Source organism: Hypomesus nipponensis, chromosome 13 (genome assembly GCF_054491055.1).
Source record: "Hypomesus nipponensis isolate SF chromosome 13, ASM5449105v1, whole genome shotgun sequence".
Lineage (NCBI taxonomy): Eukaryota > Metazoa > Chordata > Actinopteri > Osmeriformes > Osmeridae > Hypomesus > Hypomesus nipponensis.
This window is the reverse complement of record NC_140373.1, coordinates 11,007,367-11,075,000: the sequence shown is the minus strand read 5'-3', so window position 1 is coordinate 11,075,000 and position 67,634 is coordinate 11,007,367. Positions and strand designations below refer to the sequence as shown.

Below are 67,634 nucleotides of genomic sequence, written 5' to 3'. Positions count from 1 at the left end.
CTTGAGGCGGACTGGGGGGGGCAGATATTCCCTCCGAACCTTTGCTTTTATCGGCCACTGTACCAAGACCAAGAACATTCCCTTCCGCTGGGATTGTGTGATTGCAGTCTAAGTCCTCGTCAAAGTCACACCCTTTCCGGATGGACCCTGCCGGAATAATGCAGCAGTGGGCTTCAACGTGTCAACAGGAGACAGAGAGAGAACACCAGAAAATGGCATAGCCTTCCTGTTCCAAACTCTTACCCACAGACACAGTCTCTCATTCAACTCTGCACAACACTAACATTCTCAACGCTATACCGGCGTCCTCTAACAAGCATGACGATTCCACAGCCCTACAGATAAGGACGAACGTTTGAACCAGGTTTGTTCAGAGAATCACTCAGTCCAATTTGCAGCCATGGAACCACGCATGAACGAGCCCAATCTATGAAAACATCAGCCTGTGCTGTACGAAGCGTAGAATTAGCATGAAGACTCCGCGTCACATAACCATGAGTAATCATGTACAATATATTTTCTCCCAGCAGTTTCTCGTCTAGGTGGTTGTTATTGTTTTCCAGAGCTGAAGCAGAGAGATCCAGGGGAATTGGAGAGGCACTATATTGACCACCATATGATGATGATGTGTTTGAATGCTACATTCAGACAGTGGACTTGATGCTGATAGCGTGGAAAAGGGTGGCTGACCAAGCAAAGACTGGCAGGACATGCCATCGCGGTGCCTGGATCCTGTCACGCTCGGAGCCCGCACGCTCGGCTGAGCTAATGTGTTCATTTCGGGCCCACTGCTGTCACCTGTGTGTGCGATTGTTTGTGTGTGTGTTGGTTTATGTGGTGTGTGTGTGTGGTATGTGTTCGTATGTGTTCAGGGGTGTACAACAGACAAGGTCTGTACCCTCGTATTTGCAGGAGATGATTCTGGGTGGCAGTCCCAGTAGACAGATGTCAGCGTCTCATTAAGTAGAATGGTCAGACTCCCCCAGAGCAGGAGAAAGGCTATGAATAAATTTATAACACTAATGCACTGACCTTAAAACTGTAAGTGACTCAAACACTGCACTGATTCAGCCAATTGATGTAATAGCCATTAAAAAGGGAGACGAATCATGCAGACTCACCCTCCCAGTTCCCTGAAACCAGCACAGCCGGGTCCTCTCTGCCTCAGAACTGAAAACCCCCTTACCTGTTCTAAAATCAGCGTAAACCACAGACTCGCGGGGCTTATTGCTTTTCTAAAACTGTTACTACAAATATTTGATATGGTTTCATCAATAAAAACAATTAGAAACAAAATAGTTTAATAATAAACCGTCATTCTTCCGCTACTACAAAGTATAGTTCCTACATAAATCGTTGCCACGCAACAGCCAGATGGACATCTTTGCCGTCTTTTTCAATTTGAAATATTCGATGCACAGTAATATGGAATGTTAAAGAATGTTATGAGGACAACCTGTGAGGTTATGCTGGATTTTACAATGGCATGGAACGCGATATAGCCAATCACAATCAAGGATGGGAACAACCAGTTTTAGAAGACTGGATGACTGACTGGCAAGACGGCTGGTTAGAAGACTGGATGACTGGGTGCACAGGCCAAGAGCTTCCCCTCACGGCAACACCTCTTCAAGGACCAACTCCCCTCCTCCTTCCTTCAGAGAAAACCATTTTTGTGATAAAAGATAATGGCCCCAAAATGCATACACGTGGCACACACAAAGACACAGACACACACTCTTGGGAGTGGAGCAGTGAGGAGATAAATGAAGTGAGACAGGAGCACATTTGGACTGCCAATGCCCCCAGCCTGCTTTTCAAATCTACCAATTCCCCATCTGATAATCAAATGTTTGGTGATGGAATGATAACCATCATATAAAAAGCCCTGTTAGACCTTAAATGTTTTTTTTTTCTTCTTCTGGCTGCAAGTGTATTGCACACACACACAACACCACCACATATACTGATGCCAACAGCTGGCTTTGCACCCCCACTGACTGAATTTGAGATATGTCCTCATCTGTAAGTGAATGTTTTATCCATTAGAGAGGCCCCATCTCTCACACGCACAAACAGAGACTACAGTAGGGGCCTCGTCGTTAATAATGGCGCACAGCACCAGATGATACTCTCTCGCTGCGCTTGCCAGGTCATTCAGGGGATGGACTTCTCACATCCGACAGAAAATGGACGCCATCCGTCTGTGTGGGATGGGGACTTCCTGCGGGGACCGAACGGTTGCCCCGGCGACAGAGCGGCGTCCAGGCTCCCTCTACCATCTGCATTATTGATGGCCGCCCGTCACCAGGAGTCTGACCACATTTAAGGGTCTCAGCAGGGGGGCGGGGCAGTAATCAAAACACACACACACACTGGCTCACACTCCCTCCCTCTCTCGTCAAACCTGCCGCCCCTCACACGAACAGACGCACTCAAGTGTTCCCTGCGCACGCACACATCCAGCATGTACAGGGTGGGCACGCGGACCCTCGTCAGCGCTCTCACGCAGGTCAACAACAAACGCGCCTCGGCAGACGATGCGAACATGCACAGCGCACCTGTCATCCTCGCGCGGCAGACAAGCATGAACCCGCGCCAAGGGAAGACAGCCCTCAGCCTGCGTCTACAGACAGGTGGAACAACAGCAGCCGCAGCCGGGTCTGAAACCCTAATCTTCAGGAGAGTCCTCCACCGGCCTGGCTTGTTTCTCCATGCCTCCCCCCCCCACACCCTCCCCCTCTGCCCCCCCCACACTCCCCTCTCTCCGCTCCACCTCTGTTCTCTTTGTTGAGCGGTGCCCACCTGCCTTCCACTCTGTGTTTATGTTCCCCCCCGTCTCCGGAGAGCGGATCCTCCAGGCTTGGCCGGCACGCTACAGGCAGCTGCGTAAGCCAGCTTGCCACTTCCCGGGCCCTGCCTGGAACGGAGGCAGGAAGCAGGTCTTCAGCTCCTCCCGGCGTCACCGCCGGGGGCACGGGTGGTCGTGTTACTGCACGGCAGCACGGAGCAACCTCTCTGGCTGTCGTGCTTCCTGAAAGGGGAGACCACTGTCAGTCAGACTCACAAAGACAATCCCAGTGCGCTCAGTGCCAAGGTGTGCGGTGTGAAGCTGACAGCTCGAAAGGGGATCGTATGGACCGAACCTTTCGTGGATTTTCGCTGAACTGCAACATTGGAGGGTAATGATCATGGTTAGTTTGGCATTTTGAATGGGTTGAGGTGGCTTGGGGGGTGAGATATTCACTTAGAGGACAAGACCAGACTTGTGCACAGGTGAGGCAAAGATACAGTATACATTGAGGGCCAAACTGGATACAGGAATGTAAAGAAAGCCCCAGAATGCGAGCTTAATCAGTCTTTATCTTGTGTAAACTAGCGGCGTGATCCCAGAGACTTCCTCTTCATTCAGCTTCCAGCCTGGCTGGTGGGCAGACTGGCAGCTCTCCTAGCCCCAGCCTGTCGGAGGTCTGTCAAGAGGAACGGAGGAACTGGAGGGGGGCTGGATTTTGTGGTTTCAAGACCTGGATGGATAAATGGCTGAATGGATGTGTATAAATATGGATAAATGGTTGGATGGATGTGTATAAAAATTGATAAATGGTTGGATGGATGGATGGATGGATGGATAAATGGTTGGACTGATGGGAAATGGTTGGATGGATGAATGGTTGAATGGATGGATGGAAGGGTGCACACAAGCGAAATGGCCAGTAGCGTGTACACTGTGACTCATCCAGAGAGGCTAAACAACACATCTTTTATAGGATGCACGACAACATTACAGAAAAAGACATCTATTTTGTGTACAGAAAATGGACACCAGAATCAAAAGTCCTTCTGAGGAACCAGACCCTCTGTGATGGTCTTGGCTTTCAGATAGGCGAGCAGCCATCGCCATCTTCAAACACCACCACCATTTTGCTTCTACAAGCCCAGACCCCCTCCATGTTGAGCACAAAGGGATAGCGGGCCAGTCGACTGAATTATTGATGCCCCCCCTCCAGCCTGCTGCCTGTGTTTCCACTCGTTGTGACAAGGCTGTTTGGATATTGTGCAATTGCTTTGCCGCTTGAAGCTAATAAGATCAAGCACACCACATAGCAACCAGCTCTGTGGAGACTATTGTGGGGGGAGGGGCCAAGGGGAAGAAGGGATTGAGGAGGAGGGGAGGAGGGAAACAGAGAGAGAGGATGGGGGCTTGGCGTGTCTGGCTCTGCCAGGTGTTTCTTCCCTAGCCAGACTACGGCAGACTCTACCCACAGCACCCACGTGGCACAGACAACCCCAGCAGCAGGACGTCAGCTTCTCCACAAACGACAGCAATAACCCACTGTCTCTCTGCAGTGTCTCTGACTTCATCACACCAGTCAAATCACCTCGTCCCCACGACAACACTGACGGGCTGGAGGGGTGGGGGGTGGGGGGGGGTGATGTGGCCGTCGGTAGAACTGTCACACCACCTGTAAGCCTCTCATCGGGTTAGTCAGGAGTTAAAGTGGAACACGGAGCTGATTCCAGAGTGCTGGATGCGGGCCAATCAGAGCCTGTGTTCGGCAGCAAACTGCCAAAGGTGCGTTCCCACCGCATCCTGTTTGTCTTTCCTCTGCGGTGCATCTTTCAACCCCCACCCCTACATTAACCACCCCCCCCCCCCCCCCCCCACCACACACAACAACCACCGTTGAGAGACCGGCTCTGCTAACATGTTCCTGCTTGGGTCCCTGGGAGGGAGACGTGTCATGCAGGTTTCTTTCCGAGACGTTCAGCCCCTTTGTTTGTTTTCCGCCCCGAATGCATTTTCCAAAGAAGGTTGCATCGGGAGGCTCTGGAAAAGAGGAGGCTTTGGAAAGTCCTGTGCCACCATCTTGGCGTTCATTTCCAGGAGGAAAAACAGCCTGCAGTTATGTGGCTTTCCTGGGTCGTGTTTGCCACCTGCCACCTTCTCTCTGCACTGGCGCTGCCACCCCCCTCCTCCTCCTCCTCCTTCTGGGGCACAATCATATTCCTTTCTGAGTGAGGACAGGTTCACTCATGTCGCCCAGTATCTGAGTTTGTGGTGAGAGGTTTTAGTTAGCCTGTCGGTTAGCCTGTTAGCATGCCTGTTAGCCTCTGTATAATGGTCTCCCAAGGGATCTGCGCTGTTTCCAAATTTGTTTGGAAATTGTCCCCTGTTGGTCTCTAGAAGGAAAAAGAGAATGACACAACGGACCCAAATCAGTAGTGAATGTGATCATGGAACCTTTTTTTAGTTTGCATTTCACTGTGCGATATAAGAAAACACGATACATTCTGAACCTGGATGAGTAAAAGAGATGTCATTTTAATCTGCTCTCATATCAAAATATTCATATAGGCTATTTTAAGATTGCTTTTGACTTTTTTACTCCTGTTTTTGAAAAGTAGGCTACGTAGTTGCCATCTGACAGCTTCCTGTGGCGTGTTTACTTTAGATAAGCAGAGAAAATATTGGGAAATATTGCATGACATTATGAAAAACTGAACATCCAGCTATTCAGTCTGCACATGTAGTATGTACTAACTCTTATGTTTGGTATAAAATGAGTATGAAGTATTCATTAGGTATATGTACAGTATGTTCCCATTAGGTATGTGCATAGTAAGTACCACTCATTAGGTGTTTGTACAGGGCATACTACTGTAAGGTTTTAAACGAATAAGATACACTGTGGGTATAGTAAGTACTAGCATTGGGTTTGTGAACAGCATGAACTACTTGTTGGAATGTGTACGGTTCAGTGTGTATACACTGATGGAGATGTTATGGGCCCAGCAGGGCTCCCATGCCAGATGAACCTGCAGCAGAGGCCAGGGTTCCCGTCAGAGCACTGAACTGAACACCAGACACAGTGTGAATGGGTTTCTGTTTAGGCCTGGAGGTGCTTCACTGCCAAACGGCAAAATAACCACAGAGGTGCATCTCATTAGGTCACTCGCTGTGCGCTTGTCCCCAGGTTCGAGGATGTGGGGTGTGGGTGGTGGGGTGTAGGGTGGTGAGGTGTGGGTGGTGAGGTGTGGGTGGTGAGGTGTGGGTGGTGAGGTGTGGGTGGTGGGGTGTGGGTGGTGGGGTGTGGGTGGTGGGGTGGTGGTGGTGGGGTGTGGGTGGTGAGGTGTGGGTGGTGGGGTGTAGGGTGTGGGGTGTGGGTGGTGAGGTGTGGGTGGTGGGGTGTGGGTGGTGGGGTGTGGGTGGTGAGGTGTGGGTGGTGAGGTGTGGGTGGTGAGGTGTGGGTGGTGGGGTGTGGGTGGTGGGGTGTGGGTGGTGGGGTGTGGGTGGTGAGGTGTGGGTGGTGAGGTGTGGGTGGTGAGGTGTGGGTGGTGGGGTGTGGGTGGTGGGGTGGTGGTGGTGGGGTGTGGGTGGTGAGGTGTGGGTGGTGGGGTGTAGGGTGTGGGGTGTGGGTGGTGAGGTGTGGGTGGTGGGGTGTGGGTGGTGGGGTGTAGGGTGGTGGGGTGTGGGTGGTGAGGTGTGGGTGGTGAGGTGTGGGTGGTGAGGTGTGGGTGGTGAGGTGTGGGTGGTGGGGTGTGGGTGGTGGGGTGTAGGGTGTGGGGTGTGGGTGGTGAGGTGTGGGTGGTGGGGTGTAGGGTGTGGGGTGTGGGTGGTGAGGTGTGGGTGGTGGGGTGTAGGGTGTGGGGTGTGGGTGGTGAGGTGTGGGTGGTGGGGTGTAGGGTGTGGTGAGGCTGGGGGCATCATCAGATCCACCCACAGTCTAAACCTCCCACGCAGTCTGGGTCAGCTGGGTACATAACGACTACCCATCTCAACAACCACACACACACACACTCACACACTCACTCCAGGATGTCACAGCATGAGTTTGGTCTGATTCAAACCCGTATGAACAGGCTTCCCAGAAACCTTGCAATTTGTAAACCACAACACAATAAGTGTACCAGGAACAACTAGATAAACACGTTATGTAAGTTGTGGAGAACAATAAAGTGTCTTCAGTGTCACGCTATACATGCTCATTTGACTGAAGTCTTCTTTGCACTCAAGCCATTGAAAAGTGGAGCCTGGGGGTTTTGGTAAAATATATACTTTTTATTTATTTCTTCATACAAAGAAATAGTATGAATGTTCAGTATTTAATTATCTAGAAACATCTGTTCCATTTTGCTCTTTCAACGTGTAAAATTAATTACTTTGAAGTACATACCACAAAATACTTGATTTACATGTATTTTCATTTTTTTTATACATACAGATCTGCTAGACTAAATATCATATGATATGTGGGGTAAGACAGCCATCACAACATTTTCACATCTCTAAAGGGTTGAATAGAACTCAACCATACCCACTGAAGCAGCATGGATGGACACCATGGTTCCACAGTGTCAGAGACGCTTCAACTGTTACATCAACTGGACCAGAATTCCAATGCATTGCTCTAGCACTGGCAGCAGGGTGAACAAGGGACATTTCCGAATGAGACACCCTGTGCTAACAGGGCAGTGTAGAAGTTCTGCATAGAGGGACCAGGAGGAAATGCTATCATCATTGCACTAAGTGGGAGACGTCTTTGTCCACACAGTTATGGAAATGAACAAACTTGTCCCTGACATGAAACGCGAGATAACGCGTGAATCGAGGACCAACAGAACTATGCCAACGTTCAAAGATTTCCTGTTATCAGGGAAGAAGCCAAGCCAGGAACAACAGCTCAATTAGGTTCAAGTTCTGTCAAAATGCAGAAAAAAACTGGATTTTGCCATTGGATTGGACGGTTAAGAGGCACATCATCGTTTCAATTTCAAAATAAAGTACCATTGAGTTCACCATTATCTTCTCCCACAGGTTCATTATTGGTGAAGCCTTCACATAGAACATAGGTGTTGAGGGAAAGAGAGTCAGAAAAGTGTACATTCGTTCTGGGATCTTGATGAACCTGGTGGTCTGCTGTGGTAGTCAATGAGACCTGAGGCTGCGTTCCAAAACCCACACTTACATACTAGGTAGACTACAAATAGTATGCTCTTTCTACATAGCATGCTACTGTGCATACTGGGATCGGCTTCGGTGACTTCCCAGGATTTCTTGCATCTGCACACGACTTCCGCAAAGCACAGCACCGCATGGTTTTGTCTCTCATGCTTTTGTAATTTGCAAACCACAAGCTGCGATGGTCTGGGTATGTATTGTACGTCTCTGAATCCTAGCCACAGACTGGTTCTCCTGCTTGCATATCAAGAATTCAAGTAGAAAGACAAAGAAAAACTAAGAAGCAACAAAGCGAAGAAATCACAAATTAAAAAGGAAAATTAAAAAGAAGATAGTCACTCAAGCTGTGTGAAGCCTATCTCCAGAACAACTCAAGAATGAGAAACATGGGGGGGGGGGTTTGTGTTTTTTTGGCAACAAGTACAGAGATGAGATGAGCTGTGGAAAATGAGCCACGTTGGGGTGATATGGTGAACGAGGCCTACTGTGGAGATCAAATGCGCCCTCATGGACGCGTCCGTCTGATGATGACATCAGAGATGTCCCAGCCTGCGTCCCTGCCCGGGGCCGTTCCTGCTCACAGGACTTTAAAGAAAAGGGCCTCCCCCCTTTGATCTGCTGTCTGGGATCTGAGAGATGTTCTGCATCGTTTCCTTTGATGAGGCGGCATCTCGCTGAGGCGGAGCGCTCGTGGTTTCTCTATCATCTCCATCTCCATGCTCCACATCGGAGAGATGGAAGCCAACTGCCTTCTGCCTCTCGCCAGCCGCCGCTCATCCGGAGAGAGACGAGTTCAGCGGGTGGTCTGCCGACACAGTCGTGGGCCCGTTAACTCCTCCGCAACAAATCAGAAGGCTCTCAAGGAAAATTCAATTGGGACTTAATCTGACCTCTGAACTCGTCGGTAAAGGGGCCGGTGTCTGGCTCTGAGCCAGCAGCGCATCTAATGCGAGCGGGAGGCCGGGAGGGCAGGGAGCCGATCGATCGGGCTCGGTTACATTACGAGATTAGCATAATGTCAACAAGGGGCCGCGTGCGGTCGCAAACAGGATTTGGCCTCTGATGGATGGGCCATTCATTAGCTCGGCCTGCGGGAGCACAGCCAGAGAAAGGCCAGGCATATACTTTAAGCATGAGTGACACAATGAGCACCAATTAGGTGTATTGATCTACCTGATATCGACTGAATGGGACATTGGATCAGCTGGTCTGGCCAATGCGAGGGCAGGGACAAAATAGGTCTGGCGAATAAAACATCACGAGACAGATGCAATGTCGAACTGCTGCAGGAATCCCAGGATGCCAAGATTGAGAAGAAGGTGGAGGAAGTGGATGGCTGATGAATGTGAAGGGGAGGAGCATGTTGAAATCAGGACGCAGGTGGTTGGGGGGTTTCTCTCCACTGCTCTGTGGACAATGTACCCGTAAAAGGATGCAGTTACACCTTTTCCGACTGTGTTCATCTTGCATTTGGAAGCACCAACAGCCGGTCTGGCTTCACAAGACCAACAAAGGGAAGAGCAAAACAAAACTGAAACAACTGTGGAATGTTATTCAAACTAAAGGCGGGGCCAGATGTACAAAAAATATGGTTAGGCAGCTTAGTGAATTAATTGCTTAGAAATAAAAATAAATTATTATAAAATAGATTTCTGTACATTTTACATATATATATTTATATTGTAGCAACATCTCCACGTCTTTTTTTGCCGTTGAAAATTACACCGAAACAGCTTCACAACAAATAACATGTCCTCCGAATTTTCGTCAATCCCAACCAAAGTTGTGTCCGGTCATCTGGTAGAACTTCATGTTGAAGGGCCTGTAGAAGTCCCGTAGCCTCTGCACCACCTCAGGGTCAATGTTGGGGTGGGTCCGCCCTTTGGTTTTGCCCAGGCAGTGGGGCTTGCTGCTGCCTTCGGCCTTCTTGAGGCAGGGGAAGCCCTTGGTCTGGTTGAAGTAGAAGTGTTTGTCTGTGATGATCCTCTTGAGCCCCAGGAAGTCCTGCACCCGGCCCAGCTCTCCGGCCGGGTCGCTGATCAGTCGCTCCCCGCTCACAAACAGGATCTGGCCCATGGGGAAGTACTGCAGCCAGTTGTCCAGGTGCTTGGCGTAGATGCCGATCTGGATGGCCGACCAGGAGGTGTCGATGAGGCCCGTGGTCCTGTTCTTGAAGGTCAGGCTCTCGAAGGTGGGGATGTCGGGCTTCTTGGACAGCGTCTGGGTGTAGTCGGAGATGGCCCTGGTGACGGGGTCACGCACCACCACGATCAGCTTGGTGTCCCGGGACATGGCCGAGATCCGGGCCGGAGCCTCTCTGGTCACAAAGTAGCTGGGGGTCTTCTCCATGGTGATCTGGCCCTCCAGGGTCTTGGGCATCAGCTCCCTGAAGAGAGGAGAGAAAGAGAGAGATAGAGAGAGAGAGAGAGAGAGAGAGAGAGAGAGAGAGAGAGGGAGAGAGAGAGAGAGGGGGAGAGAGAGGGAGGACACAGTTAGGAGAGCGCAAGGTGGAGGAACCCTCGCATAATGTAATCAAGCAGATGGGGAGCATAGTGTTCTGTAATCAATGAATCACTTACTAGGGCTGCTTGGCCCTATTACGGAGCTCAAACCCGATTAGCGCAGGCAGACCTCCAACATCAACAGTACTCATTCGCTAGATACACACCCCAGGCAAAATACCTTCCCTTCACACACCGAAATTCAGATATTTTCCTCATTGCACATTCACCGACCACAAAAGAACTCTGAAGTGTTTATAGTTAAGACCCACCAAGGTTAGGTTGACCGTAATGTAACATTAATCCAATTTAGTAAAGTACGTTTTTCTAGAGGCCACTCCCTCGCCACGACCACATGATGGTGTTACAATAACAATAAGTCATTTTTTCTAGTTATTGTTATTGTAACAGCATCATGTGGCCGTGACGAGGGAGTGGTCTCCTGTCCTGTTTCTCTTCCTGTAACACTCGACTGGCTCCAGGTTGCCAGGCTTACTCTAAATCCCCCCCTCTTTACACTGTTAACCACTTAGGAGCCAAGCACGGCCCTGTTCGCCTTTCATTGACTCTGCCCTACGCATGTGCACAATGCAGAGCTTCAGGACATGCGCCCGAGTTGAAAGGCGACTCGACTTGTTTCATAAAAAAGCAATCTGTTAGTAGTAAGGAGGGGGAGGCTGGGGCGGGGTAGGAAAGGAGAAGTGGGTGGGTGGGGGGGGCAGCTGAGGGTTGTTTGGGAGGGAGGGATACATTACATGCAATGCCTATGATCAAAAGCCATTTGAGAACCACTCGTTTTGAATTGAAAGTGAATGTGCTTTTGCCGCCAAACTGGCTTCAGGTTTCGGGGGAACGCTGCCCAATCGTAGAGAGTGGCGATAAGGGGGGCTTTGACGTAAACCCCAGCACACGGATTGTATCCTCTGTTCATGCCCTCGTGGCCCCTGGCAGGAAACCCTGTGGCTGCCCTCCGTGATGTATACATGGGATCACATGTGTTTCTGATTCTCGCTGGGAGGGGAGGGTTTGTACAGTAAAACAGGAGATTACAGGTGGTGGGCGTGCCCAAGCACGTTTGTCAGTGTACCAATCCAGGCAATGAGAGAGAGAGAGGCAGGGAGGGAGGGAGGCAGGGAGGCAGGGAGGGAGGGAGGGAGGGAGGGAGGGAGGGAGGGAGGGAGGGAGGGAGGGAGGGAGGGAGGGAGGGAGGGAGGGAGGGAGGGAGGGAGGGAGGGAGGGAGGGAGGGAGGGAGGGAGGGAGGGAGGGAGGGAGGGAGGGAGGGAGGGAGGGGTGAGAGTGGGGTCGGAGGGAAGCCAGGTGTAGGTAACACCAGGCAGGAGTATCACTACTCCTGTTAGTCCTTTGTCCCTTGCCGTGTAGCAGGTTGTGCTGAGGCAGGGTTACAGGCCCTTTGTGACGAGCGCTCTCCGTCCCACCTTGTAATCTCACTGGGGCTGTCCACCCACACAGTCCCGTACTGGAGAGAGAGGCCTTTACGCCACGGCCGAGGAGGGACATAACAATGGCCCACCCTACGCCTCCAATGTTCCTCAGTGATGCTCTTTAAAGTCAGCACTCATCCAGTTCATGTAAGAGTGGCTCATGGCTAATTCATGTAACACAGCCTGTCTGTGAAGGCGCAAGGAGACACACCGTGAGGTGGAAATTCCCCGGAGAGAGAGAGAGTTGGATGAAATAGACGAGAAATAGATGGATGGAATAAAAATGGTGAATGCCTGGGGTGAAATAAGGTGTCTAATGAAACGCTTTATGGAAATGTGTTGGCAGATATGTATGCTTGCTGTGGTGTGTATTGAATAGAGAGTCATTTATCTCATTATGATGATATCTGGCTAATTACTGACACATTGGCTGAAACCAGTGGAAGAGAATGGAAGAGAGCCATGGAGAGGTCCCAGAAAACGAATTAACATCAAAACAGATCGAGTACATGCTCTCTATGCAAGAGCATGACAGATCGTTTTTTAAGAGCAGCCTTTATGGCAGAGAGGAAGACGAAACACAATAACAGGCTCACTCACGCTCACACACACACGCACACAAACACACACGCCTAGAAAGCATTTATGCCAATTAAGCTGTTTAGCGTTCTTGAATGTCTACAAAGAATATAAGCCTAACATCTCCTTGTGAAAAATAAACTCTATTAGTTACTCCGCCTGCAACCTTTCTACTCTGTTTTGTGCTTAAACATGGCCAGAACCAACACACACACGCAAAATGGCTTTTCGATCTAATCCCATTTCAACATCACAATGAGGCAAGGCCATAGGGAGAAGACCGTGAGGAAAACCATGTGTATGCTGATAGATTATGTTGATCCAGGCTCAAGAAAGCCGGGGAGCCATCTTGCGAATCAAGTGTTGGGGGTTTGGAGAAGAGGGTGAAAAGGAGTGGGGGGAGAGGGAAAAAGAGGTATAAGGAGGGGAGAGGAGAGGGGGGGGGAGGGAACAGAGAGCGGGAAGAAGAGGCCCCGTAAAGCACCCCAATAAAAAATGTCCACCTCTGACTTTGCCCCGTTCTCTCTTAAAAAAGTGGCAAAGAGGCCAAAAGAGGGGGGGGGGGGGGGGGGGGGGGAGAGGAGAGGAGAGAAGAGGAGGGGTGTCAGTGAGAAGAGAAGCTCTCGGAAGGAACAATGCCCATTATGCTCGTTTTTGATTTATGAGGTGCTGCTTTTAAAGATTCCGTCAGCAAACAGGCAATTCTCGAGCACCCGGCTTCTCTGTTTCCAGGCTTTCCTTTGAAAACGAGCCATTGTCCTTCGGCCGCTGGGTTGAACGGGGCAGCGGCCGGGGCCACGGAGGGCGGGGCGGGGGGTGGGGGGGGGTCAGGGTGGAACCTTGGTGGGCCGAGGGGTGGGGGGCCCCTTCAGAGGGGGCTCATCGAGGGCTGAGTGGGGCCACTTCTCAGGCTTGAAAGAGGGCGGGGCTGTTTGGAGGGCTCTGGAGTGGAACGTGTGCCTTGGATTGGGCCTCAGAACCACCCTGCCCGTCTCCACGGAGGCCCCTGGGACCTCGTGCTCCCCAGGTACATCAGACGGACCCTTTAACTGTAAACCAGCTCTCCGAAGCACAGCTGTGCGGGGGCATGCTTTACGAAGACGTACAAACGCTGTCTGAGCATTCCGACTACCCCTCCGAACCTGTCTCCTTCGTGTTCTCTGTCTCTGTTTCTCTCTGTCTTCCTGTGGTCCCCTATCTCTCTCTCTCTCTCCCTCTCTCTCTCTCTCTCTCTCTCTCTCTCTCTCTCTCTCTCTCTCTCTCTCTCTCTCTCTCTCTCTCTCTCTCTCTCTGTCTCTCTCTCTCTCCCCCCTCTCTCTCTCTCTCTCTCTCTCTCTCTCTCTCTCTCTCTCTCTCTCTCCCTCCCCGGCCATGCTTCTCCAATAAGACACAAAGCAGAAGCCCTCGTCGCATGTCGACTTCAAACGAGTGTCTGGAGTGTCTAGAGTGGCCCTGGCTTTCAAACGGCCCTCATCCCCCCTGGAGATAAATGCAGGCAGGAAGGGGGTTATTTCTGTCTCCACCGCTGCTACCTATCCCGGCTTTGATTGGACGATAAGAGCCTGTCTCTGTTACAGTCCAGCGCGTGTGCATCTCGAACAAAACGGCCGCTCTGTTCAAAGACAAAACCTTGTGATAACTCTCTCTCTCCATGCCTGGTGTGTGTGTGTGTGTATTGTGTTGGTTGTCTACTCCCATATGTAAAGATTTAGGACGTTTAAAGGATCTGTCTCTGGTTTGTTCATTTGAGTAAAGGCAAATGATGGGGCTAGTTTGTATCCAGCAGGGCTGTCTCATCGAGGAGCAGCACTGGCTGTCGTTGTACTCACTCACACACACACACACACACACGCATATAGTCTAAACGCACACACACACAGCTGATGAGCTGTTTGAATGAACCCAGATTGAAGATAGAAGTCAAACCTAATTGAAAAACTAGCGGGGAAATGATTTCCAGACGGGGACGCGCGTCGACTACAAGTCGTCCCATCCACTCCCGTCCGTTCAGAAAAGATTAGCACCCTGACTCTGAGCAGCAAGGGCTCGTCAAAGTGAATGACTTCCTCGCGGCCCCTACACACACAAACACTCTCTCTCTCTCTCTCTCCTGGCGGCCTCCCCTCCCCGCGCACAGGCTATTGATCACGAGGACTCCCTCGGCCTTCGGCAAGCAAGCGAGCCTGGAGATCTGAGAGCTAAGTGACACTTCAAGAGAGGCGGAGAGGAGGAAACGGGGGCCCCTTGAAAGGTCCTCTTTCTTCCCCAGGCCCCCTCAGACCCTGCACTCCTCCGCAGCACGACCGGAGGAGAAGTGCTCCGACACAAAGGAGACACTCTCTTCCGCGTTTTTCCACCGATAGCCATCTTGACTCTCACTTGTTCCTTGACCTCGACAACTAGGTGACTCGCTAACAACCCCCTCCTCTCTCCCCCCACCCCCCCCCCCGTCAACAAGTTGACAAGCTGTTTGCTGTGTCACAAACAAACAGGAGAGGCCCTTCAGTGTTGAATAGGTGCCAGTGGACACAAAGTATCTCAGACGGCTCAATCCTTAAATTCGTGGGTGATATCATGGCACAGTTCTTTTCCCACAAACCCCCATAATTAGCAACTGATGGATGGACCATTCTATGGTCAATATGCTCCGGATCTAAATTGATGACAAGTCAATTGAAACCCAGTCTTCCCATTATAGAACACTCATGACCGCCTAGCAGAGTAGGATAAGCCTGGAATTGAAATAAGCGTAATTGAATAATGAATGTTTACGTAACACTGATACACACAGGCATGCAAACACACACACACACACACACACCCACACACTGCGCTGCCATCGACAGAGCACACACTACTCTCCTGGTGAGCTGCACACATATTTTCAAGGCAGCGTTTAGACACACAGAAGCCAGACATTTTGAAATACACCCCACTGCGCCCGGAGTCTGATATTATATTCAACCACAGAGCAAGGTTGTGGCTGTAATTTCACAGAATAAAGTGATGGTTTATGGCAGGGCCACTCCAGCCGGCTGCTACAGGGAGGGAGGAGAGGGCTAGGCGGTAGTAGCCCTGGGCCTCATCAACTCTGGTCGTGTGGATAGGATGGTAAGGTGCTGGTATGTGGACACTTAGAGCTTCCTGACACTTCATTTCCTGGATGAGAAGATCCAGGGATCCCCTCTTAAAACTGAGGCTTTGCAGAACCGTTTGTATGAGTGGGTATGAGTGTGTGGTGTGTGTGTGTGTCGATCTGGGTGTGTGTGTGTGTCGATCTGGGTGTGTGTGTGTCAATCAGTGTGTGTGTGTGTGTGTCTGTGCCGGTCAGCATGCGCAGGCCGGTGTGTGTCCATTTGTGTCGGCTCACAAGTAAATAACTCATGCCGGCTGAGCGATGAACCCCATTCGATACTGCGGCTCCACAGGCCCAGAGAGTCAAGAGCAGGTCCTCCTGCAGCGGAGAGTTTCACATGTACCAGACCTCGCCAGAGAGCGGTGTCACTGCGGCCGTGGAAGCTTCTGGAAACAAGCTCTCGGCAGGATGAATAATGAAGAGACGAGTCGCCTCCCAGACGCTAACCTGGAGGGGTCTCAGATCCCTGCAGGGTCAGGCCCGATCCGCTTACTGCATTCTGCAGGGAGTCGATCCTGCTCGGGTGGAAAACAACCGGGCCTTCAGAGCCAGCCAACAGTTGACGGCTGGGGCCGGTGCCTGGACAGGACCCCGTCCGTTTGCGCTGGGACACACACGGAGACCAGAGCCCCCGTGCCAGAAAAGTGTACAGTATTTCAGCGTCTTGTCTTTCCCAGCAGTGTCGAAGCTGGGCCCTGTGGTGGAAACCTCCAGCTGCAAGGCTTTTGAGGCTGGTTTGGAAGTGGATGTCAGAAAGTAGCGCGACAGAATGGATAAGTGGGGAACTAACCGCCCCCACGCACATCGTGAGGGGTCGTGTCTCAGGGACACGCCGACAGAAGGGCGCTCCGCGCCGCGGGCTCCGGAACTTTCTCCGCCTCACCCCGCAACGCTTAAGTGCGGTTAAAGCGTCGGGGAAACATTTGCGCGACCGCGGCGGCCTCTGTGATGGACAGCGCCGCCATAGCGTGACACGGACGAATCAATCTACACCAAACAAATCCCGCCGTTGGTCAAAAAAGTCTGTTTTGGCATTTTGCGTGTCGCTATTCTCTAGCACCTCTGTAGAAAAGATCGGAATCCGGGTGCGTTTCTGGTGGTGGGGCAGGCCTCTGGCCGAGCTAGGCTTCAACAGAGTTACTGAACGTCGATAGCACTGGGCATGCTCTGGAAGAGCCCTCCATGCGGTATAAATAAACCAGTGAATCTAGGGAAGAGAGGGAGGTGGGGGAGGCATGTGCCTCTCCTCTTCCTCTGCGGTGTGCGGGACACATGCTCTCCGCCTCTGCACAGCAACTCATCTCCAGACACCCTTTGACGCCGCTGCTTCCCCCTGAGAGAGCGGAGGAGGACGTCCAGCCATGCCAGAGAGGGGTGATTTCCCAATTCCTCTCAGAATGATGGACGAGCCGTTCTTAGGAAACACTTAACCCCTCGCAGGGCTTTGCAGGCCGCGCGATACAGGATAAGGCACCTGAGAATGGAATGGTGAGCCGTGCCAACAAGCTGCTCGAGGCACAAAAGCGCCCTCCCGTCAACCCTCCCTGTACACACGCGCGCGCGCGCGCGCGCACACACACACAAGGCAGGCGGGCGCATGGGGATAGCACCCGGTGTTTGCTTAGAGCTGGTAATCCACTGTGATCAGTGTATTTGCTCAGGGTGTTTGTTAAAGGTGTTGGTGAGACACTGGTGACCTCCTGAGACACATTCCAGTTAGATGTGAGACGAGTGTGTGTGCGTACGTTGATGTGTGTGTGTGTGTGTGTGTGTGAGTGTGTGTGTGTGTACACAGAGCAGGGGTGGTGATTTACTGACACTTGAAATGCACAAAGAGGCAAACAGGTCTTTGATCTGGAGTCAATCTCTACAGTAGGCATGAATGAAAAGATGAAACAGACTGAAAAAGAGCATGTCGCCTCCCCCTTTACCCTCAGCGCATGCACTCACTCACACTCACACACACACACACACACACATACACTCACACACCAGCATACTACTTTGCATTTTGTTTGAATTGGCTGTCATCCGTAACTGCTTGCGTACCTTTTGAAGACAGGTGAGCAGCAAGACAAGGGGATTTCCTTCATGTCTCTGAATCCACCTCTCTCACACACCTCTCTGTCTCTGTCTCTTTCTCTTTCTTTCTCTCTCTCTCTCTCTCTCTCTCTCTCTCTCTCTCTCTCTCTCTGTCTCTCTCTCTCTCTCTCTCTCTCTCTCTCTTTCTCTCTCTCTCTCTCTCTCTCTCTCTCTCTCTCTCTCTCTCTCTCTCTCTCTCTCTCTCTCTCTCTCTCTGTCTCTCTCTCTCTCTCTCTCTCTCTCTCTCTCTCTCTCTCTCTCTGCCTCCATTCCTCACGTACAGCTGCAGTACTGGTTAATGGTTTACAAATTCACGAAGACAGGCTGTCTCTCTGGTTAACATATAATTAGCTAAAATTGCTATCGTACCGGTAGTGACAATTAAACCATTCATTTTTAGAGAGGATGAATGACAGCAGCGCAGTGTTGCAACTCCAGGCATTTTGGCTGCCTTCTTTTGGAAGGCGGCCTGGATATTGTCTGCCATGATATCTCGGGAGCGTCCTGAAGACAAGATAATTGCAGCCAAGTGAGTTTCACGTTAACTCTTTCTGTAGCAAGTCAGCGCCAAGCACAGACGTGAAGTGGAAGTGGAGATTTCAGAGTTGAATTGTTCTGTTTTAATTGGATGTCTAACCACGGGTAGAGCATGACAACTGCTTCCTATCTTCCCTCTCTGTCATCTCCATATGGACCTCACTTCTGGGAGTGAAACGGGATCCGCTCGCTCCAAGCCAGACAGACAAGTCCAAAGAAGAGGGGGGGAAGGGAAACTATAAAAATAAAAAAAGGATTTGGGGGAAAAAGACGTTTAAGAATCAGGCTTTGCCAAATAAATATGTAAGCCTAGGCTAGAACACTTCAGCTTTTGTTTGTTGCATTAGGAAATTTCAACCACATAAAAGTTTGACTTCCTCCACTGACTTCTCTCCTCCTTGAAGGAGTTGTTTAATCCAGTCTTTCAGGGAAAAGAAAACTGACAGATAACATGGACTAATTCTTCCGCTTCCTTTTGTCCAAAACAATTTAGCTAGGTACCTTACTGTACAATATTGAGTATTTTCCTAAGACTTCAGTTATATGTTCAGTTAGAACAGCTAGAAATAAAGTTGCTATAGCACTGGGGCTGTCTGAACTGTTGAGGTGAAAGGAGAGTGGGAAAGAGACAGGAAAATGTGTCCGGTAGGTTTGGCTGAGTTGCCTTGGAGTTTAGCTGTAGGGTTCTCACTATGTTCCCAAGAGTGGGAATGAGAGAAAGAGAGAGAGACAGACAGACCACTCAGGGATTCTAATGAGCTGTGTTCTTTTACAGCCAGGGTTAATGGAACCTCAGGAGAGAGGCCCCCTCTCCCTCTCCTTCATTCTTCTCTTTCCATCAACCCCTCTCTCGCTCTCTCTTTTCTCTCTTTCTCTCTTTTCTCTCTCTCTGCTCCCCAGTGTGAGGGATGCTCACCAACACCCTAATGGCTACTTTTGGGACTTAATACCTAGGACACATCCAGGTTTACAGGTTTACTGTCATCACCTCCTCCGCCCGTCCTCCTCCTCCTCCACCTCCTCCACGCCCTCCTTACTGCCACCCACCCACACTCCCAGACTTTAGGGAACGAGGTGAAGGGGAACAGTGACTATAGTCTTGGAGGGGGACCTCTTACCAATCGAAAGGCTAATGATTAACAAAGCATATAAGCGAGCTAGTGTTTCTTTCCTCTTGCTCAGCCCCCGGGCTCTTTTTAATGTGTCAAAGAGTGTTTATTTAGCAGCCATGAATGACCATTAACTGGGGAGGGAGAAGGCCTAGTTCTGTTCTGACATGTGTTCCGACATCCAAATTATCACCTCGTTAAAAGGAGCCCGATTCCTCCCCCCTGGCTGAGGGGAGGGCCTGCACACGGATGGGGAGAAAAACAGTGACGAGCGTTGCTATCTTCTTTTGCTCTTTCCCCTGTCATCCCCCCTGCTCTGTCACCAATCTGGCTCGGATCCACGGAGAGAAAACATACGCCGTATTTCAAAATGGGAGAACACTTTTTTCGGTTTTGTCAAAAGCCAGGCTGACTTGAGTGAACGCAAACAATGGCGGGAGTTTGCGAGCGCGTGCACGGTGCGCGGCGTCACAGTTTGACAGTGAGTTCCTGTCAGCTTTTCTCTGCAGCATCACCAGGGGGTTCCTGCCTGTGGCGGCCATGTCACTGTTGTGGTTAGCACTCCGGCGGCTAGCTCACTGGGTCTGGCCCACCACAGTGGTGTGTGTCCCTCCCCTCTCCCCTGGTTGCCCCTTTCACAATTAGCCGGTGGTAATTCGCGGATGAAAGCTGCCTTTCTCCGGCTCCCCCCACCCCCTGGCTCTCCCTGTCCGTGGCTGTTGCCGTGCCAGAGTGGGCAAGGGGAAGGAGAGGGGGGCCCCTTTCCTTCCACACTGACCCAAAGCTCACTGGGAGAGGGTCACTGGTGCTTACTGGGGCCTGCAGGGAGACCAGCCCAGGACTGGGCCAACAGAGCACGGCATGTGACACGATTCTTATTTGCAGACAGGCAAAGCACACAGCTGGAGAATGGAAAAGGAGGAGTTTCATCGAGAAAAAGAGGGTACGGGGAATGGGTTGTTTGGGGGTGGTATCGGAGGGGAGGAATAGGGGGTAGGGGTTTGGATGGATGGATGGATAGATTGGGGAGGGAGGGCCAGGGTTAGAACCTGGCCACAAAGAAAATAATCCGCTCATTTGGGAAACGGCCGGGGTGAGTTTTAGCCATCGTTTCAGGCCAGTTGTTTCGATGCCGGTGGAGGCTTTGAGGAGAGGATGTCAGCCTGCTGTTAGCTGGATGGTTGGCTGCTCGGCCGTTGGGCCCCTGAGGAGAGGTTGGAGGGCCGGGGCCGGGGCCGGGGGTTTCGGGAAGCCCCGACGCTGGAGCATCTGACCGTCGGTGACGGCGCATTCCTCTCCTCTGACCTCCGCGTAATCGCAGCCACATTTTTTAGGGCTTTGCGCAAAGATATCAGCTCGGCTGTCAACCGCTTTCCTGTATAACTCATTCAAAAGTATACGCACCCTTCCTGGCCTGTGTTTTTGGAGCAAATGAATTCAACAACTGAAGACAGAGACATCCCTGTGGGATTAGTAGAGGCCGGCAGCGTTCTCCAACCGCTGCAGATGGTCAACACACAAGCCTTGTTCCCCTTCAGACGTCTGACTGACCCCCAGTCAAAGGCCCTTAACCTACCACCACACACCGCCTCCAATCAGGTCTGAAGGATCAATACAGACCCCTCCCAGGAGACCAGCGCCCTTGTGTGATGCGTGTTTGCTGCCGGTGTGTCCTCTGTCTCGTTTCATCATTGCTTGATCGGGGATGAAAATGATTTGTGAATCCCAGCTGAGACTCGCGAGTGGCGAATCTACACACGTTCAGCCATGGCTGGACGCTGTGTTCTGCAGACCAGTGTTGGCCTTTAAAAGGAAAGCCAGTGGCCCATGCGAGTTGGAGGGCCACAAGGGTTGAAACCAGGTGGCCCTTCTTTTTTTTTTCCTCGAGGAAAGGAAGTAAGGCATGAGAGGTCACTGGAGAGAGTGTGTCTAGGTCACCTCCAGGGAAGTGGGAGAACTCCTGGGGAGGAGAGATAAAGAGAGTTCGCCCATCCAGAACTGTCCCTGACGTGAGCAGGAACCCACGGCTGGGTCCACTGCCAGCAGGCTGGGCCCACGAGCTCAGATAAGAACTTTCAAGTGACAGACTTCCGCAAACATCTCCAGCTTGATAGTGTTTTTTTACTTCTTTTTTTTCATAAGCCTCTTTTAGAACAACGGCCCACTTGTCTCTTTGCGGTGGCCGTCCGAAGCCTAGTTCTAAAGTGGTGACAAACTGGTGCTGCTGGTAAAGTATGTTTACCTCAGGGCCTTTATCAGGGGGGCGGAGTTCACCCACAGAGACACCCTGCTCTGGCATGGCGCCGTTTCGGCCAGCCAGCCCTGCATCAGTGGGACTGAGGCCTAACCTTTGATCAGAAACCACACACAGTGTGTCTTCCACAGCTCCACCAAACGTCCCCTTCCCTAATATAGCAATACGATTAAGGTCTATCAAGTGCCAATATCATAAAGGTCTGAAAATCCCATGTGAGTTTCAAAGACCGTACTCCAATTTTGGAGCTTTCCTCAATGCAAAACATCTCGAGTTAGCGCAAAACACGGCTATGTTATTTATGATGTTGATAGTGCAAGAAGCATCTGAAGGTGTACTTGCTGACATAACACACAGGGCTTTTAGTCGTTCACGCCGACGTGAATCCTGAGTCTTAACGTCTGTTGCCCTCGTATATAGGGCCCGGCAGTTTTAGAGGCCTCCTTAATGTGTTCTGAACTACGTGTTAAATCATAAAAGCTCTTCCAGGGAGGAGCTGCAGAACAGCGGCGAAATGCCGCGCACCCAGACGGAGACACGAGAGCCCACGACACGACAGCGAAACCACACAGCAGTAATTATATATCAAAGCCCCCTCGTAGTCAATACGTCGACATGCAATATGGACGGAGGAAGGGAGGCACCGCAAACTGACAGTCTAACTGCGGATCGTAACCAACAACACTGCAGTCAACAAAATGGCTCTCATCAAAACAGTCGACGGACTTGTATGCTGCATTTCTTGTATGTTCAAGAAACGTGCCAAAAAGAATATCAAATTTGAACCTTTGGATGGGTCTGACCCAACAAGTGTGCTTCCACATTGTAACAAATGCCGGCGAAATTGCAGGAGCTATTAAATCCACATGTTTGTTCCGCTCCAGACAGGAACACTGGAGGTCTCATGCAGGGCCTGCCCAACTAAACTCAAACTAAAGTGTCGAGGAGTAACTCTGAGTCTGACACAGTCTCCCCTCTCCCTCCCTCTCCCTCTCCCTCTCTCTCTTGCTGTTTATCCACGACCTCACAGTTGAAATCGATTCCTCCTGATACTCAAAAGCAGGAATCGTGTATTTATCTTCCGCACAAATAGAAACATCAGGGACTCACAATTAATCTGTTCTCACTGCTCAAGTGATGTTGAACTGTTTTCATCCTCTCTCTCAAACGCTTGTATCTGCATGTAGTTGATGGGCTTCCAGAGCTAAGATGTGTGATTCCCATAGGTCTTCGGGGACAGAGATGGTGTTAAAACAATGTAGCAGCTAATGGTAGGACATAGTGCACATGATCGGTGAGATAGAGTTGAATTGCACAACCTATGTCTACTGCACTCCAAATCCCTTCGCAGATAACCACACCATCGAGGAATGGTATTTCCGTTGAGAATATTTAAGAGGTTGTTGTTTTTTCTAGAAGGCTGACTGGTTGCTTTGATATGAGCTCTCTCGACATCTAGAAAAGCACCACCACTGTGTTCTCCGTATCAGACAGTAATAGGACACATGAACAATGAACATTATCATCTATTTTATCTTCACGAGAGAACAGACAAACATCAAACTTATCAAAGTGTTTTGTTTTGTTTTTTCTTCAAGCTGGATGGACTGTGACCATCAGGCTTACTTTGTTCAATAGAGTTTAGGTCACTGTGATCCTATCTGTCTCACTGTTGAATCATATCCATTCACGAGGACGGAATAAAATAAAATAAATGAGAGTGCAGCGCTCGGTTGAACAAAACACCACTACCCAGATATAGAATGTCTACGTGTAGCATAGCTTGGCACATCCAACATGCCACATCTGCTGTTGTATGAGGATTTATACAACTATGGACATTGTCTTGACAACTTGACTGGACAGAAAACATGTACTTTGGTTGGTAAATAATGTTCAGTATTTAAAGCTGCTTGTTTAGTCCACATTTGTGTCCTGACTATGTGTGTGTGTGTGTGACAGAGTGTGTGTGTGTGTGTAGTGTGGTATATGTGCTTGTCGCTTACATAAAGCAAATGATCTTTGTTGATTTTAGCATTTCAGAGGTAAGTTTCAGTTGAAGTTATGTCGATTTTTTCTAGAAACATCTGTCCAAAAGTGCAACAACACCTAAAGAGGATTAATAGTCCACACAACATAACCACTACAAGGAACATGACTTGACAATAGGAACATGAATTACCTAAGAGATAAACCTTTTTGCAAATGAAGCGTCACATTCAAGGGCTAACTAACTAAAACACTCTGCTGATATCAAAGCCGAGCTCAATTGTGTTCCCTTTATAAACTGGACGAAAGGGGTTTTCTCCGGAATCAAATCCACAGCCTGCTACTAACACCTTGGTTTCCCATTCGGCTATCGTCTTTCATTTTGCTCAGCTTTTGGTGAGGGGCCCTCGAAGGTTTTGCATATTGAATGGGCTACTCTTCAGAAACTGGACCAAATCCGTTTATTCAGAGAGGCTTGCAATCCAAAACTGTTTTTATCAACTTGTCAGACGAGCTATTAGTTCTGCCCCGTCTTCAACTCCTATATAGTCCACGGCTGGAGCGGCTGAGAGGACTGAGATGCCAGAGCTTTAGAACTCCAGAACTACGGTTGGAATAGTTGTTCTCAAACATTCTAAATGCGAAAAAGTTCATGATTAACTATCAGTTGGTTACACTCACTTCCTTCACAAATGTTTAGGGCACATGAATAAATTTCTAATTCATGCATTGGCTGGAAAGTGTGAGACTGCAGAAAAGTTTTCATGTGTAAATAGGCTGTTTTAAAAATGGTTGCAGGAATGTTTTGTCACTGTTTTGACATGTAATTGTACTTATATCTTTTCAATAGTGTGCACTACATTTACTCAGAGATTTTGGAATTTGAGGGCTTGTCAAGTCCTTCACAGAATAAAATCTTTATGAAATATGATTAATTTTGAGGTAGCAAATATCTGAATAAGTTAGACTGATTTGTGTTAAACTGTTGATTGTAGACAAAGCTAAAATATTTAGTTCCCTTGGAGTTGATTAATTGTGTACCTTCATTGGTTATATGTTAAGTCTCAAAGCATGTATTAACCTACTTTTTTATCTGGAGAAGTTTACAAATAATCTGCCACCTAACCCATCAAGAAAATGCATTCACTCTTCATTAGAGAAACACTATGAAGACGGTATCATTTATGAGGTTGTTTGATGTATTAGTCTATTAAATTAGCCTATTGAAACCAATGCCATTAACATGTATAGGCTCTGCAAAACAGTCTTTATTTCAATCTCAGGAGTTTTGAAAAGAAAGTAAATGTGCATAGTGTAAACTATCTACGCATATAGTGTAAATTATAGGCCTTATAAAAAAAAAAAAAAGATATACTGTATTTATGCTTTTAAATCAAAATAATAATGATGTGTTAAATTCACTCAACAAACAGTTTGTTGGTAAATCGTTAACTTGCAATTATGCTCTGTGCCCAATAGAGACCACTGCACAACGTTAGAACGGCCCGCAGCCTTGCCATTAACTGATAGCCTAACTAAAGGTGAATTTGAACAGGAACACACATCGCAAATAATTAACGTATATAAGTTAGATTTAATTCATGCATAATGTTTTGAAGAAGACAAAAAGGTAACTAGCTCGAGAAATAAATAGCTTAACTCATCTTCGATTGATAAATCTCTCATCTCTATTTTATTCACATGTTCTCTTTTTCTACGTTATGGCCATACTGCAATCGATATCTGGGCGATAAATAAAACGTAATTTCAGTGTCTTACAGTATGCAGACGGTATATGGTCTGAGACAGCCTATCCAGTTGAATAGTTGAATAGGTTACGACTGTCGTTTTTTTTCGTTATACATTTGAAATATGTTAACAATTTTTATTACAAAAACTTCGTGGGTTTACTTTACTATAACGTATTTTGTTATTATTTATATGCGGGTTTACAGTGGACGGCAATGTTTTTGCAACAAAGCCTATTATTAAATAAAATAATCTCTTAAAATAAAAACGCAGAATTGTAAGCATGGAGGTTAGAACAAAAAATGTCTGTAGCCCACAAACTTTAGACTCTCTGGTTTAAATGTAGACTATTTGTGTTTACTTTCTACAAAGCTATGTGTGTATTATTATATATGGAAAAAGTCAGTTCCATATCGGTTCAAGCTGTCTACAAAAATAAGACGGTAAGACGCACGGGCAATTTGAAATCATGAAGGGTTGCATATCTCCTGAATCCCCAAATTCCTTAGAAAGGTGTCCTACTTGTTAGGTTTATATCTGATAAAATTGTATTCAAATTATTTGTGATTTACCTGTACCATTCCAGCCCGTTTTCATAGTTGCGGTCGAAGAAGTGCGGCTCGGCTCCAACCGCTCTGATGTCGGGATGCACGCGGAGAAACTCGAGCAGAGCGCGCGTCCCTCCTTTCTTCACCCCGATGATGACTGCCTGGGGCAGCTTCTTGCTACCCGACCCGTTGGAGAAACTGGACATAGCACTCGGCTCAAGGGATCTATGTTCACCCCGTATCTCGTCCCAGTCATCAGTTTTGTCCACTTCAATGTCATTATTGAGCAGATCTCTGGAAGCAGTCCTAATAGATGGCTCATCATAGTCGGACTCTATGTCCACCCACGATTGACGCCTGGGCAGCAGTCTGGATATCAGATCCGTTTTACCGTTCTCTGTCCTTGTGCCAACGGCCACCGTCTCTTTACCCCGGTAATTGTCTACTACCAAACTTGGCATGGTGGCACAGTAGCCCACGCATGAGTATAACATGTATACCCACAGTAAAAACATGATGCAGAGTAAGACAAGTTTCTTTTTCACCGGGCTAAATGAAAGCGCATTCAGATTGTGACAGACCAGGCTATATTCCATAAGCCTGACGGTTGCATACCATATTCCAGCGACACATATTGCCAAAACCACTCACTCCTGGTGGCACCTTAACAGTCCTCGCGAAATACGCATGCCACTGTTTAAAAAAAAAGATATAGCATTGTCTAAAGCAAGCAAACGCAATTATATTTCCAGGAACTTAAAGCCATTGCCCAGTTTTTCACCATAATAATACAGAAATAAAAATCGGAGCGAAAGACAGGAGCACTTCGCTTCTACTCCAAAGCCAAGCTTCTCACCACGCGCATCTCCGAGGTCTACCCTTCGAGCAACTGCTTGTTTAAAAGCTCCTGCTGAGCGCTAGACTTTTTACAGAGCGGTGGGCGGACACACATCTGACTGGCAACAGCACTGGCCTATTGACGCGCTCAATCCAAACTGCTCGTCATTTGTTGATTGAAAGGAACGAATCACAGAATGTGGGAGGGCGTACGCGTGGGATCTTCAGTTGACCGAAACTTTAGGGGATATAGGCCTATGTTTTGATTGAAAGGAAAATACTTCAACTATATTGTCAAGTATATTGCGTTTCTAATTGACCACGGGGGAGCAGCTACACCAAAACGTTATGCTTAATTGACGACTACAATTATAAAACCTATATCCGGCTTAAAAACTAATGCCGTGTGTGTCAGTTAATTTGTGTAAATTATTTAACTGTTTTCTGAGTTATCAATGTGTCTTCTGAAACCCAGGATCAAGAAAAGACGCAACATTACGCTACCTTGTTCACATTTGTTGTTATTCTTGGCAAAGTTCATATGTCCAAATGAAAGCAGCTTGCCCACTTTGCTTTCAAGAATAGGCCTTTGGACTCATCTCAGCAAATACTAAATGTAAATTTGCAGTCACATAAAAAAAGTAGGCTACATGTAAGAATCTTGACCAAGTTAATGTTGAATTTAACGATAACTTTAAACCTTCACAAGTCTTTTGCAGACAATTCAATGAACACAATTCTTAACGTGAAAAAAAATCAGGATAAAATAGTAACAACGTTAGGCCTGTTATAACCACAATACTCATACTACTGGTACTATTGGTATAAATACGAATAACGAGAAGAAAATGTATACCAGTAAGACATAAGCTAGGCCTATGCTATGTGTTTAAAAGGCTTACATCCTTGTAAGCAATTCGGTAGTAGGCCTATATAATTTTTTATATAGGCTTACATATTCAGAAGTTTTAAAACGTGAGCCTATAATTAGGTACCAGTATGCTTTTGATAGTGTTAAAAAATGTGACTTTCATTGTAGCCTATAGACTAAAACCAGGCCAAAGATTGTGGAAGTTTACTCTTTAGTTTTTTTGTGTGACCAAGAAGTAGAAACTCACAACTAACTACTTATCCATTGTTGCACAATTAGCCGTTAATTACATTGTTACAACTCATTGTTCGCATTTTCTTTTTAACATATTACACATAAACCTGGATATTGTCAGTTTAGTTTAAGTTGTACAGTTTAGCTCAAGTTTAGTTTCGTTTAAGATGTGATTTCCAGCAGTGCCTAACGCAAAACACAATTCTAGGCGGTGTTATTGAAAAAACAAACAAAACAAAAAACAACAATAAACAGCGAGTCTTAATCATTTGGTCAAATATGCTGTTACAATTAGGGTTAGTTTATAGCCTTTGCCCTTTGCAATGTTGTAATGAAAATCATTCTAGGTGGCCATAAACGTAGCCTTTCAATTTATCTGACAGCGATGTACACATCTACTTTTTTTGACTGATGAAATGAAAGATTACGTCGCCTATAGGCCTACTTTTTGCAGTTTGAAATTCTTGTACATCTGCTGATTTGCATTCGTGCAGCCGAATTCTCGTTAATGCAAACATGGATTATCAGCATTTGTTTTTCTATTAAAATACTATTTTAGCAAACGATTTTCATCACAATCAGACATACTTCTTATTACTATCTGAAACGTGTTTATGTTTGGAAATAGACTTAATAGGATCAATAGTCCTTTTGTCCCAGTGAAATAGCAAAGCGTTTCAATTTATTTAACAATAATTAATGAATTGACTTGAACTAAAAAAGGTTAGCCGTTTATGAAACCTAGACGGTCAAAGTCAAACCCCAAGTGTATATCCAAGTACTAAACCTTAAGGCTTTCGTAGGTTTTTAGTTGAATTTGCATGGAACAGAAAGACCACCAGATGTTGAGTCACAATGTGGACCTAAAACCAGCATGCCGCGTCTATATGGCTGGACAGGGATTTCCAAATTTTTAACATTCATATTTCACTCCTAGTTGTTGATTCTTGCAAGAGTGTAGAGACTCCCTTGAAATTTCCCGCTATGACATATATCTATGTATGATTAAAGACTAATTTCAATGCGCAGAATTGGAGTGGAGTCTTCTTTCTTTTCACTACAAAACTCAGAGATGAACTAGGACAAACATAATAATTATGATTGAGATAGTCATGAAATCATACACACAAACATGCTTTAACAATGCATAAGTCCAACTTTCAGAAATGACTTGTTGCCCCACCTAAAACATCAGAGTACATCAAACACGACACAAATGTTGTTGATCTGCTGATCAGTTGCCATGTCCTTGAGTGCTGTGACAATGCTTGTAAAAATACTCATATTATAGTGGAAAGAAAGTTGTTCGAAACGCGTTAAAAGCCAGTGACAACTGATACAGAATGTATCTCCAGTGGGGATCAGTCTCCACCCCTGGACTTCCAGGGGGACAAAGAGAGGGATGTTTCAGAGAGCTGGCCCGCGAGACAGATCAAAGCTTCGCCCTGTTTCAAAAAGTACAGGTGGGTTTCTCAGTACTGGCACCATCTAAGCTATGACAACAGGCAGCTATGCTACGGAGAGCCTCCTTATTAGACGCCTGCTGACCGCGGTCCACAGCCCCACCGCGGCCCTGGGGAAGCGGATGTGGCCAACGTGACAGGCCACCAGGCCCTCAGACTTGGAGGTTGGCACTGACATTCAATCCACACACAGGTTGGGCCTTTTCTTTTTTTTTTTTTTCTCTCCCCGAAAACCAACAGCTGGCCTCCACCGCCCCCCACCCCCCTCCCTTCAGTTCCCCTCCCTGATATGAAACACGGTATCCGGCCTGCTTCTTTACGAGGATATTACCCCGCTCCTATTGCTTCCAGCTTAAGGGCCCAATCCCACAGCCCTCCATGAAGGGAGGGGCCTTAGGGGAGAGGGATGTGGGGCGGGGGACGACGACGACGACAGCAGATTGTTCTATGCTATGGGTGGTGATGGACATGTAACCAAACACCAAAACTAGGGGAGAGAACGGGGGGGGGGGGGGGGGAGCATGTGTGAAGTGACAGGTGCGGGAGGGGGGGCGCTGCTGGACGGAACATATTGTACAATGCTCATCAGCGATTAACACGAGCGTGTTCACTAAGGCTATAATTGCAACCTAAGTCCGTATATGAAGGGAGTGGAGGGCTGGTCAGCCCTGTGGCGGGGGAGCTGCTGAGGCTGGGAGGTGTGGGTGAGGCGGCATGACAGGAGTGACACACATGAAACCACCATCAGCTTCCCGGAACACGGTATCGAGCGATATGAAAAACACTTCCACAATGAAGACCAGGAAGACCTCTGGGTAACTATAAGGTGTTTAATGTCAGAGAATAGCTCTTTGATTTTGACATGTTTTCAAGATTCCTTTCTCCGCCTCGCGGACGTGAACCGTGTAGAGTTGAGGCATTATTTAGCAGACAGAATAGCCAGCGTGTAAGCAGAGCAGCAAGCACCATTTGAACTGTGAGAGGTGCATAGTACAAAGCACATGAGCAATCGCCACAATCAAAATACAAGCAAGACATATTCAGAGCAGTGGTGAGGTTCCTGACTATCTTCATTCAACGTTGCATTGTTTCAGAAATTGTTGAATTACCGTTAAAACAGGAACTTGACATGTACTTTTTATTAGCAATGCGACGACAGATATTCATAGCTCTTCTACCCTTCTCTCGTCTGCGGTCTTTTAGTCCGTGCTATCTGTGGCCTTCCTTCCTGACTGGGGCCTTATTGTGAACCCATAGAAGCATCCAACACTGTACAGAGCTCATTTACAAGAGGGACATGGAGGATCCTATATAAATAAACATATAATATGTACACACGGGTTGAATCGATTCCTCGGAAACCTGATGGAATTCAGGCATCCACGTCGTCGGTTTGTCGCATCAATATTTGTCGCTGTGCTTCCCCCCCTCACCAGTGCGGCAGGTCCCACGTCGCCTGCACCCTCACGCCCTGACACCATGGAGTGTGACGGGAATAGGTCCAGGAGATTGAGGCCGGCGGGAAAACCAAAAACGACAGAGTCTCACAGGAGTATGGAAGTGGATGGGCCTGGGGGGAGGGGGGGCAGTTAGCTCTGCAGGGCGAGGGCGGGCAGGGGCCCCTCCTGGGCGGCGGCGCCCCCCGTCCGGGACTTCTTACAGGTGAGGGCGAGGAGCAGCAGCATGGGCAGGTGCCAGAGGCTGCAGAAGAAGAGCTTGCGGGCGCTGCTGCGGTCGCCCTGGCGGTAGAAGCGGAAGGCCAGGTAGCTGATGTACAGGTTGATGGGCAGGGACACCAGGGGGAAGGTCCAGGTGGTGACGTCCAGGACGGGGCCCAGGCCCGACAGGCCGATCAGGCCCAGGCTGTGGCGCAGGGCCACCCTCCGGCACATGCCCGGGTGGGTGACGGACATCATGCGGTAGCCCCCCCGGGAGTAGTCCTCCCGGAGGTTCCAGCTCAGGGCGTTGAAGTGAGGGAACTGCCAGCAGTACAGGAAACCGCCCAGCAACAGAGCACCTGCCGACGGAGAGAGAGAGAGAGGGGTAGAGAGAGAGGGGGAGAGAGAGAGAGAGAGAGAGAGGGGTAGAGAGAGAGAGGGAGAGAGAGAGAGAGAGAGAGAGAGAGAGGGGTAGAGAGAGAGAGGGGGAGAGGGAGAGAGAGAGAGAGAGAGAGAGAGAGAGATAGAGAGTGAAAAAAGTGTGAGAGGCGTGTGGGGACTTTTGACTGCGATGCTATCGTCACGTTTTCTACTAATAAAGGCTGCGTTCAGACTGTCGCGACCACATCCGGTTCCAACCGTAGCTGAGGGATGGAGACAAACTGACTGAGACAACAGACTAAGACTGAAAGCAGGTCAACGAGATCGAGTCATGGGAAACGCTTGACGTTTTTCACCTGCTGGCTCTTCACGCGCAGTCAGCTATGAACGCGGCGCACGTACGCACGCGCGCACACCCCATCTAGGGTCGCAGGCTGGGGTCCCTACATCCTACACACACAGACGATCGGTCACGTACGACGGCTCTGCTGGCCTGGCGCGCACTTCCTACGCGCGCGGACGTGACGCTGTGCGGAACGCGGCCTTTTTGGCGAGGTCTGAAACATACCTCAACACACTTCTCCAGCTCCAAGGAGGAGGGGGAGCTGGGGGGGAGGCTGAAAAGGGACACGGGGAGGGGGCGGGGGGGGGGGGGGCGCGAGGAGGCGGGATGGGAGGGGGCGGGGTGGGAGGGGAGTGTCCAGAGCAGACAGGTCAAAGAGGCTGACTGACAATAACTGTTTAGGGAAGCTGGCATTCAGTTTATTCAGCTGGCCCCTTTTGATAACCTTCAACTCTGTCTGCAGGCCTGACTCCAGGCCAGATCTTTAGAAAGGATCTGAATGGCCAAACAGCGGGATTCCATGGACCCAATAGGCCCACACAACATGAGTAGGGGAGTCCAAAAAAACACTTGAATTTTACCGCCTGAAAAGCCTATACATTCACGATTAACTTGGCCTTTTTGTTGTTGAGGTCGAGCGTTTACCGAAACATTCCCGAGTGAGCGTAAAAGTGTATGTCTGTGTGTGTACAGCTCCGGCGACTGGCTGAAACGTTTGACAGTTGCCATAACAGAACACTTCACATGTTTGCCAAACAAGCAGAGGGGGGAGGGGAGGTCCCAGGGGCCTCGGAGGCGTGCGTCATCTCGGCCGCGCCGCGCGCTGTGAAAGACGGGAGGGGACCCCAAAACTGGAGCTGGTGGAGAGGAGAGAGAGCGAGCTAGAGGAACCTCTGACCCTCCCCCCCCCCGAGTGTCAGTGTTGGACTGTGGAGGCGCCGGCCTGCAGGGGAATGAGCCTGGCTCCCTACTGGAGGGAGTGGCTCCGGGCTCCAGTCCTGGGAACCCTGCCACACACAGCCTGCTCCGCCAGCACGCTTCCTCGACACGCCGCGCCACCTTCAAAAGGGCGCTTCGCCGACCTTTCCAGTGGGGCGAGGTTCTGTGAGTTTTAGATAGGAGCGTGTACGTCGTCCTAGATTACGTCAGCCACACTGAATACCGCTGGATTATTCATCTGCAGTCTAACATGGACATGAGAACTGCTGTGTGTCACTACAAGGATATGGAGAAAGACTTCAAACCCAATGTAAGAGGGTCATACTTTAGATCCACGTGTTTGTAATAAGTGTGTTAAAGGTAATTAGGCCCTTATTAAACTCTTAACATTTATAAGTGTTAATAAGACTTGAGAACTTACTACGGCTTTACAATCTAGCCCTTTGAATGAAGTGTTCATTTATCCCCCCTCCCCTCTCGATCCTCACACCAACGAACGTCATGTGTGCGTATAACGCCAGCTCGTGTCACAGACCCGCACCAATCGCACGGTGAAACGCGTCGTGTCTGCGTGCAGGGGAGGGAGAGGGGGAGGGAGAGGGGGGCCATAGGTCACCTGGGTCCAGAGCGCCGGTGGCGGCCGTCCAGCCCATGACGGGGGGGATGGCGCCCACGACGGCGCCCACCCAGGTGTTGCTGATGCTCAGCCTCTTCAGGGGCGTGTAGCAGCAGGTGTACAGGAAGATGTTCAGGCCGCCCAGGAGGCCCGTCAGGGGGTTGACGGCCAGGGTGAGCAGGGTGAGGCCCGGGACGCCGCAGGCCAGGGCGAAGGACACGGCGTGGAGGGGGCTGGGGGAGGAAGGGAGGAGATACGAGAGAAGGGAGAGGGGGGGGGGGGGACAGGAGAGAAAGGGAGAGAGATCGAGCACGGGAGATAGCCAGTGTTTAAGGGAGATCGAGGTAGAGAACAGAAGAGAGGGTGGAGGACAAAGCAGAGGGGTAGGGAGGGGCACATATGTTAGAACACAAAAGTTATTTGAATGCAACAGTTTATGCCTTCACAAATCAAGTGCACAGACAGAGCCTGAATCAGCCCCCCCCCACCCAACGACACTCTGACAAAGTGATGTAGGCTTCTGCCTGATTACAGATACGATGATAATAGCTCCACAAAGCACACACACACACACGCAGCGCAGCACACACACGATGGGGCCACACACTCGGAGACAGGGAGCATTGCGGAGGCCCTCCCTGGATCTCTGAACTGGGGCTTAGTGAGGAGCTCATCAGATAAGCAGGTTTTTTTTGGAGGGGGGTGTGTTTTTTTTCGGCGGCGGCGGAGGATGAAAGTGGCCCGGCGAGACACAGTGTGAGCTCTCCTCCCCCGGACCCCCCCCCCCCCCCCCCACCCCCGAGATCAAAACTTGGAGGGGAGAAACCACAGAAGGCTCCGGCTTTGAACCGGATGGAGACTTCCTCCTCTCTGGTCTTTTATTAAAAGCAGCGACTACGAAGGGCTGGTTCAAATTCACGGGTAAATACGCCATAAATTAGAGGGAGAGGGAGAGAGATCGAGGCAGAGCGGAGAGGGAGAGGGAGAGAGATCGAGGCAGAGCGGAGAGGGAGAGAGATCGAGGCAGAGCGGAGAGGGAGGGCGATTAAAATCTTGACCAAACGCAGGCGTGCTCTGGAGCAAAGCTGGGGGGGGGGGGCGTCTGGGGCGGGCATTAACGTGATTAGTGGTGATATGTCTGTTTTATGTGGCGTGCGGGGTGGGCGCACCGCGCAGGAGGATCGACTGGAGCTCTGTCTCTACGGAGGGGGGGGGGGGGGACTGGCCTTAACAGCCTGGACCAGTCATCACATCAGATGGGGAATGTCAACACACAGCAGCGTTAGCAAACGTACGACAGGGTGTGTGTGTGTGGGGGGGGGGGGGGGGGGAGGGAAGAGACAGTCCAGCCTCCCGTGGGTTTGACGCGTTGTTTGACAGTGCCGTTCAGTAAGACGAGAGCATCCGAAAGAACTGACCCTACCAAGACCTGGAGGACCCCCTCCCAGCAGCGGGTCGCCCCTGCATTCCACGCGACCTGAGGAGACCCCTCCCGGGGGGTGAGGAGGGGGGGGGGGGGGGGGGGTCAAGGTTCACCGCGAAGGCGCGACCCGGTGTTGTGGAAGAAGACCCTTTATTGACCCCCCGAGACCTGGCGCAACGCCGATAAGCGTGTGCCACCCGCGCACTTCCTGGACGCTTTGCGTTTAGATGGGCCCCACTTAATGGAAGCCACTCGATTGCCTTCTCGGCGACAAAACGCCCCCCTTTTGTCCTCCTTAGAGGAAACACGAGGAGGGCTGTGGCCAAGCTCGAGGCAACCTCGGCGATCCAGGGAGAGGCCAGCCGGCAGCTACCGAGCACCGTTTTACCTGTGTGTGTGTGTGTGTGTGTGCGCGCCATGTGACACCAGGGTGGCAGCCAACGACGGGCAGGTTCGAGTGAAAGGTGTCCCGTTACTGTGTCGGATTTACGGATACATAGCGATACGCGAGGGGTCACTGATCTCCAACAGAGACACGACCTGACCTCTGAACAGCAGGGAGGGAGGAGGAGGAGGAGAAAGGGAAGGCGGAGAAGGAAGGGGACAGAAGAGGAGATCTGAGGAGGAATAAGAGTATGCCACGCCACCCCTACAGCTCTGAATCCCCCCGGCAGATTCAGTGGGCAGGCGCGGGGGGTTCTGTCGGCAGGTGTGGTCAGGCGTGGGTGCGGGGCGGTCTCCGGCGTGGTACCGGGCCCTGGCTGAGGTGCGTGGCAGTCGGCCGTCGGCGTGCCAGCTGCCCTCCACCGCAGACCGAGAAACGGCGGTAACGGATCGGCGGGAGCGCGCTCAGAGCTGCTGTTTTATTGACGGGCGTACCTGAAGCGGAGCGCTTCATTACAATGTGACCTTGGGTGACACGGGCCCTGCTCTTAACGGGAGTGGGAGGCTCTTGTTACCTTCCTGGGAGTACAGTACCGCAGACAGACAGACAGACAGACAAGACGACAGACTGGCAGACAAACAGACTCAGCCCTTCCGCCACGGAGACCGTGTGGTGAGAGAACACACCCAACGCCAAGTGAAAGGTTAGTGTGTCGTCTTGACAGGGATCCTTGTGACGGGGCTGTGAGATAGACCGACACACACACACAGTACCTGATCTGTCCCCTGACCAGAGGCCGGTTCTTGGTGCGGTTCATGTTGGAGTCGAAGGGCACCTCAAAGTACTGTGGAGAAACAAGAGACCCTGTTAGGAGAGGACAAACACACATAGACACACACATGCTCTGTAACAGATGATCCAGTCATTTCCATTCTGCCGTATCCCCTCAACTCTGCATCACAAAACCACAGTGGACCTAGATCCAGGCTGCATGGGTTACACATCAGGTCAGTGTCCCTCTTCCAGCAGCAAACAACTCGGGTCGGGGTCACCTCCACCCCTGGTCACCTCCACCCTCCCCAGCCCTGGTCACCTCCAAACTCCCCAGCCCTGATCACCCTTCACCCTCCCCAGCCCTGGTCACCTCCACCCTCCCCAGCCCTGGTCACCTCCACACTCCCCACCCCTGGTCACCTCCACCCTCCCCAGCCCTGGTCACCTCCAAACTCCCCAGCCCTGATCACCCTTCACCCTCCCCAGCCCTGGTCACCTCCACCCTCCCCAGCCCTGGTCACCTCCACACTCCCCAGGCCTGATCACCTCCACCCTCCCCAGCCCTGGTCACCTCCACCCTCCCCAGCCCTGGTCACCTCCACCCTCCCCAGCCCTGGTCACCTCCACCCTCCCCAGCCCTGATCACCTCCACCCTCCCCAGCCCTGATCACCTCCACCCTCCCCAGCCCTGATCACCTCCACCCCCAGCCCTGGTCACCACCACCAGCTCTCTGGCCCATCTTCTGCAACATCTGCTGAGAGACAGCACTGACCCCCACTGATCGGAAGGATGGGGGGCTAGCGGGAGGGGGCGGGGGGGGTTAGTACACAGGGGGACGACGACTGAGTCAAACTACTTCTTCTGTTTTATGATCCAGCCTTCTCTGGGGGAGGCTGCTTCAAAGTGGCCCCGCGAGATTGGCAATGTGTGACTAAAACGCAAACACATGGGGCGCTTGAATGCAGGAACCAGCTAATCTGGCAGTGTGTGCGTAGGTGTGTGTGTGTGTGTGTGTGTGTGCGCGTCTGGGCGACTAATGAAGAAAACAGAGACGGCACTCAGGCCAAAGAATATCAAGATCCATTACCCCTGAAATATGGCCCGCATAAAATAACTAATAAACAGATATTCCACTTCTCTCTTCTCCAGACCCCCTTAATTTACTGCCCGCTTGACATCGGAAAGCCTCCATATTTTAAAACACCCCTGTGGTCGGTAATACATTTCATGCAGACTACATTTGTATTTTGGTAGAGGCCTTGGGGAGAGGGTCATACCACGATGTTCAATGGCGGGAGGGAGGTCGTCTTTGCATTAAGTGCAACAGGGGTGAGAGGTGTGTGTGTGTGTGTGTGTGTGTGTAGGGGGGAGGGCAGGAAAGGACGGCCCTGGCCTGGAAAGGACGGTCCCGGCCTCTGTGGCTGCTCCCACCGTCCGATCGAGACGGGTCAGGTCCTATCCGAGCGGGACACGGGGACACTCGAGGGACGCCGCGACGGCGAGAGCAGCCCGTTGGAGGAACCCATGGACGGGGACCCTGGCCCGAGCTCTCTCGCGGCCTACTTTCTGGCTCCAGAAAGTCCACGTCTCCTCATTTCGTTTCAGAGGCTCCTGGCACTGTGCACTGTGACTAATATCATCTCCAAACGTGGTGGGGGACAAGCTCGCCCCGCACATCCCCCCCCACCGCGCTCCAGATATGCTTCCACGCAGACCGGGCGCCCTGTACCTGACCGTGCCGGGCCCAGCTGTGGGGCTGAGGGACACCCCCCGGAGGTCAGGCCCGGGTGTTAATTCTATTTCCCGGGTCAGGAAGCACGTCAGGAGGGTCAGGGGCGGCGGGAGAGGGCTAAGCCGAGCCGAGCAGCAGAGGAGCCCTCAGGCAGATCCGACAGTCCCACCGCACCCCGGCTCGCAGGAGGGGAGGGTGGGGAGGGGGAGAGAGCGAGCGAGCGAGCAAAAAAAGCCCAATCCACTTAGTTTCCAATAACCCTGTCCTGCAGTAAAAACTCTGACACTCCGCATAAGGGATGTTTTGTGTGCTCTTTCCCCCTTGCAGAGCGTGGAGCTAGCGGACTATCTGGGGGAGGGAGGGAGGGAGGGAGAGGGAGGAGTTCTCGAGAGAGGAGCTGGAAGCATCAGTAAACACGGCGACCTGACAGGGGTCACCCATTTTTTTCGGGGGACCGAGTTCTCCACGGAACCCGTGTCGGATGCGGATGTCACAGTCGGTCAGCGGGACCAGGGTGCGTGCGTGCGCGCGCTTGTGTCGTCGTTTCACTGGGTCCGGCTCTCCTCTCCTTACTCCCTCGCTGCCTTTAAAGTGGGAGTGGGCTCATCTGGTTCACATCAGCGGGCCCCCTCGGTCCCCTGTCCCTGTTTCCCTCCAACACCACCATGTGTTACAGCAACGCGTCCGCGCACAGCTTTGAACCAGCGTGCCATGTGTGTGTGTGTGTGTGTGTACGTACGTGCACACCGAAGGGTGGGAGAGGTTGAGAGAGTTCAGAGCGGGTCGTTTAGAGTGATGGAATGTCGCCATCGGCCCCTTCCCAATTCGATTGCCACTGCGACACAACCAATGAGCAGGAAGTATCACTTCCTGTGCGCGGACAGTCACTTCCTGTCTGGGCACGAGCTGGAAGGAGTGGTATCTTGTCCATTTGCCATTCGTGGCAGCCTTGTATCACAATGCAATGAAACGTCGAACACTTCATAAAATGCTCCATAAAAATGGTCATGAGGAGCGTTGAAGCTGTAACTTTTTAATGTCTGTTCCAAGGCAGAGGTAGAACCCAGTCTGTCTGGAGTGTGGAAAGACAGTACCATGCATGCGTGAGTATGTATTGATTGAGGGGACTTTGTGTGGAGAGGAGGGGAGAGAGACAGAGAGAGGTATCAGTAGCTGTGGAAGAGCTGCGGTGCTTTGATTTCTCTCTCACACACACACACACATACAGAGCGCAGCAGTGACAATTACACTCCAGATGATATGAAAATGGGGCGGATGGGGGGAGGGGTGAGACCAAAGAGGAAGGGGGGGGGGGGGGGGGGGAGCGGGTGCAGCTGCCACATCCTCGGGGGTATCAAAGCCATCGACCCGCCGCGGGACCCTCGACGAGACCGCGGCGAGGAGGCGTTTCCTGTTCCTGTGAGGAAGCCTCGCTGAAGGCCGGTATCTGGGCTTTCTGTCGCCTGCTGATTTACAGTGATGGTGAAAACACACGCGGGGTGTCTCCTAGGCCCCGTGGCAGTGTGCAGCCTTTCCCAGACCGGGGCTTTGGAGCGCAGCCCCCATGGGAGCTGGAGCTGTCGCCGGGCGGGCGGGCGGGCGGGCACACAGGCCCCCAACCCCACCGCTCCCCACCCCGGTCTCACGAGGAGAAGAACAGATATTACTGAGCTGTTCTCTTTTTTTCCACCTTCTTCTTCTTGCTCTCGCACGCACCTCAGGGGCTAAAACAAACAGAGCCACCCCACTGTCTCGCCCTCATCAGCTCAGCTCCACCCCCCCCCCCACCCCTCCACCACCCCCCTCTACCATCACCTCCCATGATCCAGCCCCAGGTGGATTCACACGTGTGTTTGAACTTCACATCACGGGGCCCTCTGGGAGGCCTGTCACGCTGAGCACCGTTCACTTCTCTGTGTGTGTGTGTGTGTGTGTGTATGTGTGTGTGTGTGGCGGCAGGGGGGATGGCAAACACGCACGCACAATAACAGGAAAAGCAGCGAAGGTCGCCAGGAGAGAGAGAGAGATACGGTAACTATACACCGCCCCACCATTATCCATGTTTACTCATGTGGCAACTGTGTGCGCACACACACACACACACACGCGCGTGCCCAAACCACAAACACACACGCAGGCACGTACACACACAGCTGAGCAGCTGTGCGGCATCGGCCATGGCATTGGAACATCAGCTGACCCAACACTGTGTGTGTACGTGCATCCATCTCTCTGTCTAGGGGGGGGGGGGGGGGGGGGGGGGGGGAGAGGAGGAGGAGGGGGGCCAGGTGCACGTGAACTCAACACAAAAAAAAGGCCAAGTCAACACTTGTCGGACTGACACTGGTGATCACAGTCTCGCTGAACGGGAGACAAACATCCGACAGGTGTAAACACCAACCACCTACCCTGCCTGACAGCTCAGTAAAAGACCCATTTCAAGACGACTGAACTCCTTGGGTTCCGGACAACCAAAAGAAAGAGCGCACATCCAGTACAGGTGCACTTCCCAAAAAAGCCTGAGGCCTTCAAAAAAAAAAAAAAAGGGAGCGAGTCCTGAAAAAATTATTTGAGAGACCGAAACTCCTCTGATGTCTGAGGCGTCCCTCCCCTGAAGGTAAGTAGGGAGGTGTGTGGAAGGCGGCGACTGTGTCAGGGGCAGAGTCCCTGCAGAGACACTCCCGTCTCCTGAGTCATGGGTGAAGTGCTGGAGCTCTGTGAGCAACCACGGCTGCCTCAGAGAACCAGTTTGACCAGATGACTGTGTCTTCAAACCGCCCATTAAACTAGGGACAAGCAGCACGCGGGGGGGGGGGGGGGGGTAACCAGACGACGGCTTGTTGTTTTAGCCTCGCGCGACGATACGGACGGCAGAAGCTGGAAGTCGACGGGGCCTTGGGTGTCGCCAAGGTCGGGGGGGAGAGGGAAGGTGTTTTAACTTAGCTGCAAACATATTAAAGTGATGGTCTAACTTAGCTGTCTATGCATATTAAACTGATGCTTTAACTTAACATCATACATATTAAACTGGTGGTTTGACTTAGCTGTATCCATATTAAACTGATGGTTTAACTTATCATACATATTAAACCGGTGGTTTAACTTAGCTGCCTGCTGACGTGATCCAGCTCTTTATAAGCAAAATATTGGTTCAACATTGAACGGCGATTTTGTCATTGTTCCCCCCTCCCCCTTCCCCCCCCCAAAAAAAAACACAAGCCAACACAATAATTACAATATAGAAAGCGCCTCTGACTGGGCTGTGCGTGTGTGAGTTAGGAGTGCTGACTACAAACTGGCTGGCTCTCCTCCCGCTGGGAAGAAGGACGATATTGACTTCCCGTTCTCTCCGCTGCGGGGACGTGTGAGAGATGAAGGGGCGACGGGTCGGGTCTGGCCCGGGAACACGGCCGCGTGCGGCCGTCTGGCAGATGTTCCGGGGGGTTCTGCCGCGGCCCCTCTGCTCCCCATACGGGATGAGTTGATGCGAGGGGGGCTGGAGGAGGGGAGAGGGGAGCGACATGGATACAGGCTCACCCTCTGGAGGGGGGGGGGAGTGGGGGCTGAGAACCCTTCCTCTGGGGTCAGCGTGGACACTGAGATGGCGCTCGCCATGGGCCTCAGCCCCAGACCCTGCTGTGAGTTTGTCGGTTGCGCTCTTCCACACCGAGCCCTTCGACCACGCACGCGCACACGCTCATGTCTGGTTTCGGGCGTTTAAATGTGCCTCCCCAACACCAAGCCTGGGGTTTTCCTGCCGGCTATGCTCCATGGCTCTCTCCCTCCATCCCTCCCTCCACAGAGCTCTGTTAGGACCCAGTTGGCAGTGATTCAGTTGGCAGGGCCTGGGTCTTGATTAATGGGCTCGAGTGCGGGACGGTGAAGTGCTAAACTGTCCCCAATGTTAATCAGCCAATTAATGGCGAGCGGAGCTGGATTCCCTCTGCCCCGGCCTTCATCCGTCCCCCGGGCTCGGGGAGGGACCGGGGCTGGGGAGGCTCATCCCTCGGGGTGAGGTGCCCCAACCGTCTGGATGAGGAGAGGTAGGAGGTGGAGGATTGGGACAAGAATGGCACGCCCAGGGATAGAGATGGAGGGCGGAAGACTCTAGCTCACACTGTGCTCCAGAGATCTCCTTCTTCTTCGGGTCCCGCTTCTGACCACAGACGCGTTTTTGTGGTGGTTCAGATCCAACTGTTGAGACAACCACAGCGCTGGATGGCGACTGGAGATGGATGAGCGCGGTCCGCTGCGGTCGTGCGTAGGAGACCGTGTGTCTTGGGCTGTGCCGGCGGGAAGCTCGGGGTGCGCTGGGCGTCTTGTGTGCTGGAGCGGACAGCTAGTTCATCATACACGCCTGGGGTGTCGTATCGCATCACCGGGCTCATCGTTCACACGGCGCCGTGGGGCCAGACTACAGCGCCTCCTACAGTGAGGGAGGGTTCGGGTTACACTTTCCTCTGCTCCCTCAGTGGGCTAAAGCTGGGATGATAGCGTTAGCATGAATGGCTTCAAATGGATTTATTTATTTTTATTTTGTTTTACTTCATGTCTACTTAGTACATTGAGAGCAATTTAAGAACCAGAGTCAAATTCATTGTATGTGTACACACAGTTGGCCAAAAAAGCTGATTCTGGTGAACATTCTGAGGAGAGGGATTTCATTACATGTCTCCTTTGTTTTCGTCTCACACAAAGGAAAGGCCTGTTCATAACCTCCTGTTTGGATAGGAACGTTTTTCAGTGTAGCTGTGACTGTCAGATAGACAAGATACTGGACAGAATACATCCAAGATCGAGAAAGTTGGCTATCAAGATAAAAGCTTTGTAACGGCTTTTTAAACTTCTCTCAGCTGGCACTGTTTTCACAGGAACTCTTTCGAAACCATTTGCAACAAGGAGCACCAATGAATCACTTTCCAAAAATAAGCCAGCAGCAAAACTAACCACCAAAGTGAACACGGCGCCAAACTGGGTGATGCCATCATTTTTACCCTACTATAAACACATCAATTGCGCTAATAGGACAAATTCCTTTCTTGGAGGCCTGGCCAGCCATATCTCTGTCCCTTCTCTCAGCCTGATAAGTGAACACTCTCGCTAACGAGACCATCCTCCTACAGCTGGTGATAATCATTAACTCTTCGGGCTCAACTCGGCCGAACACCCAGCGGGTACGCGGGGGGCCACAGCAGGGCCGCGTGTGAGCGTGTGTGGTCAAAACGCTCAGGTCTGTTTGAAAGAAAATAAGCTAGCCTTCCCTAAACTTTCGTCAAAGAGGTTCACAAAGGTTGCGCGCTGAAAAGAACTGTGAGAGTGTTTTCTGAGTGACGTGAAATGTGTTTTCCCTCGAAATGCTTGAGTGGCCCGTGTGTCTCGACAGCTTGGTTAAAACATCATTAGTACCGATAGCGAGTGTGGCGAGGACAAGACGAGTGTTTAGGTTTGAGCAGCCTCTCCCTCCAGCTGTGTCTAACTAAGGAAGAACGAGGGGAGATCTTTGCTCTTACGACCGGGGGGGGGGGGGGGGGGTCTCGTGGGCCTCCACAGAGCCCCTACCTCTGGGCTTGGAAGTGGACAGAGGCGACGCGTGTCAACCGTCTGAAGGGCCTCTCTGTCGGGTCTGAACATGACGGGTGCCGTCGACACCTCCGGTAGGTTTGTGTTGAAGCCGCGGGCACCGGCGACCCACGGACAAGCCCACTCCTTCATCTGGACAGGCTCATTCATCAAGCCTTTCAGTCTGACGGTGCTCAGAGGGGGGAACATAGCATCTCTGACAGAGCCGCCATGTTCTCTGCCCACCACCACTGAGAGGGCCTCAAGGCTCAGGCTGTGTGCCCTTTTAGGGGTTTTCGCCGCAAGACTTTTCGGGAAAAGTCGGGAAGAGGCCGTTTGCTGAGAGACCTGGTTCAACAGCTCGGAATTAAACAAGCTGACGTGAGGACCAAACAATACGAGTCGGCTTTAATATCTGACAAAAGACTGAGCTGGCCAGCGTGTCCTGACGGTTCACGTCGAGGCAGGTCTGATCGGCAGTGCATAAGCTCAGAGGTTCCGAGGAAGACGGAGGAGATAGTTTGCTATTGTTTCTGTGTTCTTGATTGACTGGATAGAAAACGTCTTGGAGTTCCATGACTCCTTCCACTGTCTTACAGACCCCATTTAATCCAGAACCTTCTCAATGTCCCGGGGCTCTTTTTTCTTTTTCTTTGCTTCTTTATCTGGGGTTTTTGCGGTGAGCACTCTGGCATGCTGGGACACGGGTCACGGGCCTCCACTGTCTGCTTTCTCTCAGAGTCAGGGCTCCTTCTGAAAACAGCCCGCCGCTCAAACAATGCAACCCCGACGCTGCCGGTACATTCCTCAATCAGGGCTCCCTTTCTTCTCCCTCCATTTCTCCCTGCCTGCATGCTCTGTAAACTAGACAGCTGATAACAGGCGAGCAGCACATCACAATACGGTAACCCTGACCCGCACGTCAATAGGAGCCACAGAGCTGGGCAGTTAGGAGGACAAACTATTAGCAATCTGCATGTTTGTTAGGAGTCTTTGTATGAGAAGAAGAACAACTCGAGTTTAGACCGCAAACTTCCCCCGTTGTTTACTCTTCTACATCCTACGGTTCCCAGATCTGGCCAGATGACCAGATATCATAGTTGCCTGATGCTTCTGGGAGAGGAGAGGGTTTAGCCACACAAGGAGCCGTGGTGCATCGTGGGTCTGGGCTTTCCGAGGGGAGGAGTGGGAGGCCAGCTCCTTTCAACCCTCTCACAGGCTGCAGTGAAATAAAAACGTCCACCCACTATCCAATCTCAAACTGTGGGTTCTAACCACAATGACCCCCCCCCGGTTTTGAGTTTGAACGTTTAGGAGGCACAGGAAATGAACGAGTGAATTCAATTTCAGCTTCAAAGTGGCACGTCACGTCCACAGGCAGTGTTTGCCAGGCACTGTGTAACTGGGAGACGGCGGCTGATGGGGTAAAAACAGCATTGATAAATAATTCACTGTGGGGGTTCCAATCCTATTGGCTATCGGAGAGCACTAGATCTCTGTGAGCAGCTAAATGACGAGATCCTGTCACATTCTATCCTCCTTTCCTCCCAGAGCTTACTCCCCCCACACCACCCACCCCCTCTTTCTTCTCCTTTCACTGTCCTCACAGTTGGAAAGGCTGCGAGAGACTCCCCTGACCAATCGCAGGAGCGGGTTGTCAAGTTTCTGTCTCCGAACACGGTCCGCCTCCTGCGAGGACACGGCGTCGAGGCGCGCCGGTTGGGCGGTCGGCGTGCTAAACGCGGGTATTCGCGGAGGGTCGAGAGAGGACAACGCCATCCGCGGAGAAGAGATCCCCAAGCGAAGGGCCCAGAACTAGGGCAGTTCATCCCACTGATGAAATGGGGTTTAACATTGACCGTCTTGAATAAATGAAACGCAGCGAGAGAGCTCAGAGGGGGCTGGGCAACGTTCTACACGAGACGAGAGGTGGCTCGAGTCACTTAAAGTGGACGGGGAAGGCCTGCAAAATGTATAGAAGCTGCATCCCTCCATCCCCAACCTCACTCTTCTCTCCACTCACCAAGAATGACGTACACAGGGCAAGTGCTCCAAGAGCAATACGCGACTGATAATACCAGAGGCTGGTGAAACCGGAGCCGTTTGTCTCCTAGCCGGCATCTCTCCTCGGAAGCAATTATTATGAGGATGTTTCAGATAAAAGCCTTGAAAGGTTTTCTGAAGAAAAAAAGAGGAATATACACACACTTTAAAAAGCAACACTGGACAGACAGCGGAAATGGCTAATCCCCGGGATTTGGAAAGAAGAAACAATGAAGTTCGAAGTCCATATCCATTACAGACGCACATGAACCTGCGAGGTTTGCCCTCCTCACACACACACACACCTTCCACGGCACTTTGCATGTTTGGCATGGGGGGGGGGGGGGGCTTAAGTGTTTCTATTTCTCGGTGGTCAGGTATGTACATGGAGACAAGAAACTGAAGGAAAACAAAAATGACTGTAGCGATTGCTTCAGTGGATGGAGGACTGCAGAGGAATAGAGAAATACTCTCGGAAAGGAAGAAGACTGAAGTACTGCAGCTGCGCTTCGAAAACTGAAAATGTGTTTTGTCCTCGGTTGACAAGAGTTGGAGCCGGCTGGCAGGGGAGCCATGGAGATGAGGAAAAGTGATTATTAGGCGCCAGTGTATGGAGAACTAATGCTCTCTCATGCTGGAGAAGAATAATGAAAGGATGTCAAAGTATGGAAATTCATTTCCTTTGTGTACTCAAGGCTGGGCTAGTCAACGAGTAGAAAACTATTGGAAGGACCAGAACTGAGAAAGAACACACACACACACACACGTCTGATATGTGGACAGTAATCAGTGATTACAGCACGAAGGGGGCTGACAGACTGTCAAAACACAGCTGAGGACACAACAGTGGAATCTTCTAGAACACCTGCAGACATGGGCCCCAGTAGACCCAGGCTGCCCTGGCAGAGATCTGTTCCTTCATTCGTGTAGGCTTCACACTATGAAGGTTGTGAATTAGATCATATATTATAAAAAGGTATTATACAGTATTGTAAAGGTCTAAAAAGTTTATGGCTGAAGTACAGTGTGACATCACTTATGGGGCAAAAGTATTTCTTTTTACAGTGACCACTGCAATAGTGTCAACAATTATTTTACAAAACAAAACAAAAAAACTGTTGAAGCCATGTTGTTAACTGAAACACTTTATTGATAACAATACAAAATAATTACATTGTTTGGGGGTATGTTGGTATGTTAAACTTGGTACTTTGGTAACTGCTTGGTGATCACAAAATACATTTTGAAAGCTATTTAAATAAAATTGCAGCTATAACTGTCAAAAGCTGAAATGAAGCTGTCAAAAGGTTTACCCTGGATATCGTTAAGTGGTTTGCATAGCAGAAAATCTACAGGAAGAGGCTTCCAGAACATCAGACTCCCCAACCCACAGGGCACAGTAGCTGTGTATTGAGTATAATTTGCTGCTTTTAGCAGAGAACCACTATACAGCCAAGGTTCTTCAAAAGTGCAACCTGTCACTTGTCAACATACCTTTTCAAAGCAGAAAGGCCTGAATGTGTGTGATTACCTAGGGAACGATTGTGAATTGATGTAGACTTGGAGAGAAAAGAGCTTGTAAACATACTCCAAGAAAGTGGCCAAGGCTTAAGATTGTGAGCAACAATCCTTTTTCACACTTCAGGATATAGGAAGTGTTGAACACGGTTATACCCAACGATCAAACAGTTGACTTGACTTGATAAACAACAACAAAGTTTTGCCATCCTCAGGAGTCCAACATGTCTGCCAACGGCAAAGAAAGAAAAGCTGTTTAAGACCCCGACAGTAAAACAAAACATGGCCAACTGTTTTTCATCACTGGCATTAGAAGGTTACAGGGCAATATATGCCTAGGGTGTTGGGTTGTTGTGAATGCAAACCGTATGCTAAGCAACCATTTACACGAATCCATCTCCTTTTCAGAGCCACACAACTCAGTATCTCTTACCATCTGCTGCCTGCCCCATAATAATCACTCAGTAATCTCCTTTGTTCTAACCCCCCAAAAAAATGTAACTGCACTGATTAGCACACGAGGGCATCTGGAAATTCGGGCGACGTTGTTAAAGAAAGGTTCAGATGGCATGAAGTTGAACGACAGCTTGAGGACAGTCTTGGGTCAATGTCGGTGGCCATCTTGTTTTCCGCCGGCAATGCCCTTGCCCGATAAGCCTGCTCTGGTTGGCTCAAATTAGCATGCGGTGTTGGCTGGCGGGCACACCATCAACAGTGCTGCTTTTGTTAATTATCCACGCATCTCAACATTAAATGGAGTGTTCCTGTTTGCCGTTGGCCCTGTTACCTACCAATAGGGGAGGGAAGTCTCTGAGAACAAACAAGGAGTTTGAGAGGAAAACCTCACTACACTAGAGAAGTGGCAGACACGCTACGACCTAGTTACATAATAATCTTTCACTAAAACAGCCATCCCCAGGGCCTTACCTGAATGGTCCATGAGCCAATACTGCCATGGTTCATGCACCCATTGTGTTTTTAAGCATCCACAATAACACCCAAGACCATTCAAACTATTTCCAGATTTTCCTCAAGTGGAATAAGATGGTGGCTGTACTAGAGGAACCAGAGTTGAATAAGAAAAGATCTAAAGCATTTAAGTGTTGAAATGTTGGCATATCAGCTTGACTTTAGCCTGTACACCTATTCAAGCACATTCAAGAGAGATGCATTTGTAAGCACTGCCCCATTTCATTTCTCCATGCATTTTCAATGTGGTTAGCACACACCTTTTGGAGATGTGAATCATCAGGACTAAGCAAAATGTATTCTGATATGCCGGAATCCTGTAAATGGTCTTATCATACCAACCTATGAGAGCCACTGAAGGTGAACAAGGGTTAATGCATTGTAATCTTTTAACGATGACTGAAAAACAGTCATTTCCTCTTTTCCCCCTGTCGCTAACCTTTTTACGTTGGGTCGCATAACAAGCATGCGCTTGCTTATCTTGGCCCACTCTGGCATGGTAATTGAAAGTTCTGCACTAACGGCCAAGTTATTTTTCAGTTATTTCAGCATAAAACCGGGCAATTTTCCACTACTCATCTTAAAGCTTTATCAAAAAAGGGGGTGTTTTGCGTTGGTCGGAGGAACTGAAAGATATTTAAGCATGAAGCCCCCGAATGGTTCTCTGACCATACACAACACCCTTGGCTACACCTCCAGTCTCTCACACAAAAGGGTCAAAAGAGCTCAAGCTCGGTATTGCGGTCGCAGTTCTTGCTGCAACCTTCCAAAAAGCGGTCGGTGAGTGAAACTCCTCCGGCGGAAAGGCGACAGCCGTTATTCAAAAGACCTCCCTATCCGCTGTCCACCAAACATGAACGTGAACTCGTGACATCCTGCGAGACCTGGAGAGGACCACTTGGATAACCAGTGCATCCTTGACAGCCCCATTATCCACATCCACTATCAGGTGGCGAGTGACAGCAAACGCTGGGAGAGCACTGTGTCCTCTAGACATGCAGGGGCCTCTTCACCAGACTGCCTTCACGAGCAGGCACGAGCAACAAAGGATGTTAGTGGTGCTGACCTGCAATATCGGTTTCAATGGACTAGAGAGAGAGCTAATGCCGGATGGTGAATGACATTGAGGACAGCAAACGACGGCTAACTAGGTATGACTCGAGTGGTGGCATGCAGGTGGCAGGACTGCTCAGTCGTTACTGCCTTAACTGTGATCAGAGAATGTGTAGGGTGATTCTCGATGAGTTCTCTGAAGTGACTACAATCGGCGGGTTCAATCTTGCTTGAGATTAAAAAGCGCCGCAACGGTGTGAAAAAGGAGATGGTCTGTGCTGGTTAGTGTTTCACTTGTTGTCGCCGTTCCTGCTTTTTAAGGGGCGCAATGGCCTTTTTCACTAGCGCCTCAAGCGCCTTTTTTTCCCACAGCAAAAAGGGCCTAGGTTCATCCTGCATATGGACACTGTTCAGTGCTGCTCAGGTGGGCTCTTTCTGTGTAGACTTTGCATGTTCTCCCAGTGCTCATAAGGGTTTCTTCCACAAAAGAGCCCCACTAAAAACATGGTCGGACCAAGACACGGGCGAGCATTTGGGCTCGGCCCCCCGGTCACCGATGATGAGGCTGACCACTGCTCCTGGCTGCGCTGGGAGGAGGGACAAAGGCAGAGCAAGAATGTCTACTGCAGGAAACTGCCAGTGTGTTGGCGTTTCCCAGTGTGGCGGCTCCCTGCGCGCGTATCGCGCGCGTGTCGAAACATGCGAGACCGACAAAACTCTTTTCTTCTTTTTCACCTCCGCCAAGAAACAGTGAGAGGTAGCACTGGGGCTTTCTGGTGACAGAATGTTTTGATGTGTGACTGTTTTGATGTGTGCCCCCCCCAGACTCAAGTCAGGGATGTCTGCATCTCGTCTCGCCGGTCACTGAAGCCCGTAATCTCAGCTTGTTGTAGAAACAGGCAGACAGCGGAGTGGAGGAGGGCGCTCCTTCCAGTCAGGACGGCCTGGCCTATGACAGACGGCAGCTCTTTTGTGGAGAAGTTCTGTGTACTGTAAACAGACAAGGGTGTTGAGAGGCCAGCGAGAGAGACACCTCAAGTGGAGCGTCACTTCAAGCACACACACCCCCGCTCCCCCCCCCCCCCCCACCACCACACATACACACACACAAAACGGTAAAGCTCATTCCGACCGACGCTGTGGTAACACAGGAGGTCTCACGTTATGAACAAGTAAAGCCCAAAGTCATATCAAGATGATGTTGCCGTCTTCGGGGGCTCAATTGGTTCATCGACTTAAAAACCACACAAGCACCACTAACCTATACAACACAACATTCTAATCAATTGGATGAGGCAATACAAATATGAAATCTGATGCATCAGGTCCTAGTAAAAAAAAATAAAAAAATAAAGAACAAAAATAAATACAGGATTGGATTATTTATTTTTCTCCCTCAGGAGGGGTAAATGTAGCCTTGGTCCACCTATACACTAGAAACACAAACATTGCTGTCGGAGCCAACAGTGACCTAACATGTCTATGCACTGGAAGGACCTGTGTCTGACCCCTGCCTTTTAACTAGTTTATAAAGACTCTAATCAGCGGACATGCCTGGATGCCGTGCGCATGATGTTGCTTACAGTGCAGGACTTTTCTCCACTCCTGCTGAAATTACCCAGCCGTGATGCATGTTGTAATCACGACCGGACCAATTTGCCTGCAAATACACATATATTATTCATCGCATTTTCGAAAAACTCTGTTATTCCTGGATCAATGTGACTGGATTGACTCCCTGCATTTATTTGAAGACTGACATTAATGTGTTTATATTACCATGGCGAAGAGGTGAGGTCTAAGAACATAGGGGACGCGTACCAAACATTGGGTTTTAATGAAACCAAAAGAACATCGTTTCACTGAAGAAATATATTAAAACGTAATAAACTAGGAATTTCCTTTTTCCTAATGCAATTTACAATGAATAATATATAGTTGTCAACAATATCGCTTATTCACCCCACTTTTTCCTTGGACTGTCCCTTGAGGCCCAATGTAATAGGTATCCTTTAGAGTTAATAAAAAGACAGCATCTGTCTCCTCCTGTCGAAAGCGGCATGATCCTGCCATGTACAGTTAGCCATGGGTTGGCATCCTGTGGATCCCACAGACAAAGGCTTTAAGGAAATTAACTATTAAACAGGGCTGTCTGGTTAAATATTCATTTTAATCCCGCGCCGAATGAAAGACGCCCCATCTGAATCGCTCCGGTGCCATCTTGCCAGACGATTAAACCAGGGAATTTCCATCTTTGGTCCCCAGTGAATTCATAAGCACAAACATCTGAAAACGGCCAATGGCCGAGGTCGTCTCGGTCTATTGTTCTAACAAAGCGGCGGGAAGACGAGATGTTAAGGACGAGTGTCTATCCTGGAGAGGGGGGGGGGGCAGTGTTAAGTGTCTCCCCAGACTAGCTACTGATGACTTCCACCTTTACCATCAAAAGGTCCCTTCCTACCCCTCCCCACTCAAAAAAAAAAAAAAACCTTTGTGATGCTTCACTTTTTGGTACAGACAAAACATTCTAACAAGTCAATTACACACTCAAAGCGTAACTAATACGATGACCAGGAATTGTTTACGAGCACTATCCATCTGTCTTAAGTTCTATGAAGCCTATCCACACCAAAATATTATGATATAAAAAGTATTTCACATAAACAAATCGCAGTGGGACTTCAGCACGGCTTATTTTGAAACCGTCTGTTGCGATTCTTCAAGAGAAGCCAGGGAGGGGACTGGGAGGGGGAGACTACAAATACCAGCGTGCAGAGGGAGGAGATGTCGTCATGTTAGCCGGACCCCGCGTGCCGCTTGAAAGCGTATCCCCTGTCGGTGCCTCTCACCAGGGGGGGAGATGGGACTGAAGACTGGGGTCTTTTAATTGTCTTTGAAGATGGGAGAGCTGGCGTGTTACAGTTGAGAGGTGGGAAGGTTTAGTTTCAGCTAATGGTATTTTCAAGAGTTATGGCGTCACAATGAGGGGGGGCGGCGGGACCCAGAGACAGCCTTGAGCGGATCCCCACCCCTGAGAGCGTTTGGCAACCCTGGGGGAGCTGTGGCAGTGGAGCCCCTCAAGGTAATAGAGTAGCCTGGTGCAGAGGGCCCAGCAGGTGGTTAGGTCAACAGCACGGTTGCTGAAAGAGGATAGCCTGCTTTGAGTTGGGTCTGCAATAGTCAAGATGCTTCATATCTGAGGGGAAATTGTGACTGCCTGGTTCCTTTAGAGTGACCTCCGATATTCTTGAAACAAGCATTTGTGCTTACTAGGAAACGTCAGTAACACGCGAAACCCATTCTGAAAGCTGTTTGAAAACTGAATGGATTTTTCAGTGGTCTGACGAAATACAATCTCCAAAGGTGCATGATCATAAGCACAGGGCTTGTCCTAGTTCCCTTTATGAAACAGATGCCAAAAGTCAGACGTCATCAGACTTCTATAGCACGGTCGGGGGTGTGGGATCATATGTGCTTTTCTATCCTTCACGACATTGATACATTTGATCTGATTTATACGTTTTATTCATGAAGCAAACGGTTGAGGTCAAGTCATCCAAACGTATACAAAATGCGGATTCGTGGCAGCACATTTCATGGAAACAATGAAAGGATTACAGTTAGCCCTAGTCTCAATGAACGATCAGTGTTGTAAAAAGCGAAAGGAGATTCTCTCTTCTTCAGATGATGATCTCCCGTCCTTCGCACGCCCCCTCAGATGTCACTCTCCATGCAAGCAAATCTGGGCTTGAAATATGCATGGGACGCTATGGGGATGCACGGCTCATTCAAGTCCATACGGCAGAACAGCAGATAGAACTGAAGACAACAACCAATAGATGGGGGGGGGGGGGGGGCGAAATACTCATTTACCCTCGCTCGTGTGATTAATCTGGTCTGCAGGTTTACTGACATGCCACGGCCCAATCTTGAGCTACCTACTGTGGCTAAAATGATCATGTGGATGACATTTAAATATAATGGTGCCATTAAAATTGTATGCTGGGTACCATACAGCTTTACAAACGCGACGTGCCCGTTCCGAAGTCGCAAATAAGCAGATGCATCGTGATCAAACACTGATTAAACTAGAGACAATGTTGGCGCCACACAGCACTGTAAAATTACGACAAAGTATGATTTGATATGGCGCTCATTCAGACGGGCTTTCACATTTGCATCAGTATGGCTTTAAGAAGTGGGGTGCCCAAAGGGGGGCTCAAGACATCTTATCCCCGTGGGGAATTGCGAGGCCCATTTCAGGGCCCATTCCAGCTGGCAGCGCCATTTAAACGTTTGGATAAATATGATTAACCAGATGATTGATGCCACTATAAACAATACAATGTCAGTACTCCGGAGGTAGAAAAAAGGTCAACCATGGAAACAAGATCGCTCCAAACTAAATATGCGCTTGAAATAATACACATTCAAGTCCATCATTAGATCATGATAGATACCGCTTGATACGCGAGTGTGATTGGTTTGCTGGGACTTGTGGGACGTGCACAGCGATAATAGCTTACATGAACGGCCTAAACACAACACGCGCTGCCCTGAGACAGCAAAAACTTGCGTTGGCACATTTCTCAAGCCTCTCGTCCGCTTGAAGGAGCTCACTAGGAGGAGAAGTGTGGACCGGAGGAAGAAGGGTAAATAATGCATGCCTCCACAGGACTGAAGTGGAGGGCGTCGCTCGGGTGGCGCGCGGGGGGGGGGGGGGGGCTTGTGGGGGGCTCGCGTGTGCGTGTCAACCTCAGACGGCCCGCCGCAGGAGTCGGACGAGACGAGCAGACACAAAGGAACACGTGTTGCCGTGACGGCAGCAAGTTTGGCGGATGACATGTAGACGAAACGCATCGAAAAGATGCCGCCGCACGTTCTTACGACAAACAGGAGGGCTCCCCGAGCGGGGGGGTGCGATCCCCCGCTTTGCACCCCGCCACATTCCCACTGCCGTCTGACAGGACACACCACGACCTGCTTGCTCTGATGGGCTGAGGACAGCAGGGCCTCGGGGACCATAGGCCCAGCTTGAAATGCTCTCCGGACCCAATTATCCAATTAGTTAACGAATAGCTGGAATCGGGAGTGATGGGCTGGAACCCCTGGAGAGTTCTACACCAGTGTGACCGCCCCCCCTCCCCCAAACCTCCCCCCTCCCCGGCCCCTTTACCAGAGGGCAGACCACTTCCATGCCACGCCAAGACCAGTCAGCAAGAACAGGGAGAGGAGGGGAGGGGGAAGGGTGGGGTTCTGTGGGTGAGGGTCACAAGCCCAAGGTCTGCAGCACGGTCTCACCTGCTCACCCGCGCTGCAGACTTCCCCCGCATACACCAGGCTCCCTGCGCAACACTCCCAGCCTGTCTGAGGAATTCAATGACTCTGGCTAAGTACAGTGGTGGTCCAACACCATGAGTAGGACTAGCCGATTGTTATACTATATTGAGGACGAATGAGGAAAAGAACAGACATCTTAACTCTCCTCCTTTTGGCCGAAGGACATATGTTGGGTACATTATAAAAGGACTGTCTTGTCACAGTGACAAACTCTAGACAGTGGTATTCCATTGGTATGTGACTCCTGGGACTTAAACCATTCCGTCAGTTTCCCAAACGGGGTTAGGTAAAAAAAACAAAAAAAAAACTGAAACCACAACAGCGTTTAAGGGCTCTTCGCCATGAGCGACCGCTGCTTCCACTAACACCACTGTGGGTCTCCGACTACCACTGCCCACAGGCAAGCCTTTTCTCGAGCCCTCGAAAACTTTTCTCTTTTTTTCTGTCTTTGCCCTGAAGGTAATCCCTCCAGCCTTGCGGTCGCACACACTCGCGCGCTCCGACGTCTCTTCAGACCCCAAACATTAAAAGATGAAGGCGGACTGGCGGAATCCACGGGAAGTGATCCTCAGACGGATCTACCTCTGCTTTGATTTGTTTGTCGCGCTTTTGTCTCGCGCTTCAAACAAAAAGCCGCGGCTTTGATCCGACCGAACCACGACGACGCTCTGGCACTACTTTGAAAGATGATGAAAAAAAAGAGAGAGAGCGAGAGAGCGAGAGAAAGAGAGGAAAAAAAGGAAGCTGGCACCACATCTAAAGGTGTCTATTTACCCCTCCCTCAGTTTCGACATCGACACATCTACACACACAATCAATTCCACCCAGGTAAGGGCGTGTCTCTCGTGAGACAGTTGACAGTTGAAGACTGACAGTTGATACAGAGCATGTCTGGCTGTAGCGGCGTGGATCACAGAGGCCACACCTAGACGGTGTGGTGAGTGATTGGGGGCCACGCGTAACTGTGTGTGTGTGTGTGTGTGTGTGTGTGTGTAATTACACTCCATTCCGAGCAAAGCAACGACAACAACAAAATACTTGCCAATCACTCGTGCGTGGGCATGTGTAAACACAGGCGCGCGGTCACCTTCTAATTAGCTTCGCTTTTCTAGCGTCCCAAGTGTGTCGACCCGTCGAGACATCAGAACAAATGCTGCTAACCAGCGGTTCTTTCTGAGCCCATCAGACCAGGAGGGGAAGCCTTGTGATCACTGGCCTGGCTTAGCCTTTCTGGAACCCACCGCCCACAGGCGGGAAAACATCCTGCCTCGAAGCCAGGTGTCTCTCTTCCTCATGGCCAAACCTTCCGTTCGATCCCTCCCCATCGGGCCAATTAAAACGACGACAACGACGCGAACGCAGATCTGTCACCGCAAAGGGACATGGAGAACGACCAGGGGACACAGGGGGAGACAGGGTCTGCCTTGTGTGGAGTGAGACCTTGGTCTGCATGCCAGCTGCCGGCCACAAGAGAGAGAACCTCCGGCCGCATGATTGAATATCCTCGGAGCGCCGTAAGCCGTGATGAGCCTCAGGCCTCGCTTTCGTGAAAGGTCTAAGAAACACAAGGTCGTCCACGTGAACAGGGGTAACGACGAGGCAACCATCCGACACAATCTCCTGTACGGAACACGGCGTTTTTACTTTCCAAAGAAAACCAATTACCACATTCCAACGATACTGCCAATGTATTTTCTTTTTCTTTTCTTTCTTCTACTCTATCCCCAATCTAAAAGTGTGTTTCTAACATAGAGATTTGTCCCCTTTGAATCGAGCCCCGCAGCTCAAGGACGACCCTCCACACCCTGTAATATGCCTGGTCACGTTAAACCTTCAAAGAGCAAGCACATCAAACAACAAGTCAACAGGAACCCCAATGTGTTCCTGCTTCCTGTAATAGAACCTCACTGCTCTCCCCACGTCCGGTCCACCCACTTTAAGACTGCCCACAACCAAGGGGACCACGGACCTCCAGTCAACAACAAAAAAACGACCCAGAATGTCTGTGAGATTCCTTGAACTTCACCTGGGCATGATAACCAAGGTCAAGGGACTCGGAGTGTGTGTGTGTGTGTGTGTGTGTGTGGGGGGGGGGTCTTCTGGAACTTTCTGGGGCAGGGGGCGGGGGGTGTTGAAAGAAGAATAGCCACCCTTCAACAAAGGTCTATCGTTTTCTTGCCTCGGGGGATACCTGGGGAGAAGATGAAGACTGACAGGCCTAGCGTGAGGGTGGGCTGGGACACCCAGAGTCAGGATAATGGCTGCCTCCTCTCCCCATCTCTCAACACTGTGAACTCCCGAGGCTGGGGCCTAGCCAGGCTACAGTCCCCAATCGGAGGAAAGAGGAACATTTTTGTCATACCTGTAGGGCATTTACACACCTGCTCTGGTCTTGAGGTAGGAAGACATTGAAGGAAGACGAAGCACTGTGCGGTACGACCGACTCGCTACAGAACTGATTGACATTCGTCCGCGCTTAACCAGGAGGGCAAATATGTGGACGTTCATCACCGCAAACCTCACCTCGAAAATGAGGCACGACGGAAAATGTTATGTCTGCTTAAGGAGGTCAGGTCTGAGAGCTGGGAGATGACACTTGATTGTAGGCTTTTTTAACCTTGCAGAGTTCTCAAGGAGGGAGGACAGTTCTGGAACTCGGCTGTCGAGGCAGACTAGGGGGGCCGATCATGTCTGGCCCCGAGGCAACGAACCTGCCGGATAATCAGGGCCCTGGCCAAATTACAGAGCGAGGACGCCACTAAGTGGAGTTCAAGCCAGGGCCGAGGGGGAGGTCACCCATTAAACTAATATTCCAAAGTCACGGACTGCATTCCTGCACTCGACGTCAACGCTAGGCAACGAGGGAGGCTTGATTATGTCAGGCATTTGAAGCGTCCAGGCGAGAGTACAGGCACTCTTACTTATTTTTAGTAACGTAGAGAAGAAGAAAAAAAAAAAAAAAAAAAAACTTTCAAAGGAAAAATAATAACAGTTCTCCCTAAATGCATTTTTGAGATTTGTAGCAAAGGAGGAATGCAGACCGGTTCAGATGTGGGACTGAGCTGGCAAACGCGGTGTTTTCTACAACAACAAGAACACCGTGAGGGCGCATAGCACGTCCGTCAACAACGCCAGTTCATGTCCGTGTAAAGTCAAAACGAAACAAAAATCTATTAGCCGTTGCAGAACAACTTGTATCACGCCAGCATTGAACAGAGCAGTAGCTTGTCTTTCACATAACAGATTTAAAATGAATCAAAACACCAAAAGGGAGCAATTAGGGTTGTTGAAGTCTGGGGTTATCTACGGAGAGAAAACTCAGAACTGTGGGATCTATTACCTAAAATATTTTATAAACACAAGTGTCTTGAGCAACCCAGGCAATGCATCCAACCACGCATACGGGTAGGTCCCAGCTGCTGAGATAACTGACCTGGTTGATTGAGTTGGCCGTGCAAGAAGCAAGGCCGGTCCCGAGAGATGCGAGGAAGAACATGGCAGGGTCAAAGGGCACAGGAGCCATGGCATAGCCAGCTGCCGCAGTCACAACCACCAGTGCTGAAAACCCACAGGGTCAAAAAAAACAAACACTTAAACTCATATTATAACCGACTCCAAAAAATTCAATTAACTCCCACGTAGTGGAGGACCTCAAATCTAACCTCATTGGCAGGCAGACATATTAAAGATCGTTGCCACAACTATACCTGTGAGTTTGATCTTGGCGAGTCGTGCATACACATCTGGGAGCTCAGCCAGGTCCACCTTCAGCTCCTTCCACTGCCTGTCCAGACGGGCCTCCCTGGCTGCTTCGGTCTCCACCTGGACGTGGGGGGCCTCAGACAAGGCCCCGGCTGCCTCAGACGAGGCCCCGGCTGCCTCAGACGAGGCCCCGGCTGCCTCAGACGAGGCCCCGGCTGCCTCAGACGAGGCCCCGGCTGCCTCAGACGACGCCCCGGCTGCCTCAAACGACGCCCCGGCTGCTCCGGACAACACAGCTGAGGCCGGTGCCTCTGCCTGGGCAGCAGGACGGAGAGCTGAAGAAGCGAGCTGGGCCGAGGGAACAGTGGACACCACCGGAGCCTCGACAGCCACAGACTCGGGACCAAGCCCAGGCCCAGGCCCGCGCTCGGGCTGTGGTGCCACCTCACTGACCAAAGGTTTAATGGTTGGCACCTGCTGGATTTGTCTGACCATGCTGTCATCGCGGTCCTCAATGATGGTCAGGACATCTGCCTGTTTAGGGATGGCCCGCTGGTGGAGCTCATTGTTGCTTCTTATTACATACTGGGGAGACAGAGAGGAAACGCATGAGCCCAAAGATGCAAGGACAACATATCCCTGGACCTCCTGCACGAGGTGAGCGGTATTATGGGGGATATTAGGATACAGTACCTTATCACTAACGTTGCATTTTTCTGCACCGCGTAGCTCAGATATCGTAAGTTTCATAATATGAATATCATAATATGAATTCCTAATAATAACCATGCTTCTGATACTGATGAAGTGTAGCTCATGTACTTACATGACGCTTTAGGAAGTTCAAGTGTTGATACGTGACCCATTTACTTGGGTCTCTCTTGCAGAGCTGGATAAAACTGCGGGCACTTAGGTGACTTCCAGTTGCATGTCGTCCTAATTTCTGGTTTACACTGGCACCAACAAGACCTAAATCACAAACAATTACAATCACAATCAGGCCAGGGCATATATCTGGACCTAAAAGTTAACAGGCAATGAACTTGTTTCATGTTTCATTATTATCTTGCTGCATTTTCTTCAGAAACTCAACATGAGTTTGTAGGTGTTTAAACTGCTTGAATCTAAAAGGCATGTCATCAACATACCATGTAGCCAGCTGCTTAGCAAGGTGGCTAATCCTAGGCAGCTTGATACATTGTTATGTAACTTATTTGATTAGCTAGCTAACAAGAACTAAATGCTACCAGTTGTGGATGTCAATATTGAGATCGTGCAGGTGTGTATATTAAAAGGTATACTGTAAACTTGCCAGCTAGCAGTCTCTTAAGGTCATGCAGTTTGCAGGTTGGTACATAACCAGCAAAAACCACGGTAGGCAGTTTCCATTACATATTATGTTGCTACCTAGTTAGCTTGGTAGCGACAATTGTGCTTGTTTTCGACACAGCACACTCAGACAGTGGTTTGAAACATACCAGCATGCTATCCGATTTTGTCGATAAGATGTATATTTACCTGTCAGTCTACTACATGGTGTTTTGTACATGTTCTTGAAACATAAAGCCGGTTCCCGGTGTGTCCTCTCCACATTCAGTAAGCCGCCATTTTGACCTCGGCTAGTGATAGGAAGCACTTCCGGGAACAAGCGTTGCAAAATGCTTCATGAAACGTCACACTCCTGCCTCGAAACTTCGAAAGCAAGTGCTGTGTTTCGTTGTACGTGCAAGCATGTATGAACAGGATGGTTGGCCAGTGACATAAAAATACTCCCCAGATGGTTACGTGGCATTCATATGGAACAATCGTGTTTTCGCTCTCCAAAATGAACCTTAGAATTAATGAAATAATTACTTATATGTCCTGAAATGACCTTGTAGATAACGCAGCTAAAAGTTAATTAAAGCTATTTAAAATACTATTTTTTGAGTGACAAAAATAAGTTGTTTCTCCTTGCTTTGAATTATATAAGGTGTGATTTTTCATGGAACACAGCTTATACCATATCATAAAAATAAAAAAAATCTGCATGGTATACATTTTTTCTAAATATAACTATTATTTAATGAAAGGACTTTTGCTTTTCTGCCCTTGTTTGTCCTCTGCGTGGGCTGGCTTGTTGTTTATGTTTGTGATCATCTTGATTGCCCAGCCTGCCAACGGTGGCTGTCTGATTAATATCCTCACCCTGCTTTTGACTTTGCTTCCATAGTTGCCTTCTGTAAGTGTGTACTGAAGGCTGGAAATACAACATTGCGAAATACAATTATTTAAATTTCTGTGCATTACTGTGTATACTATGAAACATTAAAAAAAAAAAAAAAAAAGTTAGAAATTCAGATTTTATTTTTACTGATACAATTCTCTCTCTCTCCTCTGTCTCTCTGTCTCTGTCTCTCTCTCTCTCTCTGTCTCTCTCTCTCTCTCTCTCTCTCTCTCTCTCTCTCTCTCTCTCTCTCTCTCTCTCTCTCTCTCTCTCTCTCTCTCTCTCTCTCTCTCTCTCTGCCTAGTACAGTTGTTAAAGCTTAGACGGTTCCATTGAGTAATAAAGAACCACAGTGATCCAATCCGGGCAGCCCATTTCCCTGATTCATCTCATTCATTACAGGCTGTTCGAGAGCCCTCCTTCCTTGGCAAGATTACGCGGTGTAATCTCCTTCCTCCATCAAGATGCAGGAGCTGATGAATGTCAACAATACACACCAGACGATCCAGGCCCTGCTCAGAAGCACCTTTATTACAGAAGGTAATGATTGTGTGCTGTTCTCATGATTTGATTCCGTCTGACCCGGTCAACCTCTTAATGCTAGATTCTACATCAGCAATGAAAGGGTTGTATCATGTTGATCTACTTCATTCTTGGACACTTCAGTGAAGTTCATTTCAGCCTCTATTATTGCTCTTTTGAGGTCCTAGATACCTGTTATACAGTTGTGGAGGGTTGTAGCTTATCTACTAGGGTAGAAAAGGTGGTGTATGTTTGTGTTTGTTTGTGTGTGTGTGTGTGTGTGTGTGTGCGAGGGATGTTTGGGCAGGGGAGTCACTGAAGAACACACTCGTGTAGATGAGGGACAGCCTAGCAGGTCATCGGGGCACCTCACATGAACAAACACTCATTGATGAGCATGCAGAAAGGGCAGGATGAAATATTGTTTGTTGATATCGTTTAGACACGATTCATCCTTGTCCAGTGAGTTGGAGATAGAATACCTCTGGGGTTTCCACCAATCCAGTTTCTGCTCCATGACCATCCGTTAAGGTCAACATACTGGTTTTGGTTTAGATAAAGGTTTTGGTTTGAGGTCACGTATAATGCATGGACAGCTACACATTTTCCTAAGGGAAAAGCTAATTATCATACCACACAAATTGGATCTTTTTTTTATGGCACATTGACGTTAAAAGTGAAATCCACCCACTTTCCCTTTGCCCTTTGGGCTTTGTGAGGCAGTTGTTCAGCTGTCCTCCTCAACCCTCCAAAGTTAGGAGTAATGACCATTGTCTAAAGAAGGTTGTGATAATTGCAGGAGATGCTCCATTGAATGAAGACGGAAGCTGGTCTGAGGTCACAAACCAGGACATGCCTGCACATCCTCCCCTCCAGAAGGCAGGTCCTCCAGAACAGATGGAGGCCATGCGGAGAGGTAGGGTCCAGGAACAATAGGACTTGGGAAGGTCTTCTTAAAACAAGGAGCCTTTCTGAAAGCCCCACACAGTGACTTTATCCATGCCGGTGGTCTCCATATGAAGGCCTTTTATCATGCTGCCCTAGCTGTTACTTAAAAGGGCTGTGCACACCCTCTGGAGAGGGAGAGAAAGACAACCGTGTTGAGGCTGCATTGTTAGGGTGAGTGACGATGTACGTTTCAGCACAGTAAAACAGGCTGGTGAAAGGGAGTGTTAAATTGAAGGGAGAAAAAGCATCTGGTGAAGGGAGGAGTTTTAAAGAGCACATAGGTTTAGGATTTTTAGGTTAGAGATATTGGCTCACTGATAAGTTCTTTTGAATAATTACTGGTACAGTATAAGTGTGTACTTTCCGATAATTAAAAACTGAAAAATACTCCATGATCTACATATGCAAAAAGCCATTTTCTTTATTCAGTGGGGCTATTACAATGATTTGTGTAGTATAGGCAACATTAGTGTAAGATGGAATAAAATAAATCATTATACTTATTAGTTTAAAGTTTATTCCAATATGTCCACATACAGGTTTGTGTCCCTAATGAAGGTTTGATGCAGAAACCCTTCAGTTTGAAAGGCTTAAGTTGACCATGCCATGACAATAAAGGTTTCAATTGTTTTCTAAAGAGAGTGCCATTGGAGTTTTAGTTTTTAGTCCACATGTATCCCTGTTCCAAAGAGCACCTTAAATAAACTTAGTTAGAATCCAGGAAGTGCTCTTACTCAGAATATTGTTTGATGTCCACATTCATGTTACACAGTATATTTCATTCTCAGATCCCAATTAGAATTCTAGTTTTTTTTCTTCTTCCAAAAAACTAATTTTCCCAAACCACCACCAACCTTAGCTTGAGTTTTTTCTGGTTTATGAAACTTAAAGTGCAGGACCATTTAGATTAAAGGTGAACAAACATGATCCATTCTGAACTGGAAAGCAGTCATTAGTATGATTGATGGTCGAGAACAGTGTCAGGGTTTCTCAAGTTGTCTGGGTTGTGAAATTGGTGTGGCTGATGAAATAGGGGGTCTCTTTTGCAATTTCAAGCGGCCAGGAATTTACTCAGCTTGCTAATTTAAACACAGATCCCTGGCGCTTGCTGGTGAAAAGGTGACATGTTGAATCAATTGAAGGTAACACTGGCCCCAGGTTGTGTAAGCAAAGTGCTGAAGGGTCATTAACAGACATCAATAAGCGGGCCGATTTTTATTCCCCACAGCACTCTCCGTATGCCTCCTCCAAGATAGTCCCTTTTATACTTGTACCAGACAGAGAAACCACTAAGCTCTGACAAGGATGCACCCCTCACTAGACACTCCCGTAAACCGTTCAGTCACAAAACGCAGGCTCCCGGGAGTCCTGTCATCGCCCCAGTTCATCCAGCCTGATTTACAGGCACTGTCCCAGAGGCCTAAGTGCCATCACTAATCCCCCAGGGATGGCCGTTTGAGCGGCGGCGTAGTCAGACCTTTAAGAAAAAAAAAAACGAAAGGGAGGACAGACAGTGCCCCACGCGAAATTCCAAGCAGAAACAGATGCAAGAGACGCTCCAGTGTTTATAATTGATTTTCAAGGGCAGCGCCTTGTTGTCAGGGTTTGGCTAACAAGGCCCTGGCTGGCGCCCCAGGAGCTCGTCAACCACCGGGTGTCAGGAGTTGCCCCCGCAGCCCCTCCCTCCCACCCTGCATGCTTCATCCCGAAGTACTGGGATCAGCCATGGAATTAGGCTTACAGCAAGGGATCGTCTCCTGATTCCGTTTCGCGGAAAGGGCGGGGTTCCGAAGTATTTTGAGGTGACAACATATCTGAAACCTTCCGTGTAGGAATTGTGCGGAATATTCCGTGCACAGCAGGTGGTCCGAGGCATGCTTTGCATCTCGGAAAACAACAGGTATTCCCAGATCCCTTGGTCGCCTGTGTTTACGTCTGAGATTGCGCTGTCTTTTTGAGGCTCGGAGGCTAAGCCTCTAATTGGCCACGGATCATCAATCTAGAAGGGCAGCCCTTTTCACCCAAAGGCTCATCCAAAACAGCTCGAAAGAAGGATGAGTCTCGTTGGGGAATGGACGCTTCGAGGCTCTGGACGATTCATACCAGGACTTTTAGGCGGGCGAGGGGCTTGTGAGAAAATGAAGGGGAACTCATTCGGAGCTGATGTCAACCCACATGTCCATGTGTTCTCTGTCTGTCCTGACAGATATTTCTTTCCCACAATATAGGAGCCATGTTTCTTTGTTTCCCCTGGAGGACTGCATTGTGGAACAGGACAGTAGGCTTACTCATCCCAGAGTTCCCTCTATTACAGGGTGTATTCAACCCACCCTGTTGACATCAATCCTAAATCAGATTTTGTTGTCTAGATTGAATGTCATACTGTCCTTGAACTGGTAGTTCAAGGGAAAACAAATAGCCATCTGTCTTCAATACACCACTTATTCGCTGTGTTCAAGTTGTTTCATCCTGATTTATTGACTGAGTGAAAATGAGAGGCTGTACTTTCATTTGACTTTATCATTTTGGTTTGGAACTGAGTAGAGAGCCATTTCATGAAGCGTGGGACAAGGTGACATCCCGCAGGGCTGCCAGTGGTTCAGTGAGTTCAGAATCATAATCCAGAAGCGTGCCCTTAGGGCTGGGTCTGAGGGGTCACAACAACCCCAGAGCCACTGTGAAGGGGTCCGTTTGGTTTGGCTGAACTCTCTCTGCCCACGGTTTGGCCACAGTGAAACGCGAGGCCCACAAATTTGTCATAAGGAAGGGGGAAAAGTCCACGTGCGGTTTCTGGGGTCACAGCAAAGTCTGTGCATTTCTCCACATTCAAAGACAGCATGCACAACCCAGGCTTCCCTCCATGTGGCTTTTCCATTAGGCCGCATGTGTTATTTATTGACCCTAACAAGTCCAAGTTGGCCTGTATTTGTCCATAAACAAAGCCCTGGTGCTGAGGGGGGTGTGAAGGTTGGCTGGAGGTGAAGTAAAGATTAAGGCATTCACATTGAGTGTGTTCCGAGGGTTGAGTGGGGAGAGTGTGTGTGAATGTTAGGTAGCCGTAGTGTTGGGATTGGGAGATAAGTTACTGAGGGGGGTGGTGGAGGTTGGGTGTATTTTAATGTCAAAGAGGGGGTAGAGATTGGGTGGATGGAAAGTCTCGTGTCAGTCAGCAGAAAGAGTCCAGACAGAGCTGGTCAAACCGGGGTCCAGCCGTCCTGTGAAAAAAAAACTGCATCAAGCCGAAACCAGTCCATGTCCAATTCTCCTCAGTGTCCAAGAGTAATCAGCTGTGTCATGCTGGTCATAAATCTGTAGTAGCAGCGGTGGCTCCCGGCCCAGATGGAAATAGGTTCTCCTCACTAGTACTCGCCTTTGTGCCATAAATCCACAGCCATCTTTACAGAATCTGTTTTCTGCTGCTTGTGTCTTCTCATGCAGGGGTGGAGTTGGTGGGGGCCGGAGGGAGCAAGGATATTGCAAGACCGCAGACTCCAGAAAGAGTCAATTTGTAAAATGGACTATACATCTTTATTCTCTTGCCTGAAATAAAATGTGATTTTGAGCCGGCGTTTCCCTATTGAATGCAAATTTTGGTATCAGTGCCTGTAGCTCGAATCACCTCAACAGTAATGGATTAGCATGACACGGGTGTCTTGTATTCTGAATTTAGTTCTATTTTAAGTCAAAGAAGACATCACACAAACGAGTTTGAAAATGTTAGATTGTGGTACCAGCCACAACAATAAACTTTATTTTATCGAAAGCCCCCGTTATAATAGAAATGTAAAACATACAGCCCTCTCAGGTAAAAAATAACAGAATATGTAGACATGAATTAGTACACACCAAAACAGATCTGTTTTGTGTTTTTCAAAGAAAAGTTTATTGGTCCAAGATGAATAAGATTCCTCCTCAATACACTCATAAACAATAACAAAATCATCTTTGGGGTTACATTTCAGAAACATCTGTGGATGCCTCACTTGCCCAATGTTACATTTCCATGCATTTAGCATTTATTTTTAAAGACTATAAATTTGCTTTGACAAGAATTATTAGACTTAACAAGTTTCCTGAACCTAATACCTCTTCAACGCCTCCCAAGTAATTATTTCTTTTCACAGATGAGATATCAACTTTTCACAATGACAAATCTTGTCCAATTATTCCATGCATCATTTCCCCCTGAAACATGTCCCTGTGGAGAAGAAATGAGAGCACTGGAGCTGTGGTGGTGTCCACGAGGGAGCACCAGTCTGTCTGGAGGTCAGTCCACACCACTGGCAGCTGTGGTCCATGAAGCCTTCCAGGAGCATTCCTGAAAAGTGCCCTCAACCAGGGACAAAGCTGTTCACAAACAAACGCCCTGACGGACCGCGCCGGTGGTCTGCTCTACGCTCCAGTACATCATTTACCACCAGACCCCCCCCCCCCCCCCCCAACCTCCCCCCTCCGCCTCCGACCCCTTCGGAAAAGTGCCAGAATGACAGAGTGCAAAAGAGGAGCGCGGTGGCAGAAAACGAGAGGATCCTATCAGTGCATGAATTTAATTACCACTCAGACGGCTCAGCGTAATGAGGAAAAAGGTGGACGGGCAAAGGGGCCGGCATTATTCATTGCACTTTTCTAATTTAAACTTCTCTGCCCTCCCTCTCTCGCTCCCCTAGCGTGTCTGTGTGCTGCCACATTCTCACCGAGAGTACAGTCCATAATTTCTTTCGAACAGAAAACATTTGCATAGCGGGAATTATCTGTGCGCCGGGTGTCACTGGGAAAGAATGTGCACAGTTAAGGAGCACAGGTGGTTGGAATCAGCTTTTATGTTCGGTTCTCTCCCTCTCCTCCTCCTTCTGCTTTCTCAGACATAATGGATGGCAGAGAGACTCCAGCCTTCCCTCACAGGAATCCTGCGACTGTTCCTGTTTTACACTGAACATAACTCCTCACGGTCGTTTGGAATGATGCTTTGTTGATTGGCGGTGATTTGTCACCCGCGTTGTCAGACTTGTGAAGGCGTCGAGGTATGTTCTTCCATGTTACGTTGTCGCGACACAGGCCTTGCCTTGCGACCCGTCTCCATGCAGGCATCCCGGCAGAAGTGTCTTTCAAAAGACCTCTAGATTTATTTCGCCTCATTTACAGAGCCTTAAAGTTTTCATAGGGTTAAATTCCTTGGCTTCTCACAGAATACGACCAATAACCTGGCGCTGTGAGGAGGCGCATGTAACACTGTCTTTGCACCATCCCCAGACATGATTTTACTGAATGGTGTGTGTGTGGATGTATAGCTGTGTGTGTGATAGTGTGTGTGTGTGTGTGTGACTGTGTGTAGGGTGAGAAAGGGTTGTTTGACACATGATGCGTGGTCGTCTTGGATCGACATGAACAGACTTTCTTCAGTCCTTTTCCCATCTCTCGGGTTGAATCAAGTGTCTCTTTCTGTGAAAGGTTTGCTTGACACTTAAGAATGTTAAACAGGCTTTACAGTGAGTTAGTGTTGGGCGAAAATACTGACGGCGTGTGATTATTTATACGCAGCTGTCAGTCAAACGCCTGTGGGTCTCCAGAGAAAACATTCACTGTGGCATGTTGTTTTTCCTCATTCCTGCCCAAATCACCATCTCTGACCTCTGCGTCTCTCCCCCTTAAAGACATATAGACGGAACCCTGAAAAGCCCAAAAAAGAACCACAAGCACCCGTCTAAGGAAAGTGAACTGTGTCAACATAAGCACAGCAAATCAGCCCGATTCCATATTTGGGGTTTTCGCAAAACGTAACTTTGTTTCTGTTAAGAGCATCCATGAGCCAGGTGGAATCGTCATGGTGAAGGGTTCCCTGGTCAGACACTTGGAGAGGGGGCGGATGAGAAGGACACAAACATTTAATACTCAGGAATTCAGTCGTGTTTTATAGCACTTGAGTTCTCCTGCGACAGTCTCCTTTTCTGAGAGTGAGAGGCAGTGCGTCAGTGTCCATCTCGTACAAGAGAACCCCCCCCCACCATCCCCCCTCCTTGGTTCCGGATGTTTCCACCAGTACATGCTTCAGGATCGCCAGTGAACGGGGTTTCTCCGGCCATTAAATCTAACAGCAACCAGAGGCATTCCCACCCTCCCTCCCTAATGATGTCACTGAGCGGCGTCCCAGGTAAACGGCGCTGATGCATGGCGTGACCGCAAGGTTCTGGATCCTAGTCAGGTCTGTTCTCCAGAACCTTCTGCGTCCCCAC

The 67,634-nt window shown here is 49.6% G+C and overlaps 2 protein-coding genes and 1 long non-coding RNA gene across 3 annotated transcripts; 1 reads left to right on the top strand and 2 right to left on the bottom strand.

Annotated features, from left to right (window-relative positions):
* Nucleotides 1-7,039: 7,039 nt before the first annotated feature.
* On the bottom strand, nucleotides 7,040-26,767 carry hs3st3b1b (heparan sulfate (glucosamine) 3-O-sulfotransferase 3B1b). Its single transcript, XM_084669782.1, has 2 exons — nucleotides 25,912-26,767; nucleotides 7,040-10,346 (listed from the first exon to the last, which is right to left on the bottom strand). The coding sequence occupies exons 1-2, from the start codon at nucleotides 26,481-26,483 to the stop codon at nucleotides 9,728-9,730; spliced, it is 1,191 nt and encodes a 396-aa protein (XP_084525908.1). The 5' UTR covers nucleotides 26,484-26,767; the 3' UTR covers nucleotides 7,040-9,727.
* Nucleotides 26,768-30,108: 3,341 nt separating this feature from the next.
* On the bottom strand, nucleotides 30,109-59,368 carry cox10 (cytochrome c oxidase assembly factor heme A:farnesyltransferase COX10). Its single transcript, XM_084669781.1, has 7 exons — nucleotides 59,247-59,368; nucleotides 58,555-58,697; nucleotides 57,734-58,313; nucleotides 57,460-57,584; nucleotides 35,811-35,881; nucleotides 33,230-33,462; nucleotides 30,109-31,309 (listed from the first exon to the last, which is right to left on the bottom strand). Exons 1-7 carry the CDS (start codon nucleotides 59,275-59,277, stop codon nucleotides 30,882-30,884), a joined length of 1,611 nt encoding a protein of 536 aa, XP_084525907.1. The 5' UTR covers nucleotides 59,278-59,368; the 3' UTR covers nucleotides 30,109-30,881.
* A 922-nt stretch (nucleotides 59,369-60,290) lies between these two features.
* Nucleotides 60,291-64,943, top strand: LOC146260025 (uncharacterized). The gene is made up of 3 exons (XR_014729491.1): nucleotides 60,291-60,474; nucleotides 61,256-61,372; nucleotides 64,843-64,943. It is a non-coding gene; the product is annotated as an uncharacterized LOC146260025 (long non-coding RNA).
* The last annotated feature ends 2,691 nt before the right edge of the window (nucleotides 64,944-67,634 follow it).

What these genes read in the sequence shown, in the direction of transcription:
- hs3st3b1b (XM_084669782.1), bottom strand. Translation starts at nt 26,483, where the DNA reads ATGGAATATAGCCTGGTCTGTCACAATCTGAATGCGCTTTCATTTAGC. An exon ending in AACGGGCTGGAATGGTACAG is followed by an intron (nt 10,347 to 25,911) that starts GTAAATCACAAA and finishes TCCTCTCTTCAG; the next exon opens with GGAGCTGATGCCCAAGACCC.
- cox10 (XM_084669781.1), bottom strand. Translation starts at nt 59,277, where the DNA reads ATGTACAAAACACCATGTAGTAGACTGACAG. An exon ending in CGCCAAGATCAAACTCACAG is followed by an intron (nt 57,585 to 57,733) that starts GTATAGTTGTGG and finishes GTGGGTTTTCAG; the next exon opens with CACTGGTGGTTGTGACTGCG. An exon ending in CGGCCAACTCAATCAACCAG is followed by an intron (nt 35,882 to 57,459) that starts GTCAGTTATCTC and finishes GTTTCTCCACAG; the next exon opens with TACTTTGAGGTGCCCTTCGA.